Source organism: Sinohyriopsis cumingii, unplaced genomic scaffold (genome assembly GCF_028554795.1).
Source record: "Sinohyriopsis cumingii isolate HCF-2022 unplaced genomic scaffold, ASM2855479v2 utg000957l, whole genome shotgun sequence".
Taxonomy (NCBI): Eukaryota; Metazoa; Mollusca; class Bivalvia; order Unionida; family Unionidae; genus Sinohyriopsis; species Sinohyriopsis cumingii.
The window spans coordinates 53,850-114,797 of record NW_028315947.1 but is presented as its reverse complement, the minus strand read 5'-3'; the positions used below and the strand labels follow the sequence as shown (position 1 = coordinate 114,797).

At 35.8% G+C, this 60,948-nt stretch overlaps 1 protein-coding gene across 1 annotated transcript; it reads left to right on the top strand.

The window, feature by feature from the left end:
- The first annotated feature begins 289 nt into the window (after positions 1-289).
- Positions 290-29,671, top strand: LOC149772938 (sideroflexin-2-like). Its single transcript, XM_089947049.1, has 11 exons — positions 290-434; positions 814-960; positions 2,458-2,556; positions 4,700-4,764; positions 6,922-6,937; positions 8,177-8,260; positions 11,199-11,259; positions 15,036-15,102; positions 16,721-16,830; positions 23,894-23,930; positions 29,538-29,671. Exons 1-11 carry the CDS (start codon positions 421-423, stop codon positions 29,669-29,671), a joined length of 834 nt encoding a protein of 277 aa, XP_089803175.1. The 5' UTR covers positions 290-420.
- Positions 29,672-60,948: the final 31,277 nt, after the last annotated feature.

Genomic DNA, 60,948 nt, shown 5'->3' with positions numbered 1-60,948 from the left:
CATTGGTAATCCAAAGTACCACTAACCCCCAATACAAGTTTATTAATTTATATCAAATGCCAGAACAAACATTATTGTTTATATCCAGTCACATTGCAGAAAACTTAGTTCAGAACAGTTTAAATATTAAATATATATTGCATCCTTTGATCATCTGGGGGGCCCTGACTGACTGAGTGGTCTAAAGCGCTCACTGTTACAGATCATTGTCATCTCACCTCTGTCTGCCTGGGTTCGAGAGTCCGGATTCGGCCGATGTGGGTATGTGAGAAAGTTTGCCAGTTGCTTATCGTGGGTCGGTGGTTCGTTCTGGTGTTTTCTGGATTCTTCCTCCACCAGTTATACTGGCCACCATGTATAGCCACTTTTGTTCTGAAAAATGGCATTAAACCGTACAACAACAACAACTCAGATCATCTGATGGCAATTAGTTGGTGCGTACAAAAGTTTTGTAACACATCGTAAAGTAGATCTAGGATTAAGCTATATAAATATTTATATCAGTGTATTTCTTATTTATTACAACGGATGCCTTTTAATAATATATTTATATAATTTGGCAAAACATACTAGTTTATAAGCGTCAGACTGCAAACAGTATGATATGCCATCACCTAATGCTATGGCACATCAGGGTCTGTGTTGTTTGTTCTACTGATTACACTTAATAAACTGAATAGACCCAGGTCTGCTGGCACATTACTCACTAGCAGATATCAGTCTAGCAGTTTGCAATTGCACTAAAAATTATAACGAGTATAGATGATACATATAATTTCACTTATACAATCCAATTTTATTGTGGTTTTATAGGACAATCATAATGGAGAGAATAAACCTGGACAAACCTTTGTGGAGCCTTGAGACGTATGCAAATTTTGCCAGTATCACTGACCCTCGTCTAAGTTTTTACTCAACAAGTAATCTTCTAGAAGCCAAGATACTAGTGGAACAATACAGGTAATACCTTAGTACCTCTTGTTGCCAACTTAATGCTAGAATTTCTAAAGCAGTGTCCCCAGAAAAGCACTTACATGTTTGTTTATCTTGACTGGACGTAACTTAGAGACAATGAAATTTTCAACCATTTTGGATTTATAACTATTCCGGGCTTGAATTTACTGACTGAAGGAAAACTGTTATTGTAAACAACATCCTAAATTGGCACAGGAATGGAAATTGAAGCAGAGTATTTAGCAATGGAACTTTCAATTCAGGATTGAAATAATTATGTCTCGTGTCAGTTATGGACCTCATAAACACTGTGCAGTACAGCATATGCGTGACACTAGGCAGCATGTTTATAAAATCCAAGCAATCAGAGTTTCTGACACTCCACTAGGAAAAGCCATTATGAAATTAAGTTTTAAATAAATTTTAAACAATGAACTGTGAGTTCTAACAGCTTGTATCCTAGCCTGTAATGGAAAAGCATTTTTTGATAAGATATGCTGTCAACCCTCCAGGAAACGAGTGACATTGAACCTGGTGTTAGTTACAAAATAAAATGTCAGGGCATGAGACTTTATTCTGTCATTTGATCAAGTTGTGAGAAAAGAAATTAGGGAAAGTCTTAATTCCAGTATTTTTGTTTCCAGTGTGTGCTTCATGCACAGGTATGTGTTACAGTTTGTGTGTGTGCTGTATGCACAGGTAATGTCATAGTTACTGTGTGTGTTTCATGCACAGGTAAGTGTTATAGTTACTGGGTGTGCTTCATACACAGGTATGTGTTATAGTTATTGTGTTTGCTTCATGCACAGGTATGTGTTACAGTTTTTTTTGTGCTGTATGCACATGTAATGTCATGGTTATTGTGTGTGGTTCTTGAACAGGTAAGTGTTATAGTGACTGTGTGTGATTCATTTACAGGTATGTGTTATAGTTATTGTGTGTGGTTCTTGCACAGGTATGTGTTACAGTCTTTTTATGTGCTGTATGCACATGTAATTTCATGGTTATTGTGTGTGCTTCATGCACATGAAAGTGTTATAGTTACCGTGTGTGCTTTATGCACAGGTATGTGCTATAGTTATTGTGTGTGCTTCATGCACAGGTATGTGTTAAAGTTATTGTGTGCACTACATACACAGGTATTGTCAAGAGCTTTTCTTTCAAATTTGACTTACTGACAACTTAAACTGTTACAACGACTAGAGTTATGAATACAAGCAAGGTAAGACATGATTGCACATCAATTTCACATGTTATTCTTTTTCTTATTCATGAAGCATTAATTCAGTTTAAACAGCCTGAGTATCACTCTAAATCTGCTCCTGGACCAGCGACCGCATCAGTCAGGGAAAAACCCTGGTCTCATCATGAGAGACATATTGTAGGTTATTGTCTTTTTGACAGGTAGATATAAGATTTTGTTCGTATTTGATTTTTTTTTGTATTTTGTTGGAGCTCAAAGCTGGATGTAATAGTGCTGTTTTAATGCCTATTATGTTTCAGGAGCAACGCTGCTGTGATATTTTGGCAATGGGCCAACCAGTCCTTCAATGCACTTGTCAATTACACCAATCGGAATGCAGGATCCACTCTCACAAATAAGTAAGTGCATATACAACATGGGATCAGGTTGTTCAGAAATGTAATCCTTTTCATCATTTATATATTAAACTGCATATACCACTTTGCAGGTTGAATCCAGCTGCAGACTGCACTGACCCAGGTCTGCTGTTGCAAAATGTACTGGCAGATCTGGGTCTGTGCAGTTTGTTAGAACTAATCAATAGAACAGACTGAACAGACCCAGGTCTGCGATTGCAAAATGTATTGGCAGATCTGGGTCTGTGCAGTTTATTAGAACTAATCATTAGAACAGACTGCACAGACCCAGGTCTGTTGTTGCAAAATTTACTGGCCGATCTGGGTTTGTGCAGTTTGTTAGAACTAATCAATAGAATATTAGATATATAGTTTTTGATGTGCTGGGGCATTTAATGATTGTCAGTTAGGGTATAATTGTTTCGCAGTTGGATATACACCCTGATATGGGCGTATATTGTATCTGTACTGGCAGATTTCAGCAACTTAAGGACATTTTAATTACAACATGTGGTTGGTTTGTTCAGAAATGTAATCTTCGGCATCATCAATGCATTATATATACTGTATATAAGTCAGATCCAACTGCAGACTGTGCAGATCCAGACTCCTGTTGCATAATGTACTGACAGGTCTGAGTCTATGCAGTTTGTTAGAACCAGTCAATAGAACAGGTATCATAGACCCAGATCTGCTGTTGCATAATGTACTGACAGGTCTGAGTCTATGCAGTTTGTTAGAACCAGTCAATATAAGAGACATCACAGACCCATATCTGCTGTTGCATAATGTACTGACAGGACTGAGTCTATGCATTTTGTAAGAACCAGTCAATATAACAGATATCATAGACCCATATATGCTGTTGCATAATGTACTGACAGGTCTGAGTCTATGCATTTTCTTAGAACCAGTCAATATAACAGATATCATAGACCCAGATACGCTGTTACATAATGTACTGACAGGTCTAAATCTATACATTTTTAGAACCAGTCAATAGAACAGACATCATAGACCCAGATCTGCTGTTGCATAATGTACTGACAGATCTGAGTCTATGCTGTTTGTTAGAACCAGTCAATAGAAGAAAAATCATAGACTCATATCTGCTGTTGCACAATTTACTGATAGATCTAAGTCTATGCAGTTTGTTAGAACCAGTCAATAGAACAGACATCATAGACCCAGATCTGCTGGAGCATTTAATGCTTCCAAATCAGTGTATAGTTTGTTAGCTGTTGGATGTAAGCCATATGTGAGTATATATGGTACGTATCATAGCATCAGATCTCAGCAACCTAAAGGACAAAATATGTAGACAAATTTTGCACAATTTTCGCTTGCAAATCTATTAATTATCTTTTTGGCAAAATAATGCGGTCTGAGGATCTGAGGATTTTACTTTGCAGTCACTAGAGCCAACTTAATGACTATGACTAAATAAGACTTGTGGTGATTGTAAGAGGCAATTATAAGGGAAATATGCAGTGACGAAATAAGACTTGTGATTGTAGGAGTTATTATAAGGGAAACATATGCTGTGATGGAATGAGACTCGTGGTGATTGTAAGAGCTTATTATAAAGAAAACATATGCTGTGACTGAATAAGATTTGTGGTGATTGTAAAAGGCTATTATAAGGGAAATATGCTGTGACGAAATAAAATTTGTGATTGTAAGAGACTCTTATAAGGGAAACAGATGCTGAGACTGAATAAGACTTGTGGTGATTGTAAGAGGCAATTATAAGAGAAATATGCTGTGACGAAATAAGACATGTGATTGTAAGAGGCTAATAAAAGGGACATATGCTGTGGCGAAATAAAATTTGTGATTGTAAGAGGCTGTATAGTTATGAATTCTTTCCCGAATAATATGCTGGATATTACATTTAAGACCCAAATTTGATATCAAAAGGGTTGTAATAAATTAATTTAATCAATAAAACGTTTTCAAAAAGAATAATTGATTGTCAATTACTACTTGAGGATAATCAATAATCATAAACTGACTCTAATTCTGAATAAATATACTTCAGGCACAAAAATGAGGCAACAATTGTGGGTCATTTATTTTTAACAAAATAATTTTAGTTATGTGTATTGCTTAGTAACCATTGCAAGTAGGTTTCCAGTTCTTTCAGACAGATGGCAACTGCATACATTTCAGCTACCAGTAGTGCCCTAGTAACAGCCCTGGGATTAAGGCATTCCTGGCAAATGTTAGTATCATGTTGCCATGCATGAGCACATGTACACTCACAACAACAAGCACACTTATGTACATGTGTCATGCTTTTGCATAACATTGCTTTGAAAACAAATTGCCAAAGAAATCCATTTAAATGCCTGAAAATCAACTGTACATTGATATAAACATTTATTCCAACTAAAACAAAAGTTTCTTTTATTTATACATTTATCAGGAATAAGATACCATCTGTCTGTTTCTGTTCATAGCACACTGATTAAATGGACTTCAAATTAATCAAACCTGATAGATAAATTACACAAGTCACATAGGAATCATGTTTGAGAAAGTAATACTTTTGTCCCCCACCACTGTGGTCCCATGAGGGGGTGTCAAAGGTAATTTTGCATTGTGTCCCCCTCAATTACAGTGACCTTTTTAATTCAAACATCAAACATGCAGTATTGGGCTCAGGATGGATAAAATATGTGAAAGTTTGTTACGAACCCTGGGTAATAAACAGAGACAGGTAGAGGGAAGTCCGTAATAAAATACACTGGCATTCATTTTGTCGTTGCTTGACTGACTAATGTTATGTGAGAGACAAATGAAGGTATTGAGCCTGTAGATAGGTCAGCAGAAGTAACCTCCCTTGCATTCTATCAAAACAAGGGTGTGTGTTTTAGCTTATGCATTAGAACACAACAATGTAGCTGAAAATACTCTTTTGGTAAACGATGACCTTTTATGTGATAGTTTATCATATTTCATCATATAAACATTATAGTTGGTTAAACTGATGTTGGATTAAGTTGAGTAGTGTGTGCTATATATAACACCAGACATTGCTTTAGCTTGAATGGAAACCTCTTAATTGCTAATTTATCTCATTCAACTAAATGTTAATGTTAAGAATAATCTAGAAACATTGCATACAGTTGATTGCAATTAGAGAACCCACAGTTGCACGGTTTGGTAAAATTTGGAATTGAAATGACATCTGCAAAAATGCAAGGAAATGCAATATCAATATCCACTTGGATCTTTTATGTGATATTTTATGTGATATCATATAAACATTGTAGTTGGTTAAGATCATGTTGGATTACCATACATAACACCAGACATTTTGTTTTAGCTTGAATAAAAATCTCTTAAATGCTAATTTTTCTCATTCTACTAAAAGTTATGAATAATCTAGAAACATTGCATACAGTTGAGAACCAACAGTTGTACAGATTTGCCCTGGCTCATGGTAAAATTTGGAATTGAAATTGCATTTGTAGAAATGCAAAGAAGTGGAATATCAAAATTCACTAGTGTCCTTTTAGTGGTAATTCCATTTGTCTTTTAGGTGTCTTTTTAGTGGTAATTCCATTTGTCTGTTAGGTGTCCTTTTAGTAGTAATTCCATTTGTTTTTTAGATGTCTTTTTAGTGGTAATTCGATTCGTCTTTTAGGTGTCCTTTTAGTGGTAATTCCATTTGTCTCTTAGGTGTCTTTTTAGAGGTAATTCGATTCGTCTTTTAGGTGTCCTTTTAGTGGTAATTCCATTTGTCTTTTAGGTGTCCTTTTAGTGGTAATTCGATTCGTCTTTTAGGTGTCCTTTTAGTGGTAATTCCATTTGTCTTTTAGGTGTCTTTTTTAGTGGTAATTCGATTCGTCTTTTAGGTGTCCTTTTAGTGGTAATTGCATTTGTCTTTTAGGTGTCTTTTTAGTGGTAATTCGATTCGTCTTTTAGGTGTCCTTTTAGTGGTAATTCCATTTGTCTTTTAGGTGTCTTTTTAGTGGTAATTCGATTCGTCTTTTAGGTGTCCTTTTTAGTGGCAATTCGATTCGTCTTTTAGGTGTCCTTTTAGTGGTAATTGCATTTGTCTTTTAGGTGTCTTTTTAGTGGTAATTCGATTCTTCTTTTAGGTGTCCTTTTAGTGGTAATTCCATTTGTCTTTTAGGTGTCTTTTTAGTGGTAATTCGATTCGTCTTTTAGGTGTCCTTTTAGTGGTAATTTTTGTCTTTTAGGTGTCTTTTTAGTGGTAATACCATTTGTCTTTTAGGTGTCCTTTTAGTGGTAATTGCATTTGTCTGTCAGGTGCATTTTTAGTGGCAACTGTATGTGTCTTTTAGGTGTCTTTTTAGTGATAACTATTTGTCTTGTAGGTGTCTTTTTAGTGGCAACTGTATTTGTCTTTTAGGTGTCTTTTTAGTGGTAATTCCCGTTCTCTTTTACGTGTCTTTTAGTGATAACCTTTTGTCTTTTTATGTGTCTTTTAGTGGCAATTCCATTTGTCTTTTAGGTGCATTTTTAGTGGCAACTGTATGTGTCTTTTAGGTGTCTTTTTAGTGATAACTATTTGTCTTGTAGGTGTCTTTTTAGTGGCAACTGTATTTGTCTTTTAGGTGTCTTTTTAGTTGTAATTCCCGTTTTCTTTTACATGTCTTTTAGTGATAATTTTTGTCTTTTATGTGTCTTTTAGTGGCAATTCCATTTGTCTTTCAGGTGTCTTTTAGTGATAACAGTATTTGCCTTTTAGGCGTTTTTCTAGTGGTAATTGTATATGTCTTCTAGGTGTTGCTTTAGTGGAACTTCATTTGTATTTTAGTGTCTGTTTTGTGGTAACTTCGTTTGTATTTTAGTCCCTTTTTAGTGGTAATTTCGTTTGTATATTATTCTCTTTCTAGTGAACTTCATTTTTTATTTTAGTCTCTTTTTAGTGGTAACTTCATTTGTATTTTAGTATCTTTTTAGTAGTAACTTTTCCTTTTCCACACATGGATTGGTCATGGATGTGCATGTTCCTTGTGATAGATTGATCACAAATGGTCAAAATTCAAGATCACACAGGTGGGTTTTTCAGTGGAAATATTGTGATCATGTCCTTCTGTTACCACATCGACTTCTTTCATGATACTTTATAGTACTTCTGCTTCTGTTTTAAGCACCTTTAACCAAACCACACACCCCAAATAGGTGTTCAGATGTCAGATATACAAAAATTGCAGCTACACTGACATTTTTAAACAAAGCAATCTGGCAAAACTTTATACATGTTTTGAGAACAGGGAGTTTGCAGTAAGATATCTGTGCTGTTAGGGGTTAGAGTAGAGGTAAGTAGAAAGGTGTGTGGGGTAAGTGTTTTTTAGGGAATATGCAATATAAATCATTCAGATTTTGTATTTGTGAATAATTACAGTTGCCCTGGTTTAAATTGGAGCCTAGCTCAATTAATGTTTTTTTTTTTTTTTAAAAACAGACATACATTGCTTAAACTGGGAAATCGGCGTGGCTTTGAAGTGTTTAAAATTGGGATATGAATTCATTCCTGTTTGAACTGAAGCCCATTTTTGGCCTATATTCCTATGGGAACCTTAGTGCATAGAAGTAGCAGTCCATGAAGACAAGAATGAAAATAAATGACTTTTTAATTGTAAAGAGCATCTCCCCTGATGCAGAGATTTGTTCCATTTGTTGCAGTAGCAGCTGCTAATGTTGTGAATATACCCCTCATGCGACAAAGGTAAAATACTTACTTATTGTTTTTCATCCATTTTGGAACCAAAGGCTGCAATACTCATTCTGCCTACCTTTCTTTGTCTTCAGGATCTGCAAAATTCATATTTAGTTCACATGGCGATAATGCCAAGTTAGCATATAGTACGACTCATCATCCAATATGCATTTTATATCCAGAAACAACTGCATGTTACCTTTTAAAGGTCATATTTTTGGTCTAATTTTGCTCAAACTTGGAGTATAAACTTATAATATCTTTGTCTCATATGAGTTTGAATATTTATAACATTCATGCATATTAATGAGATTTGAATATGTATGACCTTCATGCATATTAATGAGGTTTGAATATGTAAGACCTTCACACATATAAATGACATTATACTGCATCTTGTTGCCACTTGTATTGCCATATTTCTGATCTTATTTTGATCAGACTTGCAATACATGCTTATATTATCAAGACCATAGATAAGTTCACTAATTAATGAGTGAAACCTAGCTTCTGATTAGCTGAGCTTGTAACCACTATCTCATATTTGTTTTGATAGAGCAATAGCTCTGATGTGATTTTGATGGAGCAGTATCTGATGTGATTTTGATGGTCCACTGTGTGGTCTGATGGAGCAATATCTCAAATGCAATTTTAACAAAACTTCTAATGCATGATTATAACATCATGAGTGTAGTTAACAGGGTGATTTTACACCTAATTGGAAGATTATGATACAATTATGGAATACTGGCTTATATCTTCACGAGCTCAGGTTAAGTAATTAATAATTAACAAAGGCGATTTTGCACCTAATTAGCAGAACATGTTACTCCTCTGGAGTCAGTTTGGAACAAATATGGAATGTAAGTTCTTATCTTCAAGAGGTTAAGTTAGGTAAATAGTGAGCTAGATCCCTGCATTTTAAGGAGCAGATTTTGCATCTGATTGACTGAGCTAGGCAAGACTTAACATATTGGAAGCCACATTTTTGCATGATTTTGATCAAACTTGGAATTTAACAGTAAATACAGTAAGATATAAATAACCGCAAATCGCAGATTACCTAATTGATTTAAATATTTTAATTGGCAGTAGGCAGGTTGATTGGTGTTTCAAGTCCAAGTGAGCATTATTGTTATGTAGCCCAACGGGTTGATCAGCATTGTTTTTATGTAGCCTAATGGGTTGATCATCATTGTTGTTATGTAGGCTAATGGGTTGATAAACATTGTTGTTATGTAGCCTAATGACTTACTTGCATAGGCAAAACACACAAAAAGTAACAGCCCAATTTGTCAAAAATTAGATAAATCTGATATGTTTGTTGAAGAAACAAGTTACAATTTGTTGCCTTGCGTGAGACTTGAAGTCATCTTTATTATTTTAATATTAATGATTACTGAATAAGCAGATGAAAAGTCTCTATGAAATCAGAGTTTATTTTTTACATGATCAGGAAAAAAGTGCATGATTATTTCTTTAGTTGCAGTGTTAATGTTTTGAGCAGTATTGGAATATGATTCCTTTTCGAAGGCAAACTGTAGAAATGCAGCTATCATATGTCATCATAAATGCCAAGAATTTATATGATAACATGTATGACAGGTTTGTTTCTCCCTCACAGCATAACAGCAAAATTATATAGAATGCTAACAAGAACTCAACAAGATTTTTAGAGAATTTTGAACAACAGTACCACCCGGTCTCCGATAAATTGCAAAAATTATGTGTGTATTATATGCATGTTTGTGTGAGTGGTGATGATCATGAAAGTGAAATCATAATTAAGGCAGATTATACGCAGATGATTAACAATAAAAGAAATGGTATGAAATGTAAATTCGTTAATGAATATAATTAATTTAGATTTTAAGCTGTTACCTAATTTTCTTGTTGTAACACCCTTTCATGAGATAATAAAGAATCATTCTTTACATTCACAATTTGTCACCTAATAAGTCATGACGTTGTCATTATGAGTCAGGTGAATAATATCAGACCCACTAGGGTCTCTTACTTTTAATGTAAATCAATGAGATATTTCTAAAGTTTGGGTTTACAGATTATGTCATCTTCTTGACCAATATCAGACTCACTAGGATCTCTCACTTTTAATGTAAATCAATGAGCTATTTTTAAAGTTTGGGTTTACGTATAATATCATCTTCTTGTGCAATATTAGACCTACTAGGGTCTCTCACATTTAGTATAAATCAATGAGATATTTCTAAAGTTTGGGTTTATGGATAATATCATCTTGTCCAATATCAGAATCACTAGGGTCTCTTACTTTTAATATAAATCAATGAGATATTTCTAAAGTTTGGGTTAACAGATTATACAATCTTCTTGTCCAATAACAGACCCACTAGGGTCTCTTCCTTTTAATGTAAATCAATGAGATATTTCTAAAGTTTGGGTTTATGGATAATATCATCTTCTTGCCCTATATCTTTTCTAAGCAATATTCAATCCCTATAGATAAAAACATTGTTTTTGAAAAAGGTGTACATTTCTGTAATGGACATACAATGAACCAATTTTGTTTTCTCTCTGGACAGGTGTTTTGTATTCTTTATATAAAAGTTGAATGATTAAGTTAAATTAAAAAGCCTTTCCAGTAATAATCCTGTATGAGCATGCCTTCTTTATTAAGAGGTAAGACAGGTTTCACTATACAGTACGCCATCACAAGAGTGGTCATCTAAACAATAAAAGCACATGACCTTACTAGTGAGGTCACTTTATATTGAGATATTTTATAAATAATATTGCTATTAAAGAATGAAATGAAATCCATGAAAATACTCACCTTACAAAATGGACCAAGATACATTGCGAACCCTTATAATGAGGGACTAAGGTGTATGTTTCATTTGTCACTAGCGGAAAATGTTATGTTTGTCTATCATCATAATAATTATGCATTCTAAATTGTATTTTTCAGTGAAATTGTTAATGGTGTTCCAGTGTATGATAAGAGTGGAAAGAAAATCACGGAGTCCAGGGTACGATCCTGTCTTTGGCAGCAAGGGCTTGAAACTTGTTTAATTTTTATTCTCTTCAAATTAGATTTTACTTTGTAATTAAACTTACCGAAATATGACTTTGTTCAAATCATACATAGCAGATTGTTTGGTTCATAGATTTGAAATGGATTAGATTTTGGAAATGCTCATAACCGTATGGAAAATAAATACAACACGTATTAGACTTGTTTGTGAATCTGTGAATTCAAAACATTTGTTGTTACTTTCACTTCAATGGTTCAGCCAACTAGACGGCATCATTTTGCTGCTGACAGGGAAAATCTGTGTTCTTTGCACTTGATAAGTAATTAATTCTAAAGCAATTCAGTTGATCTGACCTTCCAGAGCATATAGACAGCGATTATACTTAAGCAATTCAGTTGATCTTGCGTGCCAGAGTATAAAGACATGAATAAGTAAGTAATACTTAAGCAATTAAGTTGATCATGTCTGCCAGAGTATAAAGACATGGATAAGTAAGTAACACTTAAGCAATTCAGTTGATCTTGCCTTCCAGAGCATACAGACAGGGATAAGTAATTGATACTTAAGCAATTCAATTGATCTTGCCTGCCAGCATAGAGACAGGGATAAGTAATTAATACTTAAGCAATTCAGTTGATCTTGCCTGCCAGCATAGAGACAGGGATAAGTATTTAATACTAAAGCACTTCAGTTGATCTTACCTGCCAGAGCATAAAGACAAGGATAAGTAATTAATAATTAAGCAATTCAGTTGATCCTGCCTGTCAGAGGATAAAGACATGGGTGAGTTATTAATACTTGTGCAATTCAGTTGATCTTGCCTGCCAGGATAAAGAAGGGATAGTTAATTAATACTAAAGCATTTCAATTGATCTTGCCTGCCATCATAGAGACAGGGATAAGTAATTAATACTTAAGCAGTTCGATTGATCTTGCATGCCAACATATAGACGTGGATACGTAATTGATGTTGTTGTTGTAGGGTTTAACGCCATTTCTCAGCACATGATAGGCTATACATGGCGGCCAGTATTAATGGTGAAGGAAGAACCCGAGAAATCCCCGGAAAGAAACACCGACCCTCGAGAAGCTACTGGCAAGCTTTCTCACATACCCACATTGGCCGAATCCGAGACCCGAACCCACGCAGACAGAGGTGAGATGGCAGTGATCCGTAACGGAGAGCGCTTTAGACCACTCGGCCACTCGGGGTTCCACGTAATTGATACTTAAGCGATTCAGTTGCTCTTGCCTGCCAGCATAAAGACAGGGATAAGTAATTAATACTTAAGCAATTCACTTGATCATGCCTGCCAGAGTATAAAGACAGGGATAGGTAATTAAATCTTAAGAAATTCAATAGATCTTGCCTGCCAGAATAGAAACAGGGATGAGTAATTAATACTTAAGCAATTCAGTTGATCTTGCCTGACAGCATAAAGACATGGATAAGTAATTAATACTTAAGGAATTCAATTAATAATGCCTGCCAGAGCATAAAGACAAGGATACGTAATTAATACTTAGGCAATTCAATTAATAATGCCTGCCAGACCATAAAGACAGGGATAAGTAATTAATACTTAAGCAATTCATTTGATCTTGCCTGCCAGCATAGAGACATGGATAAGTAATTAATACTTAAACAATTAAGTTGATCTTGCCTGCCAGAGTATACAGACATGGATAAGTAAGTAATACTTAAGCAATTAAGTTGATCATGTCTGTCAGAGTATAAAGTCATGGATAAGTAATTAATACTTAAGCAATTAAGCTGGTCTTGCCTGACAGAGCATAAAGACATGGATAAGCAATCAATACTTAAGCCATTAAGTTGATCTTGCTTGCCTTAGCATAAAGACATGGATAAGTAATTAATACTTAAGCAATTAAGTTGATCTTTCCTGCCTGAACATAAAGACAGGGATCACTGTTGGTACTGTATATATACTTACTTATAAGTCATGCACAACCTTGAACTGCACAGACCCAAATCTGCCATTATATAATGCTCCAACAGATTTGGGTCTTTGTTGTTTGTTAGGAGAAATTGTAGACCCTGATCTGTGGCACATCATTCAACGGCAGAAGAGGATGTATGATTATGTTGTTGGACTTATAAGAAAGTATATATGGTGATGACACATTGTTAATAGTATCAGAGGAATCTAGGGTTTGCTTAAAGTTTTGCATTATAGGCAATAATTTTACAACTGGTATCCTTTGAATAGAATTCTTCTATCATTCTTATCTGTCTGGACATGTGTGTACTGTCTTTACATGACGTACCATCTGTCAGGATGTGTGTAACATTTGTCGGGACATGTGTGAACCTTCCGTCCGGACATGATGTACCATTTGTCAGGACTCGTATACCATTTGTCTGGATATGTGTGTACCATCTGTCTAGACATGTGTGTACTATATGTCTTGACATGATGTGCCATGGGTCTGGACATGTGTGTACCATTTGTCTCCTCATGAGTGTACTAATTGTCAGGATATGTGTAACGTTTGTCTGGACACCTGTACCTTCGTTCTGGAGATTTAACATACGTCTGAACATATTTGTCTGGCCCTGTGTGCACCATCTGTCTGGACTTGTGTGTACCATCTGTCTTGACATGATGCACCTTTTGTCAGGATGTCAGGACATGTGTTTACCATTTGTCTGCTCATGTGTGTACCACTTGTCAGGATGTGTAACATTTGTCTGGACATGTGTACCATCTTTCTGGACATTTAACATGTGTCTGGACATATTTGTCTGGACTTGTGTATACCATCTGTCTGGACTTGTGTGTACGATTTGTCAGGACTTGTTTGTACCATCTGTCAGGACATGTGGTTACCATCTATCAGGACCTGTGTGTACCATCTGTTTGGATATATGTGTGCCATCTGTTATGATGTGTATACCATCGATGTTTGTACCATTTGTCTGGACTTATGTGTGCCATCTGTCAGGACTTGCTTTGTACCATTTGTCCAGACTTCTTTGTACCATCTGTTTGAACATGTGTGTAGCATTTGTCAGGACGTGTATATCATCTGTCAGGACATTTGTGTACCATCTGTCTTGACATGTTGTGTACAGTTTGGAATTCTGAGAACCATCTGTCTGGATATGTTTTATAAAATTTATCTGGAAGCTGTGTACCATCTATCCTGACATGTTTTATACAATTTGTATGGAATTCTGTGTACCATCTGTCTTGACATGTTTTATACAATTGATATGGAATTCTGTGTACAATCTATTTTGACATGTTTTATACAATTTGTCTGGAATTCTGTCTATCATCTGTCTTGACATGTTTTATACAATTTGTATGGAATTCTGTATAACATCTGTCTTTACATGTTTTATACAGTGTTTATGGAATTCTGTGTACCATCTGTCGTGACATGTTTTATACAATTTGTATGGAATTATGTGTACCATCTGTGTGGACATCATCTAATATGAAGCCTACTGAAACTCTGAGCAAGAAGATCAATGATGCACAGACGCCATCTAGAGGTTTAATACATTAATATATTAGTCCATGTTTTTAATTTTCCATAAGGAAAAATCATAAAAGACCATGAACAAAGTTATCTTCTATCATGCTATGAACCTAACAGTGTTTGAAGCAGCCAGTTTATAAATTTGTTTGCATTAGTGCCATTTAATGAAGGAAATCACTTGTTATCCTCTTAACATCAGGAGTTAGATTTCACGATTTCCCATAATATCAATAGAACACCAAGTAACTTTAATTTTACAGTATGCTGCTGTGAAAGGAATCAGCCAGGTGATTCTGAGCAGAATCCTGATATGTTCCCCAGTAATGAGTGAGTTATTACAGTACAAAACTTCCAGATGGCTGTAAATGATTCCTCCAAAACTTCTCACAAGACTCAAAACAAAGATGAAAAATATTGCAAAATTGGAGTAAAAGATTTTGAATGAAAGGTTTAGAACTGCATACATTAAATAGTGAAATCTTACCAGGGGTCCCAATCGTTCTTTTCCAAACATTAAACTTTTTCCAGTCAAGATTCAGTTACATAATGGTTACAAAATACTGTCTGTGCAGTATTATTCATTAAATCCAACTGCAAACTGCAGAGACCCAGATCTGACATTGCATAATGTACTTAGTGAAATATAAACACTTTTTTCAGTTTCATGATTTAAAATTCTATAAGGAAAAATCTAGATACAAGGATTAAAGATTACCTTTTGGTATTCACCGCTTGATAAATGCAGTGGCACTTTTCAGGTTGACAGGAAATGATGTGAATTTGTAAAATTTAAACTTATGTCCTTAATCAAATATCAGACTCCCAGATTTATGTCCAAACAAGTTTTTTTTAAAAGATGCATGAATATTTTGGATTTACATTTCTTTAGAATATTCTAAGACAGACTGACATGCAATTTGGATACATATATGGATAAATGGATAAATTTAATGATTATTGTTTGTTTGCTTGATTGACGTATGGTTTCATACACTATACGAAATGGAGATTTAGTTAACCAACTATTAAATGACGTTATTAAAATTGACTCGGCTCCATTTTGCAGGTTATAAAAATGTATGTTGAATGAGTTGTACCAAATTTCAGTTTGCTTCACTTTTTCATATATTATGATCTCAACAGTAATTGCATCATATATTTAAGAGTTTAATGTTGTTTTTTTTCTGAGTTTTATCATATAATAAACTGTCAGTTGCTGAATCACACAGCAAATGATGCTAGAAGTGTTATATAAGCTGTGTGAGTCCGCAACTGACAGTTTATACCACAATATACTAAGAAAAAATGTTAAACTCTTATAATTGCAATTATTTAGTATTTTATTTATGTTTTCTTCTTGTAATTTTGTTTCTTTAAAGATATTTCTTGTCAGTTTTAGAACCTGTTTAAGCACATGAATTGTTGATGAGGTATTTACTACGTCGCTATTTATTGAACAAGGAATTCTCCATCTGTAACATAATAGCTGCGTAAATATCAAAGAGAACATTTTACCATTGGTAGGCGATCTATGGTATTGTACATTCCACAGCATGGTCATAATCATTTATCTAAATGATGTATGCTTTATGAGTAGAAGTTCAATATTCAAAGCAAAGGATTTGTTGTTTTGTTTGACATATAAATGAGTCTTTGATTTGATACTATCGTGAGTTCATTGTGACTTGTGAATTCTCATTTTCCAGACACATGAGTAACCAATGTTTTGCATCTTTAAGTCTATTTACATGTTAGGTTACCTACAGGGACTAATTACAAATGAAATTAAGACCTTCAGTAAATGGGTATAGTGATCGGGGTCCCATAACCAAACAGTGCAAGACATCGACACTATCAGTAACAATTATGATGGGGGGGGGGGTAACTAATCTCCCACCCACCCCACATCTAGTACACACTAACAGAAATGTTACTTATTTTCCAGTTTTGCTTCATATTCTGATGGAGAGGCTAGAAAAGACTGCGTGGTTACAGAGGAACAGATTTATCAATCCTCCGCTACAAATACTCATGTCTGGTGTCACGTTAGTATATTTTTCTGCTGTCTAAATTATTATCATGCCCTAAAAGCAACATAAACTTTTTTGTTGAGAGTTCTCATATCTTTGATGCATAAACTAGACTTCTGATGATATTGTCCTTGTTGCATTTGCAATCATAAATCTTGATTGGTGTATCATAATGGTGGGGTACTGCTCATCATAAGCAATAGTAAGTCTGATTGACCTGCTTCTTATTTTCCAGTAACATTGCTGGGTATTTCAAATACACTCCTGCACTCTATCTGCCTTTTAAATTTGTTTTATTTGTATAAGATGCTATTAGGCTGAATGATGTGACAGCATATCAAAGTGCAAAATATAGAAGTGTACATTTTGTTGAATTCAGAATCAACTTCTGCCATTTATATTGTATCTAATGATGCAAAAGGTTATTTTATGGTCTCATATATAATGTCTGCAAGGATAAAGCAAGGCTATTTATGCTTTCTTTTATATAAGTCTTAGAATTTGTTGCACTGTACTTTGTCATGCTTTCTTTGCTGCACCATGCTTTTTCATCTCTGTTTTCACATAACCCTTTGCCTCATGCAGGCGCCTTTGGACGCCCCTACCCTATTCTCATGGAAGCGTCGTTTGACGCCTCCACCCAATTTGCATGGAAGCGCCTTCTGATGCCTCTACACAATTCTCATCGAAGTGCCTTTTGACACCTGCTGTAAACTTCAGTAATTTTTAGCGGGTTTCTGTAGTGCCACCTTCAGGGGAAACCAACTACTGGATACTAAAATTCATTGATGTGAATGACCATTATGTCAGATCACGTAGAAACTGTTTAACATCTGGTAGAAATCTGCAGTTTCAAGAAACTGGGTCATATTCTCCACTCGCCAATATGGAGGTCGCAGATTTCATTCAGTTCTTACTTGAGGTTTTACGATTAGAATCACAACTATGAAAGCTTCAATAACTTAAGTAAAGGCTCTGATATTGATGTAGGCAGCAATTAGTTTTTATAAATTATAAATGCAGCTGATTTAATGTAGACGTAGACAAAGAACTTGTAAATTTCGAGTGTGAGAACTGTCAGCTATAGTTGGTCACGCCGCTTCACTAACTTGACGGTGAAGGAGTTCTCTCAAGATTTTAAAGCATATAAAACATTCTTCTGTGAAAAATAACTATACAGCAATAATGATCAGATTTTACTTTTAAATCTTTCCATGCGTAATGTATGTTTACCAAAAATGTAAAATGGTTAAAATGTATGTTAAACATAACATATACTACACTGCTTAACAGTTAACAGCCAGTCCTAAGTGTATGGTGTTAAATAGGTAACAGGCATTCTATTTATACTGCACTGCACTGGGTAACTTTGCTACATTTATATCAAGGGGCTAAAAAGCCATACAATCTAAGAGGTAAAGGGTTAAATGTGTCCTTGACAAAATTGATTTCACTGGGAAAGATTATTATTTGCTGTATTATGTGCTGTATAATTTCTTACTTAGTTTTGACAGTTTACTAATTCTGTCCTGGCTATAATTATGGTTGACATACTAGTAAGCCTGGTGACATAAAATTTCCAGTATAGGTGTATCTAGGTATAATGGTACATTGCCTTTTAAAGTTAAGTGACTGTGAAATTTGTAATGGTGTTTATTCTACACTGCCAAAAGGTCTACATGCTTGGGATCATGTTTGAATGAATTTTCATCTGATACCTCTAAATATGCCGTGGAATGCATCTTGAGAAGACTGTTTGCCCTGCATGAAATGTTGGTCATTGTGACCTACTTTCTGGGTTTTTCTCTAAATAGCTTTAAATGGTGTATGGGCCCTGTTATGCTTAATTCACCTTGTTACTACTCTAGATTCTTAAACTACTTAAGTTCTAAACCACCATGTTTTTGATAATTGAAACATATCAGTTTTACTAGGTTAATTGCCTGTTCTAAGAGAGGAATAAAACATAAATAAAAACAAAAAATAAAAGTTTCTATGAATGAATTTATAAGAAAATTTGAACATAAAAATATCAAAAAACTTTTTAAAATGTATATGCTGCCGCATGTTTCGAACTCATGAAAACTTGTTTTGCAAGAGTTACACACAGAAAGAAAGACTATTGTTGGTGTTTATATAAAATATTTTCAAAATACAAAGTGAAAGAAAAATAATTTACAGTATATGGTGAATGTATTACTAAAATCCTAAAAGTTGAACAAAATCACTGATAAAATCCCAAAATGTCTTTAAATGAATTTATGGTAATTCCAGTCGAGTTATGTATCCAAATGTCTTTGGATGAATTTACAGTAGTTCCATACAGCTTTCTTAAATGAATGTCAGAACACTGTATTCCAACAAATAATTATTAAGGTAAATGAATCATTCTTCTCATTAATTTGTCAAGACCAATAGTACTTTAGAGAATGTCTAATTCTGTGTAATAATTCACTTGTTGTTGTTGTTGTTGTAGGGTTTAACGCCATTTTTCAGCACACGATAGGCTATACATGGCAGCCGGTATTAATGGTGGAAGAAGAACCCTGGAAAACCCCGTAAAGAACCACCGACCCATGAGAAGCTACTGGCAAGCTTTCTCACATACTCACATAGGCTGACAATAATTCACCTGTATAGAATGATAATACACAATAGCTAAACTTGCTCCAATAAGAAGCTTGGAATGAATCATTCTTGGTATTTTGAAATACTCTGTTAGTAAACATCAGCTGATTTAATTCTAGCTAATTAGAAATTTAGTCAGGCTTGGCTTTTGGCAGAACTCATATCTGTGTCTGATCACATGATGTTTTCTTGCACTTATAGTTCAGCTCAACCTTGGGGGCCTTGATTGGCCCAGTGGTCTAAAGGCTCACCGGTACAGATAATTGCCATCTCAGCTCTGTATGCGTGGGTTTGAGTCTTGGGTTCGGCCAATGTGGGTATGTGAGAAAGCTTGCCAGTAGCTTCACATGGCTCTTTCTGGGGTTTTCCCTGGTTCTTCTCCACCATTTATACTGGCCGCCTATCCTGTGCTGAAAAATGGCATTGAACCCTACAACAACAACAACAACAACAACAACTCAACCTTGCAACTTTACAAATGAATCAATTGATGTATTTGATACATGACTCTTCTAACAGTACAAAATACAATCATAGATTTTAGCATCAACAATGTCATTAACGAAATAACCCTTATAAAACTGTTATAAAAATAATAAACATAATATAGATATGCATAACAGCCACATGCTACAAGAGGTTTGCAGTGTGTTTTGTAAAGTTATGTACTAAAAATGGATCTGTTATGCCTACTGTTATACCTGCTCTCCAGGGTTGACTCTGTGTTAATGAACAACTTTGTCCAATATCAGACCTGCCAACCCTTACGATTTTGCCCTAAGTCTAATGAAAATATCGCTAAAATTACAGAATGATAGCAAATAGTACAAAAACATTGATCGTGTTCTCTTTTTCTCTCTGTTCTGGATATATTTTGTACTGGTTTGTTCCAGATCTGGATTTTCATATTAGACTCCATGATCGGATTTGGAGTTTCATCTTAGACTGAGTAGACTTTGGTAGGGAACCAGACTAACTATGCAATCTAACTATAACTATTCTCAGATGCTTTATACCTGCCTCTTTTGTTCATGAGAAGTGCATATTTGATCTAGATTTTTTTGGATTGGTCATCCGGCTGTCTGAAAATTTCATCCAAACAAAAATGCTTTGAAGGTGGAGAGGACGATCAGCCTTATAAAAAGTTAAAACAGTGGTCACATAAAGGATTACTCAGATACTTGGTCATGCCAAGGAAAAAGTTAATAAAGTGACCATTACATTTATTGCACGTTATGTCCATACATGCCAACCATTACGCTTTTGGCGTAATCATTACACTTTCTTTCACTAAATTACGCCTTACGCGTATCTGTGTTCGGATTACGCATTTTCGGTACTTCCCCCTCCTCCAAAAATTCATTTGTTTTCTCATGCAAACGCCTTTGGACACCTCTACTCCATTCGCATACAAGCGCCTTTGGATGCCTCTACACCATTCTAATGGAATCGCCTTTCGACGCCTGCTGTTAACATCAGCCATTTTGAGCATGTTTTCATATTGCCACCTTTGGGCGAACCCCCTATTAGATACTTCATTCATTGCTGCGAATGAACATTACGTCAGATCACGTTGTCTGTTTAATGCTCTGGTCGAAATCTGCTCTTTAAAGTAACTGGGTTATATTATCCACTCTCCAAAATGAGGTTGCAGATTTCGTTCAGTACTTACTCGAGTTTTCACAATTAGAATCACAACTATGAAAGCTTCAATAACTTAGGTAAAGGCTCGGATATTTATGTAGGCAGTAATTAGTTTTAATAAATTATCAAATTCAGATGACTTAGTGATGTAGACGCAGACAAAGAACTTGTAAATTTCAAGCATGAGAAATGGCAGCTATGGTTGGTCATGTGTCTTCACTGACTTAACGGTGAACGAATTCTCTCAAGATTTTAAAGCACATAAAAAATTCTTCCGTGAACAATTATTACACAGCTATAATGATTGGACTTTACTCTTAAATGTTTCCATACATAAAAGATGTGTACCAAAAATGTCCAATGGTTAAAATTGCTGATGAACGTAATATGTACTGCACTGCTTAAAAGTTAACAGGCAGGCCTTTGTGTATGGAGTCGAATAAGTAACAGGTGTTCTATTTATTGCGCACTGCACTGGGTAATTTGGCTACATGTGTATCGAAGAGCTAACAAGCCATGCACTTTTGATGACGATGCTGTTGACAATACAGCTAAATGCAATGACATTGATTTTAAGAATACACTGGGAAAAATGTAATCCTTGACTTTCATCCATTTTTTAACTCTAAATTATGATATAAATATGTTTGACTTGCTATATTTGTTTTTATAACTTTATATTAGTCTTGCAACAAGGCATACAAATCAGACATCGGTAACTAAAAAAGATGTTCTTACAAGAAATGTTACAGTGTAAAAGTTGACAGAAATAATGCAACATCACTTCCACAGGCATCAATGTTTCTTTTCTGACAAATCATGTATTATAAGTTTACCAAAACATTTATTGAAAAAAATAATAACAAGGAATCATAGAATCTGATCACACATTTAAGGCAATACAAGATTTAACAATTATTCTAATCAAAAACAGCATGCCTGAGAACAAAGAAAATTAGCAAGACATAGTGATCACTTTAGTAAACACACAGTTTAGTAAGGATACAAATTCATGATTTCTGTATTAGAATAGAAATAGCTATTATAAAATCTGTATTCATGGATGTTAGATTAGTTGGTATTAAGGGACTGATCAATGACATCTACAAATAATAAGCCACCATGAAATATTGTGATTTCATAGTATCAAAGACATACTATGCTGACAGACAAACAAACAAAAGGACAAAAGATTGATTATAATGAAAGAATACAAATAAAAACATGCAGTAGATTATATGATCTATAAGAATTCAGTAGATTACCTCCAGCCAGTTGTCATTTAAATCGCTTCTGTCCCCAACCCAATATTAAAATTGCTTCTACCGCCCACTATCCCATAGCCATAAATTATGTTAAAAAATATGCTTCTGTAGGGGGCAGTGTTTTCCGATTAAAACAGATCTGACGGTGAATCATAATTTCTTTAAATTGCTTCTGCTGTGGGTTGGGGGGCCCCGAGTGGCCCAGTGGTCTAAAGCGCTCTCGGTTATGGATCACTGCCATGTCACCTCTGTCTGCACCGGTTCGAGTCTTGGATTCACCCAATGTGGGTATGTGAGAAAGCTTACCAGTAGCTTCACGTGGGTCGGTGGTTCTCTCCCTTTTTCTCCCGGGTTCTTCCTCCACCATTAATACTGGCCGCCATGTATAGCCTATTGTGTGCTGAAAAATGGCGTTAAACCCCACAACAACAACTGTTGTGGGTTGGTTGAATTTGAAAGTGCCTTCACACCCCCCCCCGGGGGTATATGTTTTACTGGGACAGTCCTAATGTGAATAGGACATTTGTTATTGTGTATTGGGTTCCCTTATATTATAACTAATGTGAATAGGACATTTCTTATTGTGTATGGGTTCCCTGATGTTATAACTAATGCGAATAGGACATTTGTTATTGTGTATTGGGTTCCCTGATATTATAACTAATGTGAATAGGACATTTCGTAGTGTGTATTGGGTTCCCTGATATTATAACTAATGTGAATAGGACATTTCTTATTGTGTATTGGAGTCCCTGATATTATAACTAATGTGAATATGACAGTTCTTATTGTGTATTGGGTTCCCTGATATTATAACTAATGTGAATAGGACATTTCTTATTGTGTATTGGGTTCCCTGATATTATAACTAATGCGAATAGGACATTTCTTATTGTGTATTGGGTTCCCTGATATTATATCTAATGTGAATAGGACATTTCTTATTGTGTATTGGGTTCCCTGATATTATAACATGTGAATAGGAACTTCTTTTGATTCCCTGTTCACCACAAGCCTCTCACGTAAGCAATCTATCTTTTGGTCTGGGCAAGCAGATCAACTTTTCTTTGCCAAACCTAGATTGAAATAGTGAAGAATCTCCACTAAGGCCTTATTACCACGTGCCTCTACTTGTATTATCCTTCATGCCTTTCTATGACTTGCCCATATGCCTCTTTCCAGATCGGTAAAATACTTCATTAAAGCTGCGTGGTTTTGTATTTTTACATTTTATGCTTATTTAATGTAGATGACATAAATAAATGTGTTTTTGTCTGTTTTATGTCCATGACAGATGATACCCTAAATTTCATCATGAAAAACAAGCCATTTGCTTGCAGAAAGTCCCTTTGTTCTAAAAGTGTATTTCTCTTCTTTAAAATGTGCCCCTATCCGGAAAGGTGCCTGTCTTGATCATCCCTCTGCAGTAATTTCTAATTAAGGGCACTGCAGTTCATGTGGGTACCTCTAACGATTGTTGATCCAGATGTAATAATAGCAATTGTAGTCATTATTAAAACAATTTTAATTTTTTCTTTCATATTATTTGTGATGGTTCCTGTGGGCTGTGCCATATTTAATCAGAGCTGTTAAAAATATTTACAATTTTGACAGGAAATATTAATTTAGGTGTAAAAGTGAACATATTCTTTTATGTTATCTGCTGTATGTGTGTATATATATATATATATATATATATATATATATATATATATATATATATATATATATATATATATATATACATATTTATATATACCACATAGATAAAAAATAACATGGCATTTAAAGTGTTGGTGTTAAGCAAATTGATATACCAGTACTATTGGATATCAAATTGTGATCCGCCCATGGCGCAATAATACGAATGTATAAGCATTCTTTCAACTGCAGTATGAATATATAAACATTATTTCAACTGCAGGCCTATAGATCAATGATGAATTTATACTCGTTCATTAATCATGAATGACATAAAACAAATAACGATAAAAAGTATCAATAGTCCCTGTTTTCTGAATGAAATTAAAACGGTACACTATTTCATCTGAATCCTTTTCTCCCATTCCCCTCTCCCCTCTTGTGCATAAGGGACAAAATAAGCAAAAATCTGGAGTGAGAGAGAAAAACATATTGCGCTGGATGAAACATTAAAACTGAACTTGTACAAAGTAACCTACAGTAATCTGGTTCATCATAATGGCATGTTTACACTTTCCTTGGGATCTATCTACAGTGTTCATAATGTCAATGATACATAGTTGCAATAGCTGGTTGACGCTAGGCCTATCTGTTAAATGTGTTGGTTACGAGGCACACATACTGTAGCATATTTAATCCTTTGTTGTTGTTTCTTAAACCTATTATGATGTTCTAAAAATTGATTATTAAGTATTAAATATAAAAATGTCCCAATGTTCGCGCCCATCCACTCCTTCTATCTCTGTCTCTCTCTCTTTGGATTATTGTAGCTAGATACAGGCAAAAATCCATGAAAATATGAGCGTTGGGGTTTTTCGCTTGTGTCATACGACAATGTCTCTGGAACTATGAATGATGGTAAAGTTTAGTCACACCGTCCAAATGAGAAAAGAGAGTGAGAAAGATATAATTTTATAGACTTTAGAGCTGTTAATTAAATCAGAATAATGACTTAGATGAACTGTCAGTTTATTAAAATATTTTAATTACCTCTTGTTAGTTCGTCACTTCATTTAGTTTATATTCCACATTAATTTCCATACGCCAGTACGTAAATGCCTGACAGTTCAGGTTCAGTTTACAAGAGGCTAACCATGTTTGTAGTGCACTACTTTCTTCATAAAATCCATATGTCATGCTTAAATCACGAGTATGTATTATATTGATTTAATAAATGTGAATAACAATAGAAACTCAAAAGGAAAACAGGAGTTCATTCATTCGGTCAATATACAGTTGCCTAGAGCATGTTGTAACTCCATTCAAAGTGCAAATATGTGTATTTGTATGTGATGTAAATAAAATATATGTATAGTATGTACATTTGTATCAATGATATACCACTCATTGTATGCATTTTTCATTAAAAGGAAACTCGGAAAGCCTTGTTTTCTTTTAATGAAAAATTTACATATGTCATTGATACTGTGGACATACTATATATATATATATATGTGTGTGTGTGTGTGTGTGTGTGTGTGTGTGCGTGTGTGTGCGTGTGTTTGTGTTTCTACATGAAGCCAAAAATCTTAGGTGTGGGATGGGTTTCCTTTGGACTCTATGCACACATTGTATTTTGTAGGTTATACAACTACAATATTAGGCGCATATAGTGTAACTTGCTCACACATACATCTGTACATATATGTATCTTTAAATCCACCCATATGTACTGTCCAAGCAGTCATCTGTAACTCCAGCCATCTGACTGTATATTCATCCAGCTAGTAGCTCTTGGTATTATTTATGTGGTCATTTTAGGCACTGTGGTGGGGCATATGTGTTGCATAAACACTGTTCTGGTTTCTTGTACAATATGAATCCAAGCGTTAACAGAGTTGACCTATTTTTTTATTCCACTCATGAATTGAAAAGAATGGCTTAGATTTAGATTTACCTTTACATAGTGTGTTGGCAGGTGAGGGTCTGTACTCTTTATTCCACTAATGAACTGAATGGCTTAGAATTGGATTTCCAATCACATAGGTGCTGGTAGATGAGGGTCTGTTTTCTACATTCCACTCATGAATTTAAAAATAAACAACTTAGATCTGCCAACACATCATGTGACTACAAATCTGACTCTTCATAGGTCCACTGTACTTAGAGAAAATATGGAATGATGGTTTCCATGATTTTGTTGTATATCCTGTTTATATGAATTTTATCATCAGATTACTTTTTAGGTGTAACTTTATATATTTCATGTGTCGAGTAAAGTTCCTGTAAATATAAACTTTTGTATAGACTTCAGTAGGTTTAATTATAAATTGACTGGATATATATATTTGAATACATGCTATGCATGTTTAAACAATGATGTCACCAATGATAATTATGTATGATTCTGCCAATGAAAATTTGAATACAGTCCCCGAAAAATTGTTGGGATTTTGGATGGGATTATGATTAATTTAATGTTTATAGGGACCACAGGTGGGAGTGATTTGGATGAGTAGTCACCATTGTCTGTGAAATATCGCTCCAGCACAAGTTAATTTTCCCAAAACACAAATTACCCCCTAGTCTTCCACCAGTTTTATCCCCAAATTAAACAAATGCTTTCAGACCAAAAATGTGAATGTGAGTTGGTTTTTAGTTGTAAGACTTGTGTTAGAAATAAAACCATTGCAATAAGTATTAAAATCTGTTTTGTGCTAATTGAGAGACTTCTGGTTCCATCAACTTTGCATTGACATTAAAATCAGTTGTATGCTAAGTGAGTGACTTCTGGTTTCATCAATTATGCATTAACATTAAAATAAGTTGTATGTTAATTGAGTGACTTATGGTTCCATCAATTATGCATTGACATTAAAATCAGTTGCATGCTAATTGAGTGACTTCTGGTTCCATCAATTATGCATTGACATTAAAATCAGTTGTATGCTAATTGAGTGACTTCTGTTTCCATCAAGTATGCATTGACATTAAAATCAGTTGTATGCTAATTGAGTGACTTCTGGTTCCATCAAGTATGCATTGACATTAAAATCAGTTGTATGCTAATTGAGTGACTTCTGGTTCCATCAAGTATGCATTGACATTAAAATCAGTTGTATGCTAATTGAGTGACTTCTGGTTCCATCAAGTATGCATTGACATTAAAATCAGTTGTATGCTAATTGAGTGACTTCTGGTTCCATCAATTATGCATTGACATTAAAATCAGTTGTATGCTAACTGAGTGATTTATGGTTCCATCAATTATGCATTGACATTAAAATCAGTTGTATGTTAATTGAGTGACTTCTGGTTCCATCAATTATGCATTGAAATTAAAATCAGTTGTATGCTAATTGAGTGACTTCTGGTTCCATCAATTATTCATGGACATTAAAATCAGTTGTATGCTAATTGAGTGACTTCTGGTTCCATCAATTATGCATTGACATTAAAATCAGTTGTATGCTAACTGAGTGACTTCTGGTTCCATCAAGTATGCATTGACATTAAAATCAGTTGTATGTTAATTGAGTGACTTCTGGTTCCATCAATTATGCATTGACATTAACATCAGTTGTATGTTAATTGAGTGACTTCTGGTTCCATCAAGTATGCATTGACATTAAAATCAGTTGTATGCTAATTGAGTGACTTCTGGTTCCATCAAGTATGCATTGACATTAAAATCAGTTGTATGCTAATTGAGTGACTTCTGGTTCCATCAAGTATGCATTGACATTAAAATCAGTTGCATGCTAATTGAGTGACTTCTGGTTCCATCAATTATGCATTGACATTAAAATCAGTTGTATGTTAATTGAGTGACTTCTGGTTCCATCAAGTATGCATTGACATTAAAATCAGTTGTATGCTAATTGAGTGACTTCTGGTTCCATCAACTATCCATTGACATTAAAATCAGTTGTATGCTAATTGAGTGACTTCTGGTTCCATCAACTATCCATTGACATTAAAATCAGTTGTATGCTAATTGAGTGACTTCTGGTTCCATCAATTATGCATTGACATTAAAATCAGTTGTATGCTAACTGAGTGACTTCTGGTTCCATCAACTATCCATTGACATTAAAATCAGTTGTATGTTAATTGAGTGACTTCTGGTTCCATCAATTATGCATTGACATTAACATCAGTTGTATGTTAATTGAGTGACTTCTGGTTCCATCAATTATGCATTGACATTAACATCAGTTGTATGTTAATTGAGTGACTTCTGGTTCCATCAACTATGGATTGACATTAAAATCACTTCTATGTTAATTGAGTGACTTCTGGTTCCATCAATTATGCATTGACATTGCAATCACTTCTATGTTAATTGAGTGACTTCTGGTTCCATCAATTATGCATTGACATTAAAATCAGTTGTATGTTAATTGAGTGACTTCTGGTTCCATCAATTATGCATTGACATTAAAATCAGTTGTATGCTAATTGAGTGACTTCTGGTTCCATCAACTATGGATTGACATTAAAATCACTTCTATGTTAATTGAGTGACTTCTGGTTCCATCAACTATGCATTGACATTAAAATTAGTTGTATGTTAATTGAGTGACTTCTGGTTCCATCAATTATGCATTGACATTAACATCAGTTGTATGTTAATTGAGTGACTTCTGGTTCCATCAACTATGGATTGACATTAAAATCACTTCTATGTTAATTGAGTGACTTCTGGTTCCATCAATTATGCATTGACATCAAAATCAGTTGTATGTTAATTGAGTGACTTCTGATTCCATCAATTATGCATTGACATTAAAATCAGTTGTATGCTAATTGAGTGACTTCTGGTTCCATCAACTATGCATTGACATTAAATCAGTTGTATGCTAAACGAATGACTTACGGTTCCTTCAACTATGCATTGACTTGTGATTTCTGCCAGCCATTATAAAAGTCTTTGAAGTGAGTAAAATCTTACACTAAATACTTATCTTTAAATAAACTTTAGGTCTTAAATCTATTTGGAGATGAATGGATTTATCTAATATGTAACATGAAAATATTATGTTATGAGCCGAGCCGATTTGCTCTTTGCAAGTATTATTTGCCCAGTTTGAGGAATAATTTCATATTTTCAAAGTTACAATCTAATTCTATTAACAAAATTATTTATCAGTTCTGCAGATTTAAGATAGAGAGTTACTGATGTTTGCATTAAGTTTGGGTATATCATCGTGTATTTAACTTTTGGTGTCAGATAAATTCATGTTGGTGATGAAAGATGTTTGTCATTGCAGAATTTGACCAACTGCTCACTTCTCCCTACTTTACATCAAATTACCATATCTAGCCAGGTCATAACAGGCACTTTGCCTAATAGTCTTCAACCTTCAAAGATACATTTCAAGATTTAGCTTATAGTCTTCACTTTTTCTCAAACTGTGATCATTAATGACTGTAAAGCGAAAAGACTGGGTTTTTTATTGTTCAAATTTTGTGGTGTCAGTGATTATGTGACACAAACAGTGGAGAGCAGAATCAACTATATACTCAAACATTTATTAACTGAACCAATTAGTTTTATGTCTGATTATATTAAGTTCTGTTCCAACAAGCAGACTGCACAGTGTGGATGGCAAACATCTCAAGGACCTGGAAGCTCATTATGGAAAGCCTCTACCTGACAGAGTTTATTTCAACAAAGGCTTATGATTAGATACTCATATTTAAATCAACAATTCTTTTAATTGCATGTTTATGTCAAAGAAAATATTACAGAAGTGTCAGTGCTTTCTTCCTTACAGATTTAGTAACATTTTTAAAAGCAGCACATATGAAGCTTTTTGCAGAATTGGTGCAAGTGTTTTTCTTACTGTTACATTTTAAAACTTTATGAATTTATTTTTCTTAAATATATATAGTATCAATTATGAGAATGTCTATTTTTGTCACTATTTGTAGATATGGAATATTAAATAAAAAATTGGACAAAACTTTTACATTGTTCAAGATGTTTGTGTCGTGTGTAATTTACTACTTACAAGTCTGTGATATAGGTACATTATGTGCATCTCTGGAGGAATTAATTTATACAAAGATACAAAGAACATTGTTAAATATTGCCAAGAGCCATGTAGGAACAAATTGTGTATGATCCCATCAAGTTGATGACAGCTACTTTCAAACAGGAAGCAAGGCAAATAAATGTATTATGGAAGAGTAATTTCTTCCTTCAGTGTGCTTCAGAATTGTCATAATAAAGTAAAAGTCATGATAAGTGCATAACAATGGCCCATGTTTCACTACGTACTTCTTAATAGTGCTTTTGTTAAACTTCTATGAGGTTTTTATTAGTTTCAGTCTAACCCACAATAGTATTACAACACACAAGATTTGCACATTTGATCTTCTCAGCATAATACTTTCACTAATTTATGACTTGCAGTTTGTTGTGTTTCTTTTCTTGTAGCTTTATTTTGTTTTTGTGTGTAGTTTGTTAATTAATCAAATTTAGATATTTTATGATTCTGTCGTGTAGAAGTTATATATTTAAGGGTTGTTGAATCCCCATCCTAATTTCATTCAAAATTTGTTGCATGCAAAATGGAATCCAAAATGGTTCAAGTACAATAAATAAATTGTGAAACTATTGATCCATTTAGATTTATGGCTAGATGATTTGCTGTAGACATTTCTTATATCTTACTGGAAAAATTGTAACATTCATTTCTAGTAGTATTTATAAGTAGGCTTTAAAATGTATAACAGTGTGTCAGGTATATTTATGTCTTGTCATGCATCGTTTACAGCATCATGTCAGGCACATTTATGCCTTGTCATTCATTGTTTGCAATAGCGTGTCAGGCACATTTATGCTTTGTCATTCATTGCTTGCAACATTGTGTCAGGGATATTTATGCCTTGTCCTTCATAGTGTACAATATTGTGTATGGTACATTTATGCTTTGCCATTCATAGCTTACATCACTGTGTCAGGTATACTTATTCCTTGTCAGTCATAGTTTACAACATTGTGTCAGGTACATTTGTGCAGTGCCATTCTTAGTTTGCAACATTGTGTCAGACACATTTATGCCTTGTCCTTCATAGTGTACAATATTGTGTCTGGTTCATTTATGCCTTGCCATTCATAGTTTACAACATTTTTAGGTATACTTATTCCTTGTCAGTCATTGTTTACAGCATTGTCAGGTACATTTATACCTTGTAATTCATGGTTTACAAAAGTTTGTGAGGCACACTTTTCCCTTGTAATTCTTAGTTTTGTCACGTACATGTACCTTGTCACTCAATGTTTATGATCCAGAATTATTTAAATTTTGTGAGAATGACAGAAGTACAAAAAAGAATTTCTTATGAAAACTTTACTATACACAAAAAATTAATTCAAAATATAGAATCATAGGGTAATTTTACATATAGTCCTACATCTATATGGAAAAGGAATATAGAATTCCCCTTGCAGGGACAAGAAATATAGTAATCCCCTTGTAATGATTGTCCAGTCAGCCAGCGTGCAATCTTATTTGCAGAACTAGTTCAGTGGATATCATGGATTTCCATAAAACTTAGTACATATTATGGCCATCACCTAAAGATGTTCATAGCAGCAAATCACTCTGCTTCTGCAATGTTTGCTTAGAGTTATTGCCCTTTTTATCTTGTAGCAGAATGCAGCGTGAGACAGAACATTGTGAATCCACCTTGTCACAGAGTATTTCATGGCTCACTGAGAAATCTTGGTCCTTATCATGGCCATCATCTAATGATATGAATGATGTCTAATTGTTGTGTATGTGCTATTTTATGACGAGTTACCCACTTTTTTACCATAAATTTGTTTCCATAATGAGGGTAAGGGTGGGAAATGTAACAGGTGGGGTATATTTGTGTGAGCAAATTACGCATCATTTCTCAAGATGCATTACTAAGATGATTATTATTCTAAGGTGGTACAACAAGTAATAATGTTTGTTTAAAGAGGAGTTTAAATGTGGTACAGTATGTAATCATTTTTTGTTTAATGAGAATTTTAAATGCAAGGCATTTGTTTTGTAGGTATATTGTTATAAATATTATTGGAACAAATGTTTAATGAACAAAGTGCTTTTTCCGCACACACACACACACGTACACACACACACACGAATGTACAAACATGTAGAATCACAGTCACAATCAGTACATCACAACCACTGCCACCAAAAGCAACTTAGAAAAAAGCAACCTTGCATACCATGAATCCAGAAACATAAACAATCATAAAAGAAAACTACATCAACATCAGATCTCTGGTATTTACATTTTTGTGTATACATTTGTAATTTTTCTTTATGTATTGGTGATGGTATGATTTTGTGTGCATAATCATTAATGTATATGATAGTTATTTTTCAATATAGCTCAAATAGTTGGATTTAATATAAGATTTGATGTTTGAATGTTTGTGGGGGTCTTGAAGCTTCATTAGGTGTTTGAATGTCTTTGGGGGTCATGATGCTTCATTAATATACATTGATTATCTAGATGTCATTTTTATTAGCCTGTAATACATAACATGTCATGTTGCTTGTTTTATTCTGACATGTAGACTTTTATGTACTGACACATTTTGTAATGGCAGAATTGGAGTCTGCCATTCAGAGTTTGATGCAATTCTGCAAATAGCCATCATACATTAGTAGCCATTGGGCATTATACAGTACTTAAAACTTTTATTGGCAATTCAAATGTTATGTGAACAAACCCAATATATGAGGTTTAAATAGAAGTAGAGAACAAAATCTGAGTTGGGATTGCATCTGTCATAATGCAAACAACATAGATTCTGATCTGCGATCACATAATGCTCTGGCAGATGAGGTGCTATCTTGTTTTGTCTACTGATTATGCCTAATGAACTGTAGATACACCAGTGCATTATGTGAAGGCAGATGATGGGCTATCTTGTTTTTCTACTGAGTATGCCTAACAAACTGTAGATTTACCAGTGCATTGTGTGAAGGCAGATGAGGGGCTATCTTGTTTTTCTACTGAGTATGCGTAACAAACTAGATAAACCAGTGCATTATGCGAAATCAGATGAGGGGCTGTCTTGATTTTTCTACTTATTATGCCTAACAAACTGTAGATATACCAGTGCATTATGCAAAGGCAGATGTCGATCTGCGCATGTGCAATTGGACTTGACGTTCAAGCAAGGCTATATAGCAATGGCAGGAAGAAGTGTAAATAAGTATATAATGCTCATTTATTCCAGAATGAAAGCAGTATATTTCAGAATACCTAAGTTGTAATATTCTGTAATGCCTAACCAAGTGTCATTTTATATTTTATTGCATTAAAAGGAGAGAGTGAAAAATATTAAGATTGTAAATTCTTTTTTTGTAATTCAGGCCACCAGATGATAATAAATATAATCAACTCTGAGAAACACCTCGGATACTATATGTGCTAGTACAAAAAAATAAGTTGTAAGTTTACTTATGTTATATTACTTGTGTATAACATTTTACAAAATTAATATTGCATAACTTGTGCCAATATATTTAATATATTGATATCTGTTTGAAGACATCTATTGTATTCCTTTACAGTCATGTCAGGAATCTATTTAATGTATATATTAAAGAAAAGCGTAGCACAGACAGTTCACAAGTTGACATTGTTATTTCATTGGTGAGGCCATGAAAGTAACTAACTTTCCTTCAAATAGAAAAAATGTAGTACATATCTTTATATTTTTTCTTCTTTATAATTCCTTGTAAAAAGGACAAATACTTAATAATTGCAGTTCTTCTTCAACCAGTTTATTTTCCCTGCATATTTAAATCAGCAGATCATGGTTTGAAATCATCAAATCATGGTTTTAAGTCATCAGATCATGGTTTCAAATTGTCTGATCATGGTTTTAAGTCAGCCGATCATGGTTTTAAGTCAGCAGATCATGGTTGAAGACTTGTATTGGCATCTTACAAAATTACACAGTAAATCAAACGATAACTTTTGTTCCAATACACTTTTGTACTGAGAGTTTCAATCGAGACGTTTCCCAAATTTTACCTTCTTCCTGTGATGCAATTATCAGTAGGAATGCTTGTGCATCACTAACAGTTTAAGATGTTCATACATGTCCAAATTCAAAAACACAAGGAAGATGTTTTATGTTTGCTTCCCACAAAGTCCACTTGGCCATGACCAGTTTGGGAAACATTACATTGCAATGGCATCTCCTAATTTAGTACATATTACCTAACATTGGCCTTGCCTAATTTAATAAACATTAAAGCATTGGCCTTACTTAATTTAGTTAATATCACATCACTGGCCTTGTCTAATTTAGTTACATTATAGCATTGGCCTTACCTAATTTCGTAAATATCACAGCACTGGCCTTGGCTAATTTAGGAAACATTACATAGCACTGGCCTTGCCTAATGTAGTAAATATCACATAACATTGGCCTTGCCTAATTTAGTAAACAGTATAGCATTGGTCTTGCCTAATTTAGTAAATATCACATAAAATTAGCCGCGCCTAATTTAGTAAACATTATAGCATTGGTCATGACTAATTTAGTATATATCACATAACATTGGCCTTGCCTAATTTAGTAAACATTATAGCATTGGCCTGGCCTAATTCAGTACATTTCACATAATATAAGCCTTGCCTAATTTCGCAAACATTATAACTTTGGACTTTCCTAATTTATAAACATTATAGCATTGGCCTTACCTAATTTAGTAAATTATAATAACATTATCCTTGACTAATTTAGTAAACATTATAGCATTGGCCTTGTCTAATTTAGTAAATATCACATAACATTAGCCTTGCCTAATTTAATAAACATTAGAACATTGGCTTTGCCTGATTTATTAAACAGTGCACAGAATAGGCATTGTCTATTTTATTAAACATTACAAAGCATTGGCATTGACTAATTTAGTAGACATTACACAACATTAACATTGCCACATTTAGCAGACATTGCATAACATTAGCAACACCATATTTAGTAGACATTGCATAACATAAGCATTGCCACATTTATCAGACATTACATAACATTAGCATTGCCATATAAATTAGACATTATACATTAGCATTGCCAGATTTAGTAGACATTACACATTAGCATTGCCACATTCAGTAGAAATTACATAACATTAGCATCACTATATTTAGTCGACATTACATAACATTAGCAACGCCACATTTAGCAGACATTACATAACATTGGCATTGAGTAGTTTAATGTGTGACGGGGATTCTTGAATTTTTTAATGGTGTCTGCAGTTTATAGGGATGTCTAGTACTGGGGCATCAAGCCACAGTCATGTAGCATTATGTCCCACCCAGTCACATTATCCTGACACCAGGCTGAGCAGTCTTGACACTAACCTTTTAATGCTTAGCACCAAGCAAGGCAGTTGCTAGTACCATTTTTATAAGTCTTTGGTACGACTCAGCCAGGGTTCAAAATTGTGATCCGAGGCAGACACCCTAACCACTTTAGATCACTGGAGTGGTCAACTAGTTTAGTAAACAAGTTAATTGTGCACACACACGTGGTCTTTATGTGGATGAAATAATTGGTATTTACACAGGTGATATAGATAATTATGCAGATACACCTTGTCTTAATGTAGGTAAGATTGATAATAGTGCAGACATACCTGGTCTTTATGTAGCTGATTTAGATAATTGTGCAGATGATATACATAAGTGTGCAGATACACCTGATCTTTAAGTAAATGATATAGGCAATTGTGCAGATACACCTGGTCTTTATATAGAAATATGGATAATCGTGCATACATATCTGACAATTATTAAAATGATAAAGATATTTGTGCAGAACACACCTGGTCTTTGAGTAGATGATATAGATAATTGTGTAGGAGCACCTGACTTTCATGTACATGATATAAATAATTGCATGGACACACCTGTCTTTATATACATGATATCAAGAATAACACATCTGGTCTTTATGCAGATGATGCAGATAACTGTGCAGACACCAGGGTCTTCTTCAACAGCAGATAACATATATTGAAATGAATAGATCAAACAAATCATTTATAGCAGCAGCAGGGAAGTTTAACAGACCTTCGTGTACAGACCAAATAAGGCTTCCTACGAGAACTTTCTCTGTAGAAGCCTCAGAAAGCAGAAATAACGCCTTCTACGGAAGCTAATTTTCATGCATTTCAGACCGGATGCATCGGTTGGTCGCGCCGGTGTGTTAGTAAATATAGCATTCGAGACAGGAAAAATAAATTTAGGAATAATATTTTGTGTTAATTTTTTTGTTGTCATTAGGGGGCTGCTTTGGCCAATTTTACGTCGCATTAAAATAATATACTTGAAAATAATATGAGTTCGAAAACTAGCACAGTTGGAGAGCCTCATTCTGCTAGATTAGCGCGAGAACAATTAGCGGCGGTAAAGAAACTTATTCCAGGAAAAAAATTATTCAAGAAAAATGTTCGCGATTACGAAGACGCGAAGTATCATTTTACCGATTTATCGTCGAAATTTTTAAGTCCAGTCACCGAAACAGTTGAGAGAGTCGCATATGGTGACAAAAAAGATGATAAGGAACTCAGGAAACGCGGAATTGTTCCCATGGTGAAAGATATTGAGGAACATACTCGAGCAGTGCCAGATAGACTGGATCAAATTCGCCAAGCACAAGTACAAGCACAAGCACAAGCGCGGCAAGAACAATTGCAGCAAGTACAAGCACAAGCACAAGCGCCACAAGAACAACCGCAGCAAGAAGAAGAGGAGGATAGTCGGGGGAGAGAACCTCGAGATGTAATAAAAGAAAAATTTACTGATGGTGGTTGGAGCACAATGACGAAACAATTTGATTTGTTTGGTGATAATATTAATGCACTTGGTGCGTTTGCGGAAGATTCTTTTAACAGTAGGGCGAGTTTTTAACAGAAGACGGATTGAAAAAAATTAAATCGCGAGAAATTTGGTATAATAATATATACCGAGCTAGAGTTAATTCACCCCGGGCGATGAAATCTGATCCTATTTATTCTCGTTTTTTGGAAGCCACAAATGCGAGGCATTTATCCAACATAGGAAAATCGATAGGATCACAACCGCAGGAATTGGGGGCAAGACCGAAACAAATAAAATCCACCGATACATTTTCGGTACTTTCCCCAACAGGGACGAGACCCGAAATTAAAAAATTTACAACGTCTTATATACATTTTACCAATGATGCTATTGAACATCTCAGGGAGAGCGAGGATAATTTAATTAACGTTGCCAAATTTGGTTTCGAAGAAAGAGGAAAATATTTGTTTCCCAGACATTTTGATAGATATACCGAAGATGATTGGATTCCCGCAGTATATTTTGCTTCAAAGAAAAGACCCATCAATCTTGATGATCCGGGTTACCAAAAATTTCTAGAAAAAATAAAAGAAACAGAAAAACCGAAGGAACCAGAAGAAGAAGGGGAAGATGAAGATTTAATATCGTCGTTACATTCGCAAATGTTTCCAGAACCAAAACCAGGAAGCGGATATACCATTTCTCCTGACAGCGTTGTCAACGACGTATCTCAACTCGAAATATTAATCGGAGGAAAACGAGCCGGAAACAATTCTCGTGAAATAATCAACGAGGCCTCAGATATTTGTCAGCGATTGTTTCGCGGCGGCGTCATCGATTCCTACATTTACAAGGAACTCGTCGATGAACTCATCGATTAAAACAACGCAATTGAAATAACATGATTGTTCACAAACATCAGCGCAGACCTAGACAGGTCCGCATAGTTAACTCTCGATTGCCTGTATACAAATATATCCACGGCAATGGACTCGGCGACATCGTTAAAAGCCTCGTCACGCGAGTAGTCCCTAAAATCGGACCCACAGTTAAGCAATTCGCGTCAAAAGCAATAGGAAAGATAGGCGAGACTGTCGTTTCTGGTATTGGTAATTTGGCCACTAAAGGCTTCGATTTTGTCAGAGGTAAAATATCAAATTTAACGCGTAAAAAAAAGCAGCCCGTCAAATTACCTAGCACCAGCGAAATGCCCCCCGAGGTCAGCAAAGCTATAAACGACGCAGCAAATAAAAAAATAAATGAGCTAGCACAGGAAGTTGCTAACACAAATCTAGTAAAGGAAGTAGCAAACACAAGTTTTATTTCGGGTAGTGGTCTTCGTTTTAGATGAAATTCTTATTAATAAATGTTCGCACAAGTGTCAAACGAAGTGTTCGACATGGACGAGCCTGTAGGTAGAGATACATCCGTGCGAGATTTCCAGTATTTCTCGTACGACGCAGTTGAACCAAATACTGGAAATCGCTTGGAAATTCAAGTTCACGATACAACAAGATATTTTCTTCCATCTGAGGCGTATATCGAAGTTGTTGGGGAAATTCTTAAAACGGATGGTACCAATTATGGAGCAGATTTTAGAGTCGGATTTGTTAACAACGGTATTATGGCATTATTCAAGAGCACCACTTATATGATTGATGGAAGAGAAATTGAGTCAATTACCAACGATGTTGATTTGGCAACAACGATAATAGGCCTAGCTAGATACTCGGATGATTTTACTAGATCAGCTGGCCCTAGTATGATGTTTGCCAAGGATAATACTGATCGTCCCGAAAGTAGGCCGTTCCTTGTCAGACAACCCAACGATCGCGCCGCTCCTGCTGCTCCCGCTGCTATCGAAGATATGATCATTAAATCTTATCCTGATTATAATCTCGGATTTTTCACGCGAAAGTCTATGCTAGCACCAGGTAACAGAAGATTCTCTTGTGCTATCCCGTTATCCCATATATTCGGATTTTGCAGACATTTCAGGAAAATTATCTACGGAGCAAAACATACCGTTACGTTTGTCAGAAAGGAAAATAGCAACGATGCTATCTGGCGAGAAGGTGCCGTCGATTACGCTACTGGCGTGATAGGTCCCAATGATGCCGCGCAAAATAACGGCATAGTAAGATTACTTAAATTTACCTTGTGGATGCCAGCGATAACTCCATCAATGATCGAAGAAGAAAAATTATTGTCATTTATGAACCAAGGCGGTAAATCTGTCATGTCATGGCTGACAACAACAACAGATTCCATAAACACCAATATTAATGGTGATTTTACTTGGCGTATTGCATCGCAGCAGGGTACCTCTGCACCTAGGCATATCTTTATCGCTTTTTTGCGTACCAATAGATATCATCAATAGATATACAGTCACATGATATTTGATCACATTGGAGCAACAAACGTATCGTTGAGGATAAACGGCCAACAAGAGCCATCCGAGGAAATATCGATTGATTTTGCCAACCATTCTACGGCTCGTGCGTATCATCGCTTGTTAAGTTTCATGGGTCGCGATCAAAATATCGATACAGGATTGCAAATATCGCAGCTAGATTTTAATAATTTTTATCCTATCTATTACTTTTCCCTGCAGCATCTTGATCTGGTAAAGCAATCTGTCGTTGATATCCATTTCAAAGCCAGAATTAACACAGGTGGACTTAATCACAAAGCGATCGCGGTTATTCTCAGCGATAGAACAATGATCTTGGAAGGAATTAGTGGCAGAATGAGAATTATCGACGCACCTGTTGAGAAAATGTAACTTTGAAGATTTTCTAAATTTAGATTAAACGATTATTAATATGCCATACGAACACGTCAGCGTAACTCTGACCCCGGGTCAGATGAAAAAGCTCCAATCAGCGATATCAAAGCGATGCGGTTTGAAATTAACCTTGAAAAACGATCAAATTCAGGGCGGTCCTAACAAACTATCGCTAACTAGGGGTCAACGTGAACGTTTCACCAAAGCCAAATCAGCGAATTCCGGCGTTCATGTGAATCTTAGTATAGGTGCCATCAGAGACGTGGTCAAAACGGGCGGAATTTTCCCTTTCCTAGCTGCTATTCCTGGATTATTATCCGGGGCTCTTCCGGCAATTGCAAAAGCGATAGGATTAGGTGCGGCCGGAGCTGTAGGCGACAAACTAGTACACAAAGTAATGGGAGGGCGATATGGTAAAAAAAAGGGAAACGGCCTCTATCTAAGACGCCCCCCGTACGGATCCGGCCTAAGATTAGCACGGCCTATTCAAATTTAGATTTATTCAACGAAGCAAAAAATAAAAAAATAAAATTTTTCAGAGGCGTATTTATGCGGGATCAACTACCAGAAAAACCAAATTCCACCGAGACGGGAATAATAAATCTCGATTCAAATACTGGCCCTGGCACACATTGGGTCGCCTACGCGATTAATCCTCGCGAAGTTGTTTATTTTGACTCGTACGGACTAGCTCCACCAAAAGAATTTATCGATTACGTGTCAAAGTTAAATATTCCAATTTGGTATTCGACACTTCCGACGCAGACGTTAATGGATCCACCGATATGCGGTCCTGAATCAATTAATGTCCTTGATGCAATTTCAAAATCATCCGACCCGTATCATAGGATCGTAGATAAGTATCATGGTTGATATTTACGGTAGATTTATCTACAGGAAGAAGGAAGCAGAAGTGACTGACGTCGATCTATCAAAGTTCGCCACAAGGGATGATATTAACAATCTTCTATCGCTGTCAGAAGTGGATCCTGGCGAAGTTGCTATTTTTCAGAGCCGCGAAGGAAGATTACAAACAAGCAACGTCAAAATAACTGATATAATCAAGCGAGACGAATATAACGATCGCATTAATCAATTTACTCACCTATCAGATTCGGTATCAAAATCCATCGCTGATATCGCCGATATTATAGCGAAGTTACCCCTGAAGGCTAATATCGCGGATGTGGAAAAAAAGGACAACGAGTTATCAGCAACGTTGCTTCTGAAGGCCGATAAAACATTATACGACGATCTTCAGGACAGAGTGACAAAAAGACTTAACAGGCTAAATAACGATCTTAAAAAACTCGACGATACCTTAACTAAATTTAGTAAAAAAATCGAGGAAGATATAAAAACATCCAGCGATACTTCCTCCGCCACAAACGAACTAGCAAATAAAAAAGCCGATCAAGCATCGCATGACGATCTCAACGAGAGAGTAAGAAAAATCAACGAGGATATTACTAATATTCTTGCCGATGTTACCGAAATATATATCGTAATGAGTCAGAAAAGCGATAAAACATCGCACGACGATATCAACAAGGAAATAAAAAGAATCAACGAGAATATTGACAACATTGACAGGGATCTTAACATAGTGCATGGATTGGCGCTTCAAAAAGTCGATACATTGGTGTACGACGGAGAAATTCAAGATTTAAGAGCGAAACTTCTCGACGCAACTACAAAAATTAGCGATATTAACACAAAAATATCGTCAATGAATCTTGGAAGATTGGCGCGTATTTCGATACCAGCGGAGGTAGAAACAAAAAAAATTGATTGTCATGTACCATTTGTGGTAAAAACACTAAATGGTATATGGACACCCGAGAATGACACATTTAGCTTCACCGCGCCAATTACTGGCATATATCGAATATATTTTATCGCTGGGTTAAAATTCAATGTGAGAGCCGGGGATCGTCACATGGATGAATATTATCCCGGATTTTTAATTATTTTTCTACGTGAAAATTCCGAGGAAATATTTACGTCAGAACCACCAGAAAGATCCACGATAATAAACATAAAAGTACAGATCAATTATCATGTAATTTTCGAATATTTATCCGGAGCACCACAATTGGTTGAATAAATTAACTAATAAATGACTGCATCGGACTACCGATACAATCAGGCGCGCTCATGGCAGGATTCGTTAAAAAAGCTCCTCGACGAGTATCAGGTATAAATAAGAAAATATCAGCGCAGATTAGTTGCCATCGATGTTGCTGTGTACGCGGTAAGCGCAATAATTGCCGGCGCAGGTATAATCTTATCCGCGGTAACAACAATCGCGCCGATCGCAGCAACGATAATAATCTCGTCGACAACAACAATCGCCGGTGTTCTCAATATCATCGCAAAAAAAATATCATCATGCACGAATGAAAAATTGTCTCTATACACGAGTAAATTATCCCAGGTCAACGAGGCGTATTCGAAATTATCGTCGTTGCTTTCTGAGAGTCTCAACGACGGCGTTATATCCGATCTAGAATTTTCTGTGATGGTAAATATCTACTCTGAGATTGAACAAATGAATATCAATAATATCGGAACTAACTCAAATCGTGACAAACACGACACCGCCGATAACAACGCTGATATCGGCAAGCTCAAAAAGCCAGAATTTAGTATCGATTTTCCAATACCAATTAGCGTCAAGGAAATTGCGCTGTCACAGTTACGCGTCTATAATAGCTGGCCCAATGTTAGGTCGAAATCATTTGGTAGATTATTGTCGAATAATTCGCTTGTTTTTGCCAATAAAAACCGCCCCGATGGAACTCCCGATTGGATAGTCGTTGGCATACCAACAGGCAGTTACGAAATTGAGCAACTAAATAAGGAACTTACCAGTAGGATATCGAATATAACCGGCGATGCTAATCCAGGAATAAAAATATTAGCACACGAACCAACGTTGTCATCGATAATCGAAGTAAAATCGCCATATGTCGTCGATATTTACCAGTCATCGATTAGGACAGTTCTAGGTTGGCCCGAAATCGCACCTCTGGCAAAACCAGAAAAATCTGATTTTATTATTCCAGGTTGGCACGAAGAAGCTCCTCCAGAACTACCGGAGCCAAAAAAATCAGATTTTATCACCGACGAAGGATGGTACGGAAATATCAAACACAAGCCTCTGATCCACAATGCCATCAATCTCATGAATAGCCACAAATTTAACTTGGTGATGTTCGCTTTTACTTTTAGGGACGAAAGAATTCTCTCGTGGTTGCCTCTTCCCAAAATTCCCCCCGGTGTGAAAATCTTCGACGCTACCAATATTAACAGGATAATATTTCCCATAGATGGTATCTTGGTAAGAAAAACCATCGACGAATTTATTCAAGAACATAAATTACAATTAAATTTATTGCGGGAATCCTTTCATGAATGCATCTTAAATAAATCAGGTTCATGTAGCGAAATTATCGAACGCGTGAAGATTTTAAATCAACTCGCGAATGATGTTGAATATTATCACGGCATGTTCATTCGGGCGATAATCGACGATATATCAATTGCCGATTATGTTCTTCCTATTAGCAAATTCGAGTTGATCAGAAATTCAGGAGAAAAACAAAAGTTCATGAGAGTATTTGGATTAACCGAGGAAACGCTACCAAATTTCAAATTTCCCGATTATGATGTTGATAAAATGAGAAAATCCGTCGTTGATACCATCGATGATTTATTTCCGAAATTACATGCCGCGTGGACTAAAAAAATACAATCAGAATCAATTCTCAAACACAATAATGATCCTGCCGGGCAAGGGCGGCATATCTCGCCAGGTATCGTTAACATAACGGAGGTTATCGCGATTTATCTTCACTCGGATGTCGTTGAAGGTAGCTACAACGCAGATGCGTCTGTGTCAGAGCAGGTGCAGCAGGGATTTATCTTATATTCGTTTTCACCTAGCGCATCTCCGGGTTTTTTGATAATAAAAGAGCCAGTAAATCCGTTTTACCTGCGATGTCACAATCGATTATTGTCGAGGATAAATTTCAAACTGACGGATCAGAATGGAAATTTACTTGATATACGCGGGGAAACACTAAGTATCAACTTGCTGGTAAGATCGTAATCTTTCCGCCAAAGAAAAATGGTCAAAAAAATAAATAAAAACCAGGAAATTTTTCAAAATTAGTAAAATTTTTTAATTTTGATGGGGTAAATACCCGTCAAATTGAGTAATTTATATAATTTCGTAAATCTGTTGGGGTAAATACCCGTCAAATTGAGTAATTTATATAATTTTATGTTTTTGATGGGGTAAATGGTAGTCAGAAACAAGAAAAATTGTACAATTTCAGTAAATAAATTAATTTAGTAAATAATAAAAAAAATAATAAAAATCAGGGAAATTAAGAAATTTGTGTAATTTTATGTTTTTGATGGGGTAAATACCCGTCAAATTGAGCAATTTACATAATTTCGTGAATCTGCTGGGGTAAATACCCGTCAAATTGAGTAATTTATATAATTTCGTAAATCTGTTGGGGTAAATACCCGTCAAATTGAGTAATTTATATAATTTTATGTTTTTGATGGGGTAAATGGTAGTCAGAAACAAGAAAAATTGTACAATTTCAGTAAATAAATTAATTTAGTAAATAATAAAAAAAATAATAAAAATCAGGGAAATTAAGAAATTTGTGTAATTTTATGTTTTTGATGGGGTAAATACCCGTCAAATTGAGCAATTTACATAATTTCGTGAATCTGCTGGGGTAAATACCCGTCAAATTGAGTAATTTATATAATTTTATGTTTTTGATGGGGTAAATGGTAGTCAGAAACAAGAAAATTGTACAATTTCAGTAAAATGAATTAAAAAAAATAATAAAAATTAGAATTGGAATCGAAGATTCTTAAGATTCTTGAAATTTTGTTTTTTTTTTGTGGCAAGAATGAAAATAAAAGATTTTTAAGAATCTTAAGAATCTTTGACGCTAATTTTACTTTCATCGACCAGCTTTTTTAGCTGCCTGACACGTGAGCTGGTAATTTTTCTCGACTCGTATTCGTCTGATAAACTCGATCTCACTTTTTCTACCAACGTCGATAATTTAACAAAATCCTCGATTTGATCATCACTGACAGTCGCAAGCGATTGATACATCGCAATCTGGATTTTCTTTATGAACTTGTATTCAGATGGTAGCGTGTACCTGTATTCGAGCTTTCCTTGGACGATCGTCTCAAATTCGGACCGGATTTTACCTGTGTCCAAATCTGAAGATAAATTTATGTTTTTGTTTTTCAAATTCTCGATAGCTTCGATGATGCTGTTTATATTATCCTCGTTCATTATATAAATTTTGTAATATTTAATTAATTTTTAGAAAAAATCCTGAAGAATCTCCGATTCCTTATTTTTAGTCTGAAATTATCGGAATATAGAAAAACTCGATCCATTCACCGAATTTATAGGAAAATGTTGCGCTGATTATTTTTTCCGCTGCAAATCGCACGGAATTCGAATGAATGCCAAAATGTTTTCCCGCGGCATTCATCGACGTGAATACAAGTTCCTTGTTTGTTTCTTGGTTTATCGATTTGACAGCCTTGGCATATTTCGGACATTTACCGGTATCACCAAATTTAGTATTTTCACTCTGTGTCACCGCGCGGAGATTGGATATTTTATTATTGAGTTTATTTCCGTCGATATGGTCGATAACAAAGTCACCCTTGATAGGTCCATGAAAACTCTCGTATATAAACCGATGATTAAGATAACGTGTGCATCTTCGTTTTTTGTTTTTGCCGATGGTAAACCTAAAATAGCCCGATTTATCAACGTTGCCAACGTGATTCTTCGTTTTGATATGTCTGACGATACCATCCGATGATGATTCATATTCAATGATCGTTGGGTGAGATTTGAACTCGTGTGTCATTGTTGATTTTGGAATCGCTGATTTTGGATTCATATATAATATTTTATATGTCTAAATCGTTATTTGCCTTGAATCGATTAATATAATCTTCTTCGCATGTTATAACCGACGAGGATCTTTTTTCATAATATCGCCGCAATTCTCGATAATTTTTTCCTCCGCAGGCCAAACACAATCGAGTTTTCCCTCGCGTGCCAACTTGGCAAACTAAACATCGCTCTGGTCCTTTACTACCACGCCGAATCGCATGTATGTGAGCGCCGCAATAATCGCCTCTACAAGATTTGTCACAGAATTTTGTTGAGCCGATTGGTATCCACTTGCATTGATTCATTATAATTTAAACATATGTTTAAAATATAATCATGGACGCATTTGATCTTGATGAGGCAGAATATATTATACCTGAAGTTGACCGAGCGAAAAAAGAATTTTTCGATGATGGAGCTGTTCACACTTGGTCGACTTGGAAAACAAATTCTGTTGATGCTACGATGAATCTGGAGCGTGCTAAGAAAATAATCGAGCATATAAAAATCGAACACTCCGAAGAGCGATTTATCTTTGGAATAAAATTTATCGCACAAATGCCCGACGATACTTGGATTATTCGCGATAAACGAGATCCTGTGCGTGGCGGTAAGAAAAACGTTGTCCTCGATAAAAAACTCTAAGCATGGATTGTTACTTGGAATCGATGGCCCTTATTACGCTAGGGCATATCCATCTAGTGCAGTCGTTTATGGAATTTATCGGCTAAATAATAATCCGGATGTGAAAAACCTACCTGCGATGAAAGACTCACCGATGATAAATTGCGTGGCTGAGCGTGTTATCGAACATATGAAAAACGCTCGACGTGGATCTGGTCTGACCCAGTTGAGGTTGGATAAAATTAACGCGTGGGCGAAGACTGTCGCTGATGGTGCATCGGTGGACGATGTAGCTGCGTTGAGTAAAAAACTCGTCGCCGTATAAATCTCGAGGAGCGCCAATCGAAATTATCGATCACAATTCACATGCGTGGTCGCAGTCGGTAATGATATTTCCGCGGGATCGTGTGGTTAAATTTTATCCCACGGAAAATTCTACGGAATTTTCTGCGGAGAATAATAATTCCGATTCCATGTTCAGATTTATCAAAAAATTAAGCGCGTCTGATCCAATATCGATATGGTTATTCTCGAGCGAGGAAAGATACGATCAGTTTATTTTGCCATGCGGTGATATTTACCGGGATGAGATATTACACGAGTCGATGAGGAAACTTGCGGTAAAATATTCGTCTAATCCCGATCAGTTACTAACGAATTGCTTTACGGTTCCGTCTGTGGCCGCTCATGCCGCTAGGGAGAAAAACTCATGGAAGCTTACAAGGAACGAATTTCTCGCTGATATTCAACTTAGTTGTATCGAATACGGCCATGGCGGATTGTGGAATACCAAGTACGATTTCGAAGATATGATTTCCGTTGACATGAGCGCGTGTTATCCTGGAAGTTTTCTTGGATATGGCGATTGTGCCGAGTATTTTGCTAAATTCGGCCATCCTACCAGCGAAATGACAAGGGTAGCAATTAACGGACCGTTGCCTGATTTTCTCATGACCGGATTCGCTTGCGTCACGTCGTTTGAGTTTGCTGAAAATTTGCATAAAATCTGCTATATTTGGTTCGGCAAGCATTTCTCCCAGCGTCGTTGGGTTCCTACGGTGTTATTGAGGTATATGCTAGATTCGTCGATGTTAGTGTCGTTGACGGTGAGTGAGGCGATTATATCTTACAAAAAACAGATCGAGGTGTGGTTGCCGACGGACTGTGACAACGCGAAAGATATAGGAAGAAAAATAATTGGTAAATTTACCCAGGGTGGATCCGTTGACCACAAGCACCGGCACGCTAGATTATTTATCAACGACGCCGAGATGGATTTTATAATCGCCCATACGGTATCACGAGGAATATTTTGCAACAGAGAGAATATTATCATTGATGGAGCAAAATTAGGTACCGTGATTAGCTACCTTGACGGAGAATCAGCACAATATACGCATTTACAATCGTCGATGCTCGCTTATGTTAGTATAAATTTGCTCTCGATGATAAATAAATTTTCTGATATCGCGGTAAGAGTCGCGACGGATTCGTTCTATATCGATAAAAAATACCAAGATAGGCTAGAAAATTTAATCACCGATGGTAGCTCCTGGGGAACTTGGAGGATAAAAAATGAAGATATTCTAGATTATTGCGAAGACGCTGATGTTGAAGATCGCGATGAATTTCATCGAGGTAAATTTGGAGAATCTTCCAAGGCCGCATCTGCATTTGACCCAATTTCACGCAGTAAATTCGTCTACCTAAATGGACCTGGCGGTAGCGGTAAAACAACACGAGTAATAAACTTATTTGCGAACTCCGATATGATTGTGTTGACTCCGACTCACAGATTAGCGCGAGAAATAAAGCAACGCGGTGTTAATTCTTGCACGTATCACAGTTATTTCAAATACAGCGGTGGATCATAGGACTCGGCACGCATGGGAAACAAATATATCAACAAAATCATAATATTCGATGAAATTTGCACAGTAAATTTAGATATTTTAAAATCGATCTTGACTTGGCTGGAAGGGAAAAATACCGCTGTGATAATGTGCGGCGATCACGGCCAACCTAATCCTATCGATGGTGAATCGCCTCACGAATGGCTCAGAAGCTTCGTTGATTATTACGAGGAAATCGACGCTTATTATAGATCGACTGATATTTTACTGACCGAATTTAAGAAATTGATTCGACTACAACCGAATAAGATTCAGTGTGACGTTATGAGAAAAATAATCGACGAGACTCCGATGAGCGATTTTCTAAATTTGTGGCGTCCCGATCATTTGATCGTCGCTAGTAGAAAAATTATTCGTGATATTATTCAGGAAATGTTATTCAAGCTGCATTGCGAGAAATTTCCCACGTTGCAGGTACCGTTATGCTACAGGCCCACTGATACTCGACGACAAAATATTAATATTATTTTACCATGCGGAGAGGAAAAGATTTTGGTCTTGAATGATATTATCTTCGTTGATATTAATCTTGTCAATGACGCGATAAATGCAGAAAAATCGTCGTGGAAACTAGGATACGCAACAACGATACACTCATCGCAGGGATTGACCGTCGATGGTCAAGTTTGGATCGTCGATGACAGAATTTCCTGGTCAAATTTGGTATATTTAGCCGTGTCGAGAGTAAGAAAATTATCTCAGCTAGGACGAATTCGAGTAAACTACATAAGTGACGCTGGCGGTAGTTGAGTATCTTCTGGTACTATTTGTAATTCTTTGGTAAATCCGCGTTGAGGCGCTAACGAATCTAGGATATAAATAGCTGGTCTTCCTGACGATCTTGTTACGGCGGATATTTTGTGAGTTGTAACGCTCCAGGTTGGGTCGGTTGCTCTTTTTCTGCCTCCTTCAGCCTCGCCTTCTTTATACAAATATCTGACTGTGACGCTACCTAGTACAGGCTGAATTGTGGAATCTCGCTTTAGGGGTATATTCGATTTTGTAATTGCAATTGCGGGTTTCATTGCTATCGTTCGAGTTACTTCGTTATTTAACGCGTTGATTACATGAGGCAATCTTGATACCCAATCGTGAGATCGATTATTTTGAATAAATTCACGCGCGTATTGGTATCCGAATAATCGTTCTGCAAGCGTTTTATTGAATCTTTCGACGATAGCTTGATTACGATGAACACCTACAATACCGCGACGGATTTTGACATTATTCTTTTTCATCAATGAAGTAACCGCACCAAGAAATTCTCGACCCGGATCAACCTGGAGAAGATTCGGCCATGTCAACGGGGATCGTGAATAAATTTCGTTAAATGCCTTTGCAATTTCCGTTGCTGTTTTATTCGATAACGGCTCTGCTTCTTTATACCTGCTAGCGATATCAACGACTGTTAAAACGTATTTGTATGTGACGCCGCCAACGGTATCGTGAGGAAGAAACATAAGACCCGCCTGATGAACCTCATTAGGTACACTGACGGTGAAACTCGCGTATGGTATTTTCTTAGGCGGAGGAAGATATATTTGCCAGATTGCCTGTTTCGATAGCCACGATTCAGCGACGGATTGTTTTACTTTGGCGGCTTTGGCAAGTTTGGCGATCGCTGATTTTCCTCGCCAAAATCCTCGCGGAGAATAATATATCAGCTCCATATTCATTTACCAGCACCGAATACTAATTTGCCTTTCATCGCGCCTTTTATCAACCAGGATGCCAATTTCTCCTTGAAACTTTTGTCGGGAATTGCGTCTAGTGCGTGAATTAGCCTGATATCAGCGAGATGCCTTTGCTGTAAATCTTCGCCGCGATATGCGAGATCGTGGTAGTAACAAGCTTCATCGATGGCGTTTACTGGATCTTCACCCTGAAATGGTTGGTTATTATCGTCGAGTCTGATATCGAGTCTCGTTCCAGGTCCACAATAATTATATCCAGGTAGATGCTTTTCTCCGGGATATTTCGCCCAGGGTAGCCCAGGTAGATTTTTCATGGAGGCGGCAATGTCTCCTCCTGTTCTAGTTTTTTTTTTACAAATCTAAACTTTCGCGTCTTGCAAACTTCACATTCTCCTGCAATTGCGTTCCTGTTGTTACGTGTAACGATTTCGGTTGGATTTATCGTAGCTGTGTGCGTGCGGCACTTAACACAATATAGATCCATGTATTCTAGTAACATGAATGTAATTGATTTTTCAGCCACGAAGCGACGCGAGCAAATAAAACATCACGCGGCATTACCGAATTCGATTAGAATGATAATCATTGGTCCATCTGGATCTGGTAAGACGCAATTATCATTGAATTTGATCATGCGATGGCTGAAATGGGATAAGTTGTATTTGGTTGCACCATCCGTTGACGATCAACGTTGTTATCAAGTGCTAAAGGAATTTAGCGAAAATACCGACGAAGGCACAATCGAATTTATCACAGATATCAATGAAGCTCCATCCGTGGAAAATTTGGACGGCGATATTAATAATCTTGTTGTATTCGACGATGTTATGCTGGACAAGCAGACCAACCCGGCTAGGATATTCTCGCGTGGCAGATACAAGAATACCGATGTTATTTACGTAACACAGAGATATACGCAGATTCCAAAGGTGATTAGGGACAATTGCAACATTTTATCAGTATTCAATGGCGTGGACACGCACACGCTGAGAAATATCCATCAGACCTGGTGCAACGGTGACATGGATATAAATAAGTTTAAAAATTTGTTCAGCCGCGCTCAGGCAACGCCGCATGGTTTTATTACGATAAATCTTCATGATCCACGCAGTCGGTATCGAATTGGTCTCGATCAAATTTATTCATGAGAAAGCAGCCCGCGTTGCAACAAAAAAATTCCCTTAATTTATTTTTCCTGTCTCGAATGCTATATTTACTAACACACCGGCGCGACCAACCGATGCATCCGGTCTGAAATGCATGAAAATTAGCTTCCGTAGAAGGCGTTATTTCTGCTTTCTGAGGCTTCTACAGAGAAAGTTCTCGTAGGAAGCCTTATTTGGTCTATACACGAAGGTCTGTTAAACTTCCCTGCTGCTTATAGCTGATGTGAATTGTATGGCATGAAAAACAAACTTTGAAAGACAAATCATTAGAAACAACTAAATGGAAAAATACTGAAACAGTGAAATCCGCGATTTACAATGATTTACTCTATCAAAAGATTTGGAAATTGAGAAACAGGTAATACAATCTGCTACATGTTTTCGTAAAGTAAAAATGTTGTCATATATACAGTTAAATGTCGATTATCCTCACCAGATAATTATTTGTTGGGATGTTAGAATTTTGGTCAAAGTAGAATTGTGAGATGGAGGTATCTTGATCAGTGGTTCTAAGGAAGTAAATACGTTTTTAGTGTTTTGTACACAAATAGCAACAATAATAATATCATCAAGATACTTTTATTAAATACTTGGTCTATCCCTGATCGGACTATTACATAGGTGTGATGGATGGTCATTTTATGCATGGTCAAGAACAAAAATGCCAGAAGGTTTTGATCAAGATAAATGCATCTGACATGGATTGAGTACAAATCTTTGCTGATTGGTGAATAACCTTATCACATTTTAAATGAGCATTGATTGTCGATGGACAGTTAATATGTCCGCTTGGGTTATACGATGACTTTGATCAGACCAGTATGAGTCTTGAATTATGCTCCATTATCTTTGGATTTCTGCATGACAAGTTATATATTGTCATACTGGTATTATCTACATACCGGTGTTATCTAGGAGACACTGGTGAGAAAGTAAAATCTCTTGCTTCTCTTCAAACTACATTTATTTCTTTAAATAGATAACATAATAATTTGTAGTGCCATAGCAATTAACATTTTACGAGCTCATGTATTATTCTGTTTGCAATTAATCAGCAAATTAGTTTCATGTATGTAAATATACGTTGCAGTGACATACAGTTTTAGAGACACAGTAGTAGTGCATACAGATGGTTTTAGAGACACAGTAGTAGTCCATACAAATGGTTTTAGAGACACAGTAGTAGTCCATACAAATGGTTTTACAGACACTAGTAGTCCATACAGATGGTTTTAGAGACACAGTAGTAGTCCATACAAATGGTTTTAGAGACACAGTAGTAGTCCATACAAATGATTTTAGAGACACAGTAGTAGTCCACACAAATGGTTTTACAGACACTAGTAGTCCATACAAATGGTTTTAGAGACACAGTAGTAGTCCATACAAATGGTTTTAGAGACACAGTAGGAGTCCATACAAATGGTTTTAGAGACACAGTAGTAGTCCATACAAATGGTTTTAGAGACACAGCAGTAGTCAATACAAAAGGATTTAGAGACAGTAGTAGTCCATACAAATGATTTTAGAGACACAGTAGTAGTCCACACAAACGAATACTCTGGATAATCAACTTTTGGACAGTAAAAATTTTCTTGCATGAGATTCGTATTTCACGTTGTTACTTTCTACCTAGTTAAAAATGATTTTATTCAAAATGTAGGTAATAATTTTAGAAACCTTATTGATGTGACAAATCACCCCGTAGTTTAACTGGATCTTTTGCCTATCAAATTTTATATCACATACATAACCTACACTTTGGCCATTAAGAAAGAGACCTCATCATGATATAATGTCTGAATAAACAGCATAACATTTCCTGAAAGGGACATGGGCCTGAGTAGCCGAGTGGTCTAAACCACTCACCATTATGGATCACTGCCATCTCACTTCTGTCTGCGTGGGTTCGAGCCTCTGGCTCAGCCAATGTGGGTATGTGAGAGAGCTTGCAAGTAGCATTTCATGGGTTGGTGGTTCTTCCCGGGTTCTTCCTCCATCATTTATACTGGCTGCCATGTATAGCCAATATTGTGCTGAAATATGCGTTAAACCTTATAACACCAACTGAAACAGACAATGGAATGTATAGTTGTTTGATAACGTATTATAAGCAGATCATAAAGTCATAGGAACTTGGAGTTTTGTAACGTCCTTCATGCTATCATTTATTTCTTGCTTAGGGGGGTTCAAAACATCAATATCACCATCATGAATTGCATTCAAAGTATCCATAATATGTGTGTGTGTAATAATCGTTGAAATAATTGTACCATTGTTAGGAAGATAGTGAACTATTCTCTTAGTATTATCAGTGAGTTTACTGTTCAAGAAATTAAAAAGGCATGAAAATAACACAAAGGCTGACACTACTTTCTGTTAGCCATTCCACTGTGATCACATGGAGAAAATATTCTTTCTTTTATACCAGACATAATCAAGTCTCTACTACGCCTACACAAGTCCAAATTTCTCGATGACTTGGTTTATCTGAACATCTACAGATGTAAATATATAACACTTTGATGCGACACAGCTACATATCTGTTCACTCTTGGTTTGGTACAGCGAAACAAATTCATCAGGCGCCATGTCAGTATCGTTCTAAAATATGAGTTGCTTGCCAATTTCAACAATAATTTAAATCTGATACACGATATATTAATTTCGGTACCTAATTCAGAACTAAAATATTCCTGTGGGATACATGCACCATTGTCATCATCATCATTTGCTAAACTTAGCATAATATAAACGAAGATGCACAATTCATTACAACCGCTCTGGTGGCCTAGTAGTTAGAGCATCCGCCTCGGATGCTGGAGGTCGTGGGTTCGATTCCCAAACGAGTCATGCCAAAGACTTACAAAAATGGTACTAACAGCTGCCTCGCTTGGCGCTGAGCATTAAGAGGTTAGTGTTAGGGCTGGTCGGCCTGGTGTCAGGATAATGTGACTGGATGGGACATCATGCTACATGTCTGCTGCATGATGTCTCAGTGCTAGACATCACTGTAAGCTGCCACATTACAGACATCGTAGTGATATGACTGAAAAATTGTTAAAACTACGTTAAAAATCCAAATCACAACAACAATTCATCCCTGACACAACTACAAAATATTGACTGTACTTTTAATAAGATCAAAGGATTCGACTATATAATCAAAAATACTGCAACCATTTCTTAAGTATAATGAGTATATTATCTAATGTATTAATGTCTTTTATGAAGAGCTACAACAAGGCAAAAGATCTCATTGTCGCCAAAAAAAGAGGTACAAGGACACCCTCAAGGCTTTGATCCTGATAGCTGGGAGAGTGTCGCTGCTAACCGATCTGCTTGGCCCAGTCAAGTCAACGCTGGTGCGGAAGCCTTTGACCAGAAAAGACTGGTGGACGCAGCTAAAAAAATGTGATCTGTGCAAATCCAGGAACAGCAGATCCGCAACTCCCGGCCAGCAACCTTCACATCCATGTCCCCACTGCAACAGACTCTTCCGGGCCCGGATCGGACTGATCAGCTATTTCCGGACCCACCCCCATTGAATCGATGTCATTAAATGGTCTTCATCGACACCGATGGACGAACATCATTATTATATAATCTTCCATTTAGGATAGCTACCTTAAACATAGCACAAACGTCAAAGGGAGACAATCCAAAGTTATTTCTAAATCCTTATATAGGATATATGATTAATTTACCGTCATGTATATGATACTACCAAATCCTTCGTCCAGGCATTAAAATACAGAGGTCTTGAACTTACCTGATTGTAATAGACTATAGAGTCAAGATTATCGCTAGTTTCTACAGAACTAAAAGCCCCCCCCCCCCCCAATATAAAATACTGCAAACCTCCACCCCACCCCAGGCTCCTTATGACAGACCAGCATAGGGTAGGTGTGCATGAATATGAAGTGACAGTACTTGCTGATTCTAATTTTGAAGTATCATAGATGCCCATGGGTTTGAGTCTTTCTTTAAGGCTGGCAGATCGGATCCCAAAACGATGGGTCTTACTAAATACCGCCTAAAGGAATAAGATCATTAAGACGGCAGTAAGAACACTAAGACAGCAGGAAGAACACTAAGAAGGCAGTATGAACACTAAAAAGGCACTAGCAAACTCAGGCAGGCACTAAAATATACAGGCAATGGCGAGTTCAGATTGTTGTTCTGCGACTAAAACATGTCTCTTAACAATGTATACAAGGACCTCAAGCTGATTCAGAGTTTCGATGTCGTTATATCAGTAATCAATTTTGTTTTTATTTTAAATACACATATATAAATATTGTTTCAACAGTAGTTTCTATTTCAACAGAAGGCTATCACATCTTTGTTGTCTAAATCTGTACTGAAATTCCATTGATTAATCATTAGCATTGTAACAAAATAACAATAAAAATAATAATTTCAGTCTTCTAAATGAATTGAACATGGTGCACAATTTCATCGAAATCCCCCCCCCCCCTCTCTCTCTGTCTGGGCCTTCGTAGAAAGATACCAGCAAAAATCCGTAAAAAAGATACAAAGAAAAAACAGCCTGCCGGATTTTCGTCTCTTTTATGCAACGACGTATCAATATCCATGAATGATGAAAAAATGTAATAACACGAATCAATGGAAGGGGGAAAGTCAGACAAGTATGTGTATTTGTATGTGATATAAATAAAATATATGTGTAGCATGTATGCTGTATTTTTTATATACCACTCATTGTATAAGCTTTTTGTTAAAAGGAAACTCGGCAAGACTCGTTTGCTGCTAATAAATAATGTATACATCTCGTTGTATATTAATGATACAGCATGCATTATATATATATATATATATATATATATATATATATATATATATATATATATATATATATATATATATATATATATATATATATATATAGAGAGAGAGAGAGAGAGAGAGAGAGAGGGGATGAGAGAGTCATCACTGAAAACTTTACTAATAATTTGAAACGCCTTTGACACTGTATGTGGGTTAGATAGATGGTACGGATGCATTGGTATGAAAGGGCGTGCTTCTTGAATATAATCTAAATGAAAGAGCTATCTCTCCAATGTTTAGGGAATGATCATTTTACCCCCAAAATGTGTCTCCAAAACTATAATAAGGTTATCAAATAACCTTGCCTGATTATCATGGAGTAGGTGTAATACTCTAATATGAAACATCAGCAGTTCCTTATTCTATAGTCGACTTACGGTAGTTATCACTGTAAGGGTTTGTGGATGATATATTAAAAATATTAAGCGAAAAATTAACCAAGATTGAGGGTTACATAGAGGGTGGTGGACAATGATGTGAATTTAATGTTCTAGTATAGCAGTTATCTCTCTAAAGATTTTGGACTTGTGACCATGAACTTAATCTTTAACCAATGTTAACGCTGCTGCCTCCGATATAATACATGATTTATAGATCTCTATCGTGCTAAATCAGCAGCAAACGATATTGTGCGTTGTCTCTCGTCCTTTTAGATCTAAACATAGTCATATATTATCTTTGGGATTTTTGATCTCCTCAAACCCTGTGCAAATGTCAGCGGGAAACAACTATTACACCTTTCATGGCCATTTATTGAAGGAATGTTGGCCACTGGTCTAAGTTACATGATACATGTACCATTAACAAAACATAAGCATATCTAGCTAGATACATAGATATCAACACTGATAACAAGAGTTAAAATTACAAGATTCTTTGAGTTCCTTCCTGTGTTTAAAAACGTAGAATACAAATTTACATTTACGTCTACTTTGCAAAGCAGATAAATTTCTCATCTGAAGTGCTTACAGAAAGAATTTTGGTAAATTGTAATTTACAATACTACTGAAAGGTCCAACGTTCACATACGAAAGGACTTTTTGATTCAATGGCTATTTTTGTCTTGTATATCGTTTTGTTATTGAGGTAATGCCATGTAGGCTAAGATCCCAATTAGTACAGAACATTTGAATGAGATAGAGAGAATATTAAACATAAACAAAGAATGAGTTATTGCATTATTATTCGCTATAGCTTATATTGCTATAATCATGGAGTACCTTTCAAAACTTAACTGTATATAATACAAATTTTATATCTTATATTCAACGTACACTTTTTTGCTCACTTTCATGGGCAGATAAGAACTTATCCACTGCAATTCAGTGAGATATTTAGATAAACAAAGTTTACTAAACAGTTAAAACAGTTCTTTTCCTGAACTATTTCGTAAATATTAGTTTCTCTCCTATAGCTTGATTGTACAAAGCCTCTCTAAAACCACAAGAAATAAGCATATAATTGCTTTCATTAGACCATATCTTACAACCCAATGATGGCGTTCATTGCAGTCGCATATTAGAACATATTCTCCAAAGTGCGACATTTAGAGTATCTTCAAGTAGTATTTACTGCCTTCTTTACGTAGGCTGATCAAAGACTATGTCTTCCTATTTCACCCATCGCAAAACTGCTTGCTGTAGAGTTTGTAAGTTTCAATACATATTCACTGCAATATAAAACGCATTATTAAAGCCCCATATTTCATTTCCATACGAGAGAACAGGCAGTATCTTAGCATAACGCTTTTAAACGTTGTGTCTATTGATAATTTCCAAGAGAAGCAACTTGCATTTGACTGCAAATAAGACCTTAAATGTTTCCTCAGAAAGGTCGTTTTGACAGTTATACGAACCACCACGTGAAGAGAATAACCGCATTTGTTTTATTCAAATTAATATTTACCATTCATCACTATAAGGTTCAAGTCGATTAAGTTATCGCTGCGCCTCTGTTCGCGTTTAAACAACAAGAGTATAACAAAACAAACAGTTTAAATATACCGTTTATGTTTACACTATAGCTGTCACTGGCAAAGCACTTTGAATTCAATTCAAGATTAAAGAAATGGTGACTTAATGCAACCTTGACGCACAACGGAAGAACAATGACGACACATGTTCGTCCTTTTGTTATCCAATTACAGGCGTTTACATCCGTACATCATTTGCTGAACAAGCAATTGCCTTTCTTTTATTGATCTTTTAATATTATGATAATTTTGTGGTGTACAAAAAAATGTTATACCTCTGTTTTATGCTTTACAAAATTGAGTCATACAGTTTAAATACAAGTAGAAAGATGAAACTGCCTTTCTTATGTGTCACAAATGAAAACAGGTCTTTAAGTATACGCGGGGATAAGGCCTGCCTGTAGTGGTGTTAAGTCTAGGTAGCAAATTTTTCATAGATTTATTCCTTCGTGAGATCAAAACGATAGTGATTGAGCTTCTCGAGTTTTCTCTTTGATGTAGTATTTCTATAGTCCTGACGCTTTCCGGATTGGTCACCAACCTTACCGCCACTTTATGAAACTGGAGCCAGTACTTTCCGTATTGGTCATCTTCCCTACCACCACATTATGAAACTGGAGCCAATACTTTTCAGACTGGTCACCAACTCTACCGTCACTTCATGAAACTGGAGCCAGTACTTTCCGTTTTGGTCATCTTCCCTACCGCCACATTATTAAACTGGAGCCAATACTTTCCGGATTGGTCACCAACCCTACTGTCACGTCATCATATTTCAGTTCTGACTTAAATAATTAAAGACGTGACACTCATTCCCACTAAAAGGGATTATACTGGTAAATTTGCAAAATTTAAAAAAAAATAATGTCATTGTCTCACTCTCATTTATGCTTCCTGTGCATGAAATAAAAGAAGCAAAGTTAATATATAAGGGAAATCTTCCATATGTGTAGAAAATGTTTGAATATACACGAGCGTAAGGTCAATAGATAATACACGTGCATAAGGTAAATAGATAATACATGTGCATAAAGTCAACAGATTATACACGTGCACAAGGCAAATATGTAATGTTGTTAAGATTTCAACCCATCTTCCACTGCTGACCAAACACATATCCTCCCCACTTTCCACTGCTGAACAAACACATATCCTCCCCACAAATCGAGTTTTGGAAAAAGATATGACAATGATAAATATGTCAACTTATGTACCGGAGAAACTAGAACTGTACATTTATATTGCATAGATATGTCCCAATATGTGAAATAAAAACTCGAACTACATATTCATATTGCATAATTATGTTCCAATATGTGAAATAGAAGCTCGAACTACACGTTCATATTGCATAAATATGTCCCAGTATCTGAAATAGAAACTCGAACTGCACATTCCTATTGCATAAATTTGTCTCAGTATGTGAAATACAAACTCGAACTTCACATTTATATTACATAAATTTGTCTCAGTATATGAAATACTAACTCGAACTTCACATTCATAATGCATCAGTATACCATAGTATGAGGAAGTAACATAGAAGCTCGAACTGCACATTCACACTACATCAGTATATCATAGTATGAGGAAGTGACATAGAAGCGCGAAATGCACATTCATACTACATCAATATATCATAGTATGAGGAAGTGACACAAAAGCTCGAACTGCACATTGATGCTACATCAATATATCATAGTATGAGAAAGTGACATAGAAGCTCGAAATGCACATTCATACTACATCAATATATCATAGTATGAGGAAGTGACATAGAAGCTCGAAATCCACATTCATACTAAATCAATATGTCATAGTATGAGGAAGTGACACAGAAACTCGAACTGCACATTCATACTACATCAATATATCATAGTATGAGGAAGTGACACAGAAGCTCGAACTGCACATTCCTACTACATCAATATATCATAGCATGAGGAAGTGACATAGAAGCTCGAAATGCACATTAGTATTTCATCCGTATGTCACAGTATGCAACACTGACATACATTCAAACTGTACATTCGTACCACATAAATGTCATAGTATGCGTCACTGAAATATGCACTCAAACTGTACATTCGTACCACATAAATGTCATAGTATGCGTCACTTAAATATGCACTCAAACCACATTAGTATCATATAAATATGTCAGAGTATGCGACCTGAAATATACACTCAAATTGTACATTCGTATGACATAAATATGTCATAGTATGCGAATCTGAAATATACACTCAGACTGTACATTGGCATTACATAAATGTGACATAGATACTCGAATTACAGCTTAATAGTACAGGTATATTTATCTTGGTTTGTTTCACCCTTTGATGCCGTACAGTAAATATGTTCTTAGATTTAAAACGGACATTTGGTAGGAAGTTAGAGTACTGCATGTATAGTAGATATCTAAAAGAGTAAATAAGCGTGAATTTAACCACATACATAGACAAACAAATCGACGAACACTTTTGTGAAAGGAGCAGAACTTTGAAACGTAAGACCCGTGAAATGAAGAACACACACGTTCCACGTTCAGAGGTAGGACAACTTTAGCAATATAAACATTTAATACAAAACTCATAAATTTACGTTGGGGAGCAATCTGTGCAATACATTTGATCAATCTTTATAAGTCTGGCAAGTAAAAGGTAATGTGTTTACAAAAGTCGCAAATACACTCTAGGGACAACGTGTTCTCCGAAAGTCGTAAATGGAATATGGCTACAGGTGTTCTCTCATTGGTACACTGATATCATTCGTAAACAGGTCATGTATTACTGTATTGATTGAGTAGTATAAATATTAATTTCAATTTTCTAAAGCGGACAATACTTTGGAACCGAACTGTTGTCGGTTGTGGGGAGCATCAACGCTTATTAAGCCGAGATATCTACGAGAGAACGAGAGAGAGAGAGAGAGAGAGAGAGAGACCTACCGTCCAATTTTGAATGGATTTCATATGCTAAAACACATCCCTCGGGGGGTAACATACTCCAGAGAATTTCCAGTGCCTCGTGCAAAAGTATTCCGTGCTGCTGTATTCTAGGTGTCAGTGTCTGGCATAAGACACATGCAGCTGTAATTGCGATATTAGTGACATAAATTTCCCGAAA

What these genes read in the sequence shown, in the direction of transcription:
- LOC149772938 (XM_089947049.1), top strand. An exon ending in ATACCCCTCATGCGACAAAG is followed by an intron (nt 8,261 to 11,198) that starts GTAAAATACTTA and finishes TGTATTTTTCAG; the next exon opens with TGAAATTGTTAATGGTGTTC. An exon ending in GATATGTTCCCCAGTAATGA is followed by an intron (nt 15,103 to 16,720) that starts GTGAGTTATTAC and finishes CTTATTTTCCAG; the next exon opens with TTTTGCTTCATATTCTGATG.